Raw genomic sequence first — 72,089 nt, 5'->3', positions numbered from 1 at the left:
ACATGGAGATTGGCGGTACACTACAGCAGCGGATTTCGTCTTGTTTACAGGAACTGGACCGTCTGCTGACGTGTGACGATCCCATTGTGGGCAGTATGGTTGTAGCGGAAAAGCGCATCTGCGGAGGTTCGAGGAACATAATGGAAACAGTTATGAACATCATGAGTATTCGTGATATGAAATCAGTTTCCATGGAAAGTACCCTAGCGGATGTTGGTATGGACTCACTGATGGCAGTAGAAATTAAACAAGTTTTGGAGAGTGACTTCGATTTGGTTCTATCGCCTTTGGAGCTTCGCACGTTAACCTTCATGAAGCTACAGAAGATGGTAGATGAAAAGAGACTCAATGCAGACGCAAAGACCGAAATGTCTGCCCGTCCAATGGTCATCGGTATGGAAATGCTGCTCAGAAACTTGGGTGAAGAGGAGCACAGTGCCATAACGTTACTCCCCTTGCCATCGAAGTCAACTGAAGGACGTCCAATTCTTATCATTCCTGGCTTGGAGGGTGTAGCAGGTCATGTTTGGCGAATATTGGCGGCCGGACTAAATGCGCCTGTTTATATGCTACAAACATTGAACACGTTTGAGCTTAAAAGCATTTCGGAAATTGTGGATCACGTTTTTGATGAGCTAGACAAAGAAGTATTCGCCGGTTTTGATGACTTCTTCATTGTTGGCTACTCCTTCGGAACTTTGATCGCTTATGAAATCGTAAGACGACTGCAGCGCCGGAACCTCCCCGGAAAACTAATACTGCTTGACGGAGCTCCGAAGTTCTTGAAGCAGCTGTCAGCGATGCAGATGGGTAACGGCGTGTCGGACGAGGACATTCAAACCATGCTTATGATTGCAATCATATCGCAAGTGTTCCCGAGTTCTCCCATCGAGAAGAGTTATTCGATTATGCAGGTCGCATCCTTTGATGGGCAAATCGAGAGGCTGATCGAAGTGGCCAAGGGCCAGGCAACTTATTCGCCGGACTATACTCGCAAAATGACCAAGGCACTGTTCAACCGTATCAAGATGGTGCTTGGTTTGAACATTGAGGCAATGGAACCTCTGAAGGTGCCGATTGTGCTGGTGCGCCCGTCGGAAGTGTCTGTGATCGATATAGACGAAGAATATGGATTGGAAGGAAGTACCACTGCAACAATGTCGATGAAAGTAGTTGATGGAAGCCACATGACGATGTTAGACAACAAAGTTTTAGTGGATATTATAAATAGTTTGAATGTGTAGAATGCACAAACTACGTGAGGAAATGAAACTGGCATGACCGGACTACGAACAATATTTTTAGATTAAAAAGTCGCGAACTGGAACGTTTGGACAAAATAAATTAATAGATTTCATTGAATCGCTGTTGGCGCAATTTATAGATATTGAGATAACATTCCGAAACTTTCCAAAGAGAAGATAGTCCTTTTTTCACATATTTTCAATCACAGCAAGTTTAATTTTCATGCATTGGTTTCCTAACAGATATATTATTATTGAAATCTGTAAGTATATTAAGCGAGCTACCTATTTCAGAATATTAGAAGCTGATGCTTTCATGAATTTTCTTTTGAGTTTACATCTCGCTATTTGTAGATAACTCATCGAGCATCTCTTTGGAAACATGATCGAAGCAAGGTCACTTCCACTAAAAAATACAGTATAAGTTATTAGAGGACAAATTATGTCGTTCTCGTTTTTAGGAACTGGGTCGGTGATCAACACATAAATAAACCAACGTAAAGCAAATCGCAGTTCGGTCGAACCTGAATCGGGTTTGGGTTGAAACTGTGATTCAGAACGGGTTTTACCAGTTGCAATCTAGGTTCAAGAGCGAATTCTACATAAGTAGTTTAATGTTGCATTATCAGAAAACATGGAATTTTTACTAATTTTAAGCATAACATGAATTACCCGAATGGCTTGGTCCCGTTGTGGTCTGTGAGGGTTGCTGCATTTGAACGCTTCCTCGCTACGAACAAAGCGAGAGAGTGAACACCAACATTCATTGGGCAATCCGATTGCGATTTGCCACGAACTGTTATGATTCACGAACTGTTACACTATCTGAAAATTGATCATTCGGCGTATTCGGATCAAAATCCAAACACTGCACAGTGAGAAAACCAGGCTCCAAAACGCGACTAAGTGCAATATCTCAGCTGGGTAATGGTTTCAGGAAATGATTTTAACCATTTTAGATTGGAAAAAGGCTGCTGAATCGATTGGTGGCGGTCCCATTGACCGGAGACTTTGCCCTGGCCACCTAGAGCCCTGGAACCATCCTGAGTTCCTTACGGCAAGTAGAATTATTGGAACTGATATAAACTGTCATGATTTCGTTTTGCTGCTGAACAGCACACGACAATATTCTTGCATGGCGGATTTAGTGATATGAATTATTGACCATTATGGCCATTTCATGGTTCCGGAACTAACCCGGAACATCCGTAAAATTGGAAATATTGAAAAAAAAAAAACAAATGTTGATAAGAGAGAAGTATTCTTACAAGTCGGATTTAGTAATCTGAATGTTTGACCATTATGGCCATTTTACGGTTCCGGAACAAACCCGGAACATCCGTAAAATTGTAAATATTAAAATAATATGTTCTGATAGTTCCATTGTCTCTTGTTGGTTAGAAAGAAGTAATACAATTTGTATTTAGTAATATGTATTTTTGACCATTATAACCATTTTATGGTTCCGGAACTAACCCGGAACATCCGTAAAATAGGCAATATTGAAAAAACAAAAAAAAAATGTTCTGATAGTTCCTTTGTCTCTTGTTGGTTAGAAAGAAGTACTCTTACAATTCGTATTTAGTAATCTGAATGTTTGACCATTATGACCATTTAATGGTTCCGGAACAGACCCGGAACATCCGTAAAATTGTAAATACTGAAAAAAATATGTTCTGATAGTTCCTTTGTCTCTTGTTTGTTTGAAAGAAGTACTATTACAAATTGTATTTAGTAATAAAATCGTAAATGATTTTCTGTAAATCGTCCAACTAGCAATCGACGATGTTGTGGATAGTCGAGGTCTTTGGTTTTCTCTTAAACGTCAAAGTTAAACAAAGTTAAAGATTTTATTTCGCAAAACAAGCATCTTCAATTCTATACTAAATCATATGTTGTTGTTCTTCTCCGTCCTGTAAAAGGTAGTTTTTTAAAACTTTCAATAGTATTCCTTCAATCTCTGATATGATGCCCCTTTTGAAACATATATATGATAAAAAAATCTGAATTATCAATTCATAAACTGGTTGTTCCAAAAATTCCGGTTGGTACTCAAAGAATAACATGTTATGTAAATGCTACATAGAAAAAAATATATGAAATGTGAGAATGGAAACAAAATATTTATCTTTTATCTCTTATTGTTATTTTTATGAATTCTAGTCACATTTCTTATGCCTATAACATTAATCAAGTATGAACAATTAAACAATAAACGTTAATTAACAAAAATACAAAAAAAAAAACTATAACAATCAAATACTAACGAAGAGAAATCAACAATTTTTAACAAACATTGACAAAAAAAAACAAAAATGACGCTCGTCATTCGTTATCAGACATTGAACTCTCTTCGCTAGACAATTCTTCAGAGCTTTCTATGTCAGAGCTTTCTATGTCAGAGCTTTCCTCATCCGTTTGTGCTGATACCTTGTTTTCGATCTCCATTTGATGACCTTCATAATATTGCGCCAAATCAATATCATGGTCTTCACTAGCGTTGCAATTTCGTCGTTTTTTAAACGTAGTGCACGATATTTTGATGTCAGACCACGCCAAAGCTGCAACCATTTTATCGTACATGTTACCTTCCGGAGTTGTTTTTCGGGCTAGGTTAGGCCTCGAAAATTTATGCCATTTGTGCATGCGTTCACCTGCTTGCTCATCAACAAAATTCATAGTGTAAGGCTAGAATAAAAAAAACAGATAATATTGTATACACTTTAAGCTAACAGTACACTTACCAATTTGGTACTCCGATAAGTGTTCGTACTTATGCAAGCAAGGTGGCAACTTTTTTATAAAAGGGAGTTCTGTCAGTATGTTTTTTTCTAACTACTCGTATAAAATTTTAACTTTCTCGGATTCGAGCCTTTGCAATGAGAGTGCCAAACTGCTTATTATTCTTAAATTTTCCACCAATTTTCTATTTATTCTCAAAATATCAGAAAACGCTGTAGGATCGGAGAGTAGAAGGCGAGCAAGATTTCCGTTATTCGTGCTTCCACATCCACCTGGCTTTGGTCGGATAACATGCGCTTTGAAACGATCTTCAAGTTTGTTTGAAATTCTTCTATGCTCTGACGGCACTTCCGGATGTTTCAATGCTGGATTTTTGGGAATCCTCTTTTTGGCAGCGTTACGAATCAATCATCCCGTGGAGTTCAGCCGGGAGTGAAAATATGATGGACCTATAACTCCATCTGGTCCTGAAATACACACTGGGCAGGCGTGGGTATTTTTATTGCCGACGATAGCATTAGCAGCTTTGCCGTCTATCAAAGAATATACCGCTTCTGCAGTTATTTGAAGACGAATATTATCCACAGTAATAAATAATCACGGGGTTAGTTTTTATTCCATTCACCTCTTCATAAAATTTGGTGAACATTTCCAATGTGATCGCATCGGTCTCTTTAGTTCAGCTTAGTGATCTTGTACGGCAGAAGAAATCTGATTGCGGGTTAGGATTGTTGTAAATTTCTTCCCCAGAACTAGTTATTAGTCGTAAACACATAAAATTTCCTGATAGGAGGGAATCGTCGCTACCAAGAATACTGCCCTGGTTGTTCTGAGAAAATCCAGTTGCTGAATCCAGACCCCCAGCAATCCTCATTAAGCAGTCCTTGGAGCGCAGGCGTGGTTTTGTTGCTTAGAGGCGTCAAAGGTGAGCTGTTCATTCTAATATCATCGTTGTGCATAGTAGGGTTAGATTCGTGATGAGCGTTGTGGAATGCCTGAAATCCTGCATTACTCAACTTCAAGGAAAAAAAATCTTTAATGTACATTCTTTAGATAAAGAAGTTGTTAAATGTTTTTATAATTTGAAGAATTATATCATACTAGGAATGGTGTTTCAAGCCATTTAGTTTCCTTTCTGAATAACCGCTCCGAGCATCCATGCTTCGAAAAATGATACTTGAAACTGCGTGTCCAATTTTTAACAGCAGGTCTCAACAATTCGTGGGAGACATTTATTTTTTTGTGTATAAAATTTAGAACATCTTCTTGACATCGCCGACGAATATAAATTTTTGAAATATCACCATTCTGGTTCATAATGACATGCGTTCACTTCTTGAATTTGCGAGAACTTCTGATTATCAGTCGAGTATTCACGCAAAGCTATGGAAATCGCTTGCTTAGACCAAACTATACCAGAAAATGGGAAAAGCACACCACAAATTTTACACGTGTTAAGCGAAGTATGCACTTCAACAGAAAAGTAATCGCCAATCTCATTGCGTGGGAAATTTCTTGCAATAAATGTTCAAGAAAAGCATTTTTCTTGGATCGCAGTACGCAGTTGAAACAAACAAAACAAAGCAAACTGTAGGAAATTTCTTGACCATTTCTTGGGCAGAAATTTTTACTTTTCTTGAGCGGAACAGCATGCTTAGCTTTAAGCTAGGTATGCTGTTCCGCTCAAGAAAAGTAAAAATTTTTGCAGAAGAAATGGTCAATAATTTTTCTACAGTGAGCTTCATTTGAATTAACATTTCTTTTCAACTGCGTACTGCGATCAAAGAAAAATGATACATACATTTCCGATTTTCCATACAAAATGGTCAACTTTAGAGGGTTAGATCTGAGTCATTTGTGGACCGATTTGAATTTTTACAGTACAGTACAGTACAGAACAGTACAGTACAGTTACATATATTTTTCAGTGGTTTTTCCTATTACGAGTTTAATATCAATAACTGTTTAACTGTTTCTGGCTGCTTGGGCACGTCAGGAGTTAATCATCAATATTAACCTCCTTTTCCCGAGCAGCCTAGATAGCCGCGTAGTGTCGGTAGCGGTTGTTTCAACTGGCTAAGAATTAACACTACGGACTGCCTGTTCCGGTGGTAAAAGTCCACCTCACAGGTGACCCCTAATTTATGGTGTGATGCGTACCGTGCCTAGGAATGAATGGTTAGGGGGGTCTAAATAAAACCTAACCGCAAACGGAGCCTGTGGGGTACCAGGGCGCCCTCCACAGTATTGAGTCCTTCCTGTGCTACCCGGAGCAATGGTGCAGGTGACCTTGTGTTTCTCCGAGATAATCGGCTGCCCTTCTTCAGTCTCTATCCTGAGGCTTAATAAGGGTGGGATTATGAATATGTTGACATTTAATTTAAATTATCACCTATATGGATTCGCATTATGCGTTTTACACAGTGTATTCTGTGCTCTTTCGCCTTTGGCGACTTTAAATAGATACCGATCTGGTTTTTTCGTTGCTGGTCTTTTTCGTGCTGAGATTGCAAAAAGCTTAATCTTGCCTAGTTTGGGTAGTGGCTACGGTTAGGTTAGCTCAGATCAATCTTCAGCATAAAAGAACAGCAACGATCAATCTTTGCAGACTCATGCAAAATGGTGCAGCCCAAGTGGCGCTAGTTCAAGAACCCTACTTTCGTAGAGGAAACTTCTATCTAGGTAACCTTGTGGACCCAGTTTTTGCTACTTTCAGCAAACTTGAAATGACAAACTCGCGCTCCATGCCCCGCGCATGCGTGCTCGTAAATAAAGCAATCGTTGCTACACTCATTTCTGAGTTGACGACCAGAGATGTATGTGCTGCCACAATTGATGTTTCTGTTGGTGACCTCAACAGGAAATACGTCTATTGTTCGGTATATTTACCACATGATGAACCATCCCCAACGGATGACTTCAAACGAGTTGTCGTACACTGCGTAACAAAAGGCCTTCCGCTGATTGTGGGCAGTGATGCCAATGCTCATCACATCATCTGGGGCAGCTCAGATATCAATTTGAGAGGCTCCAGTCTGATGGAATACTTAAGTAGTACAGATCTTGGATTACTTAACATAGGCAATCGCCCAACCTTCATGGTTTCTAATAGAGAAGAAGTGTTAGACATAACGCTCTGCTCGAATAGAATCAGTCACGAGTTGACGAATTGGCATGTATCAGATGAGGAATCATTATCTGATCATCGCTACATCTTCTTTGAACATTCAAATGTAACTGCGCAGACTTTGCGTTTTAGGAATCGCCGATCAACAAACTGGGAACTCTATATTGAATTGGTTGCGACCAAATTTCATGGATATTCTCCGTCCATTGAAAATCCGAGTGATCTGGATGATGCCGTTGATACTACAACATCCTACATTATGGAAGCTTTTGAAGAAGCATGTCCTCTGCGGTCTGTAAAGACTACAAGAGGGACCCCATGGTGGAATTCCGATCTGACTAGACTCAGGAAACAATGTAGAAGGAGTTGGAACAGACGCCGTTCAGCTGGATCAGAGTCGTTCAAGTCAGCTCGCAAGGCTTACAAGAAGGCTCTTCGTTCTGCTGAACGATACGGCTGGAAAAACCTTTGTACAAATGTTTCCAGTTTGAGTGAAGTCAGTCGGCTGAACAAAATCCTTGCAAAATCTAAGGATTTCCAAGTGAACGAAATTCGCCTACCTTCTTCCGATGAAGAAGTTTTAGAATGTTTATTCAATACACACTTCCCCGAATGTGTGGACATAGCATCTACGGATGAACCAAATGTCTTTTCATGTAGTTACGAGTCTCTGGCCTCGGCTCGCAGTATCGTAACTACTGAATCGATTCAATGGGCACTTAATAGTTTTGCTCCTTTCAAATCTCCAGGAGCGGATGGGATTTATCCTGTTCTGCTCCAAAAGGGGTTTGAGTTTATCAAACATGTTTTGAAAAAGCTACTTGTAAGCAGTTTTGCTACCGGGTATATTCCCAAATCCTGGCGTGATATTACTGTAAAGTTTATCCCGAAAGGAGGACGTGCGTCGTATGAAGAAGCGAAGAGTTTTAGACCAATCAGTCTGACCTCTTTTCTTCTGAAATGTCTGGAACGCATTATCGATCATCACATCCGTGATGTTTATTTGGCAAACATGCCTCTTCATGTGAATCAACATGCTTACCAATCTGGAAAGTCCACTGTGACTCTTTTACACAAAGTTGTATACGATATCGAGAAAGCATTCGCTCAGAAGCAATCCTGCTTGGGTGTTTTCTTGGATATTGAGGGTGCCTTTGATAACGTGTCTTTCGATGCCATATTGGAAGCAGCACGAAACCATGGGCTACCTACAATGATTATCAATTGGATTCATCAAATGCTCAAAAACCGACATCTCTTCTCGACATTGCGTCAAGCAGCGATTCGAAAATTGAGTGTTTGCGGATGCCCCCAAGGGGGAGTCTTGTCACCACTTTTGTGGAATCTCGTAGCAGATACGCTATTGAGGCAACTCAATAATAGCGGTTTTCCAACATATGGATTTGCCGACGACTATCTAGCTCTGGTAGTTGGTATGTGCATAAGCACCCTATTCGACCTGATGCAAAGTGCTCTTCAGGTAGTCGAGAGTTGGTGTCGCCAATATGGCCTTTCGGTTAACCCAAATAAAACATCTATTGTTCTGTTTACGGAAAGACGAAACCGCGATGGAATTCGACCTTTACGTCTTTTTGGCACTGAGATTAATGTGACTGATCAAGTAAAGTATGTCGGAGTCATTCTAGATTCCAAACTTTCATGGACACCTCACATTGATTTCAGAGTCAAAAAAGCTTGCATGGCCTTCGGTCAATGCCGGCGAACCTTTGGTAAAACTTGGGGCCTCAAACCCAAATATATCAAATGGATTTACACAACAGTTGTTCGACCAATATTGGCATATGGATGTCTTGTGTGGTGGCAAAAGGGCGAAGTGAGAACAATCCAATCAAAATTGGGCCATCTCCAAAGGATGTGCTTGATGGCGATGTCTGGTGCGTTCTCTACAACTCCCACAGCAGCGCTCGAGGCCCTTTTCGACGTTGCGCCACTACACATATATCTTAAACAAGAAGCACTTTCTTGCTCTTACCGTTTATGGGTACTGGATCTACTGGAGAAAAATCCAGTGAATCGTAGATCTACACACACTTCGTTGTTTCCACTTTTGGTGAATTGGGACAAAATTGTCCTTGCTCCAAGTGATCTCACAATTGCTTGTCACTTTCCTTACAGGACATTTATCACACAATTACCTTCACGGGAAGAGTGGACGCTGGCTATTTGGAAAGAAGTATATCAAACAATATAGTATGTTACACTGATGGCTCCCTTCTTGAAGGTAGAGCTGGTGCAGGAGTATATTCTCGTGAGCTAAGGCTGAATCAGTTTTACTCACTTGGTAGAAACTGCACCGTTTTTCAGGCGGAAATATTTGCCCTTATGTGTGGAGTGCAATCAGCACTTCAACAGCGCGTAATGGGTAAAGTCATATACTTCTGTTCAGATAGTCAAGCTGCTATAAAAGCTCTCGCTTCGGCCAACTCAAGGTCGAAGCTTGTTATCGCATGTCGAACTCAAATTGAGGAACTGAATTCAGTCAACTCTGTAAACCTTGTATGGGTACCTGGCCATTCTTCCATCGTTGGAAATGAATTGGCTGATGAGCTAGCTCGCGATGGAGCATCGCATGACTTCATTGGCCCTGAGCCGGCTATTCCAATTTCTAAGTGCTGGGTGAAGCTTCAGATAAACTCTTGGGCGGCAACTCAGCACAAGCAATATTGGAATAGTTTGGAGTCATGTCGTCAAACAAAATTGTACATTACTGAGCCATCTCCAAGGGTGGCGAAGTATTTAACAAATCTGTCAAAGCAGAATTGCAGTCTCTTGGTCAGAGCGTTGACAGGCCACTGCCGACTCAACTATCACATGGCAAATATTCAGCGTGCTGACTCATTTGTGTGTGATAGATGTGACTCCGATTATGGAACTTCGTATCACCTGATATGTAACTGTCCAGTTTTTGCGCAAATGCGATTCCAATTACTTGGTAAACACCTATTAAGTGAAACTGAATTCAGAAGCCTGAATCTTCAGGACATTCTGTTATTCTTAACCTGCTGTGGTAATGAGCTATAGGCTCTCTTTACGCTCATGCGTTTTGCAGTGCCCTTTTTAGGGCGCTGTTCGAACCCATTGTGGTATGGAGCTACATGCTCTCATTTCGCTTATGCGATCTTCCCCTTCAAGGGACCCCACTCCTATTTCCTCCCATCTTTCCCTTCCCTTTCCTCTCCCATCGGGTAGATGATGAAATAGGCTCAAATATGGCGATGGCACAAATCTCCCAACTGGTGGGGAACGTGCCTTTGGAGCCGGCCTTCTGATACCTGATACATATATTTTTCAGTGGTTTTTCCTATTACGAGTTTAATATCAATAACTGTTTAACTGAAGAGAACTTTTGACATTATGTTTATAGTTGACATAACTAAATAAATTTAAGGACTAGTTTTATGGTACCTGCAGCAAAGTTGTAGATTTTAACAAGATAGACAAGTTTGCTTTATGCAGTTATTGTGTAACAGTTTTGAATTTTCGTCTTTAGGAAAATTGCTATTACTTTCAAACTCGTGATTGTAAAACTTATTCAAAATTGTATGTTGGAATAACGATATGTTTGATGTTCTGTGAAAATTTCATTCAAAAAGGTCCATAAATAACTGAGATCTAGCTTACCAAAGTTGATCTTTTTTTCAATATTGCTAATTTTACGGATGTTCCGGGTTAATTACGGAATTATAAGATGATCAAAGTGATCAAACATTCAGGTTTTTTTTTTTCAATATGGAAAATTTTACAGATGTTCCAGGTTCCAATATGTAACAATACTTAATTTTAAGCAAAGAACATATGAATTATCAGGTTTAGGAAAATTTTACAGATGTTCCAGGTTAGTTCCGAAACCATAAAATGACCATATTGGTCAAACATTCAGATTACTAAATACGAAATGTAAGAATACTTCTTTCTAACAAACAAGAGACAAAGGACCCATCAGAACATTTTTTTTTTCAATATTGCCAATTTTACGGATGTTCCGGGTTAGTTCCAGGGCTCTAGGTGGCCAGGGCAAAGTCTCCGGTCAATGGGACCGCCACCAATCGATTCAGCAGCCTTTTTCCGATCTAGAATGGTCAAAATCATTTCCTGAAACCATTACCCAGCTGAGATATTGCATTTAGTCGGGTTTTGGAGACCGATTTTCTCACTGTGCACTGTTTCAATATAAACCGAACAGCAAATGAGTTAATATTTTTTTCTGAGTAAATCAAACTCATGCTCTGAGTAGAAAGTTTTGCGGAGTGGTGAATAATCTGGTTTGCATACATGAAGGCAGTTTTGTAAAAAAATAAGACATGTTAGAACGACAAAATTGCATTTGTATGGTTCTAGATTGAACATGCACGGTAAAAAATGGCAGATACATTGGAGAGTAGCGATTAGAGATGGTCATTAGTCAGGTCTCAGGAGAAAGTATCGATACCACCAAAATATCAAAATAAAAGTATCGATACCTACTTTTATCATATGAGTACTTTTTATTAAGAAGTAAACATAGAACGAAAATGATTTCGATAATTATAGCCTAATGGGTCGCACTGTTGACTAAATCTTAATGTATTTAACATATGATTGAATAGAAATATGTTCAAACAAAAATATATCTATGTATCTTCCACCTTCTATATAAATAAAAATATAATGGTGTTCGTATGTCCCAAGTTGGCTTGAGATCACCAGATTTGAATTACTCTTTCTCCGTTTTGTTCGCCAAGGGTTCCGAGGTATTCGGGTGAAAAAAATAATAATTTTAGGATTTTTAAATGTACCGTAAAACGGGGTACCGTTCCGATTCATATTCCGAACACTTAAGGCCAACAGTGATTTCAAACGCCTCTGATGGGCATAAATTAGCAGACATCTGTAAAAATTCAGATTTCTCCGCAAAGTCTAACTGTTAGCTTTTGGAGGTGCCGAAAAAATTGTTAGTTTGAACTCGTTTAGTATTGTTTTTACGTAAAAGTATGGAACAACATTTTGATTCAAATGCCGAACACTCTGTTTATTCTGTCTCATATTCCGAACACCTTGATTCAAATTCCGAACAGCACGAATAAATCGCATTCAAATGAATAATTTCGCAAATAAATTTATCTGAGCTGGTCCTACTGGTCTCGAACTAGAGAATCATCACTACTCCCGAAGTATAAAGAAGATTGGAAGACGTTAAAACTGAATTGCAATTGACTGCTATTTCCTTGTAATTTAATGACATATTTCTGCGAAACATATCAACCAAATCGCCATACAAAAGCCGAGTGTTCGGAATATGAGTCTATTCGGAATTTGAGACAAAACGGTATCTTTGATAATGCGGGTAACTTTGATAGTGTGTTATCCATCACATACTAAACCAAATATCATAGTTTCTGTTAATCGGTTAAGCAAAACGAATGGAAAACTAAAGAATATTAGTATGACACTTCATGTAAGAGCTGTTTTCATTTCAACTGAGAATATTTAAGGCTTTATATACTAATAATAAAAATTGGTACGATTTTAGCATTTTCAAAACGCTTACAAACAATCTGTTTTATGATTACTATTTCATGTAGTTTTGAATAGTTGGTCACTTATCTTTGACAGCCTAGTTATCATAGGACTTGAATATGGTCTCAAATCTCTTAGCGATTAGCATTCTCACAAACTGGGACCATTTTTGTAATCGAAATCTAAAATTTCCATATAACGTCAAACGCCTCGAGCTATGCAATGCCCTATAAATGTTCCGTAATTCATTTTATTTGGTTCGATTTATACTGCATTATCAAAGTAACCCTGAAACAGAAAAGCCGACTTTCGATTATACGAAAAATTATATATGCACTCAAGTTTTCTTCGATAAAACTATCAAAGTTACCCCATTTTACGGTACATAAAATAGTACTTATTTGAATCAAGCAGTTTCATTCGATACCTACTTGATATCGCGCTGAAAATTAGCGATTCTAATTATACTTGGTATAAAATCAAAATTATCGAGTATTTACTTCGATCTATTCATCCCTGTTCAAACTCAACTGTTTCGGGTCGGGTTTGAGTTGGGAAGTTTGAAATTTTTCGTCTTTAGATTTGGGTCGAGTTGGAAAGGCTTCAAATTATCGGGTGTGGATCGGGTTCGGGCGTAACTAACACCACTGAAAAATTAACACTGACACAATAAAATTTGTGAACTGCAAAATTTATTTGTTTTAAAATTACTTTCGAGCAGTCAAAAATCCATTGCATCTCTGCTTAAATGCGAATATCATTATTTTTCCCAACGAATGGAGACAATTCGTATTTTAATTGAATGCATTGAAAATAAATTAAAAAAAAAAAAAGAATTGTTACTTTTTACTTTACTAACTCAGAAATTTTTTATTTGGTATTTAAATTTTAATAATAAGAATAATAGAAGAAAAGAACTACACTAAGAAAACTACAAAAATTAACACTAAGAAAAAACTTTAAAAAATTAAAAAAAAAACTAATTAATAAGCAAATTTTTAAAAACTATTTACACTTCAGCCCTCTCAGGGTCTATCCGGGAGAATCGTTCAGGGGCGGACTCACAACCCACACTTGCTCTATCGAGAAAAACTGTAATCACAACGGAAGAAGGTAAAAAGGAATTACACTTGTTTTAAATAATTAGGCTTGAACACTATAAATTTGAAATTCAACTTTTAAACGATTCATTTTTTAAAATTACAGTTTTGGGATGGAATTCATAGGGTAATAATGCACAATTAACATCACCTGCCGTTTCCTTTCGTCAGTAACTTTGCCTCCGAGTCACCTTATGCCGGATCTGGATGGCTTAGCTCCGCAATATACTTCGTTCTGGTGTAGGCTCCAATCGATCGAAGATTCACAGCCTTTAGGACACTACCTTGGCACTAGTATAAGAAACTGACGGTAGCACTCACGACTCGGTTGAAAATATAGTTCCTAGATGGATGAAATTAAGGTTTAGGCCATAAACGGACCGAACTATTGGAATTTAGTTACTGGAAAGATCCTATTGGCTCCTCTTGCATCGCCTTATATGCAAAATTCCCCATTCGAAATCATTACGAAGCGGTCGCTATGGATACGGACCATTTCCCGGGAGAGTTTTGCTTCCGTATGGTTGGTATATCGCGCCATGTTTTTGTGCATAAGGAGGGAATGGCAATACCAGAGGATTTATAGGAGGATTTCAAATTCAAATTCAAATTATTTATATTTACAAAATCATATTTTGTTTATTTAATTCATTGGTGATTTTAAGAGTAACTGGTATCGAAGGATAGGGGAAAGGGATTTTATTTACGTATTAGCATATTTACATTTAACCTAGGGTTAAAGCATAATTATTTACAAATTTACGAGTATGTACAAAATTATGAAAATATAAACAAAGTATGAATAATTGTGTTGTGCGATCGGGTGAGCTGATGCAGGGTTGAGTGACTGGCCGATTGCATATTGTAGAGTTGAATAGGGCTGTGCATGAACGGTCAAGATGTTTATATGAAGTAGGATATTGTCGGTTCGTTTATGATGCAGAGAACTATATTCATAAACCCACACATCACCCCTCCTCCGAAAAAATTGAAACCCGGGAATGAAAAAAAAAATAATCGTTTTCATGTTTTTATTTATTTTAATTCAGTTGTTAATGGAAAAAAAATCAATTCAAGTCAATACTGCCTTAGCATATGTCCTCTTCTACAACACTTACGTAATTTTTCAGATACTCCGGTATTCTTTTCACGCGGGTCGGGCGATCAATAGCACCAGATTGTGGGTTTTCCGCTTTTGGAGTCGATTGAGCTTCCTGTGTGGTGGATGCACCCCCTGTTTACGCCTATGTGCGGCATGAAGGAGGTCGTGGAATCGAACGATGAGTGTTATGCTTTGTAAGCATAAACATCCAGCGTTCGAGAACGATAACCTACCGTAATGCACACGCAGCGAAATGGGCTGTAGCATACCACCTCGGTAGAATGCTAGAGTTAAGTAAGAATGAAAAATAAATGAGAATGAAAGTAACCATAGACCGGACCAGTTCATTGGCTATCACTCACCCAGTCATTGGGACATAACATGGCGATCCTTTGCCAGTGACTACACCAAACGAATCAATCAGTGCAAGTTAATTATGTGATTAACCCCGCAACTACACCAACGAATCAATAAGTGCAAGTTAATTAATTGATATAGTGATCGGAAAAGTGCAGCAAAATGGGTTGGTTTTCGGCGGACGAAATCGTCGCCCCAGCCGCAGTGACTACAACAGAAAGTCATCACACAGCACAGACCGTAGCGCTATGTCTTATGGCTGGAGTAGCCGTGGGATATCTACTCGTAAAAAGTCTGATGAAGTGTCACCGGCAGCAAACGGAGCGTGTTGCGGAGCGCACCGCACGGTTGGCAAATTTGCCTGCCTAATGATTCACATTCACATTCGGCGCGAAGAAAATTAGTGCCAAAAAGTGAACGAAAAGACTATGAACTAAGTCGTTAAATTGGAAAAGTGCACAGAGAAGCAAATGCTAGTGACCACGGTATACAAATTAACAAGTGATCAACGAATTTTAAGAACAATCATACATGATGGGAGATCGAAGAACACTAAATGAAGAAAAGCTGAGACAGTGCTACCAATTTTTCGAGCGAGAATTGATGCATTGGGAACGCCTCGCTAGGAAAAGATTGTTAATCACCATAGAGGAATTTGAATCCAAGAAGGCCATCATTGAAGCAGTTCATCGCGTGGCAGCAGTAGCAGCCATCGAATGTGGACCAGTGGACGTACAAAACCTTCAGTGGAACTACGGTGAATTATCCATGGCGATGGAGGCATATCGACAAATGGATTTATAAGGGAAGTAGCTAATGAATGAACCACATATAGGATAAGATACTGATAGAAAATTACAATTTTAGGTAAAAAGTACGAATGGGTACATGTATTCATGGACGAACATGGACGAACAAATGGCACAGTGGTGAGTGAAAAGTAGATGTAAAGCAAAAAAAAAAAAAAAAAAAAATGGAATGGATAAATTTTTCAGCATCGAAGATGCTATTTTCAAACTGCATCAAAGCTTGAAAAAATATAATACATTTAAAGTAGAGACACGAGACAAAAAGGTGCATACATTGATAGCTCTTAAAGAAGATTTAAAAGCAATAGTAAAGAGCAGCTCAATTGACTATGTAACTAGGCAACATTTGTTTGCCAGGTATAAAAGGCTAAGAGCAGTTATTTACGATTGTCTAAATCTTTTAAAGTCACCTTTGGAAGAATCGATACTGGGAAATTTATTCACTCTAGAGTTAGAACAGGAATCATTAGATAACAATAATTGTAAAGATTCTACAGAAGGCTCAGAAACAGAGTTTGAAGAAGAGTTTGAAAACATGGCCACGAAACTTGATCTCAGTTTAGGCCTGAAGGTAATTCAGCCGTTCGATGGAACAGTAGCTAAGCTAACTAGTTACATCGAAGGAGTTGAGCTCTTCCAGGACTACTCTGAAGGGGTGCCAGAAGACAAAATAATAAAATTTCTAAAGACTACGCTAGTAGGTTCTGCGCACGGTGCGATCGATGGATCTGTAACCGTTGCGGATGCCCTACAGGCTTTGAAAAACAAATTCGCGATCAGAGTAACACCAAGAGCGGTTCAGAACGAAATGAGCGCTCTAAAACAAAGCCAAAAGTCAATATCTGACTTTGGTTCTGAAATGGAGAAATTGTCGGCCAAACTGGCAGCAGCTCATGTTTCTATGGGCACATTTGCGCATGAAGCCGCCGCTGTAAATATTGTAGAACCTATTGCGGTTCAATCATTTATTGATGGATTGAAAGATCCGTCAACTAAATTTTTTCTAAAGGCCCGAAACCCAACAACTTTGAACAAGGCAATCTCTGATGCCTTAGAGTGCCAGGCAACGCCCAGCACAGACAATATGAATGAAAACATGATGGCATTATGGTGTACATCAAACCAACGCCCGTACTACTATGCGAGAGGTCGCAGAGGTTATGGTGGAAACCGTGGGTATCAAAATACTCGTGGTAGAAGCTATGGCCGAGGTAGAGGCAATTACTCAAATTACAACAACCCTAGGAATGACAATATGAATTCACAACCCCAGTCACACAATTATGGCAGAGGCCATAGAGGAAATAGACCACCTCGAGCTAACCACAACGGGAACGATCACAGGGCGCATACAGCAAATATAGCTGAGCAAGCACCCGAACAACCACGTCAACGTCAACCTGTGAACCAGGAGCAAAACCAAGCAGAGGAAGCGAACTTAATAGATTTTTTTCGCTAATTTCAGTGTTAAAAAAGCACTAAGAGCCAAATTTGAATTATTTGGAAGGAGTATAGAATTGATAGTAGACAGCGGAGCATCCTGTTGTCTACTGGACAAAGAGTATATTCCGAAAAATTGTAAAATAAATAAGTCATCAACCATTGAAGTCAGAGGAGTAAATGGAATAACACATACATTGGGATATGTGGATACATCTTTAGGCCATGAGTTGGCAGAGTATCCTGTTAGATTTCATATACTGGAGCAATTACCAGCAAACGTTATTGGTTTGATTGGTACAAACTTTTTGAAAAAATTTGGAGCAAAAATTGACTTTGCAAAAATGAAGATGGAATTCACAATTCCGAGTGGTGAAATACATTTCACAATACCACCAAGATATGAATATATTACATACATAGAAACAGAATTCGCCGAAACATGTGTGGTACTGAACCAGAAAGTTCAGCCAAATGTGTTTGTGGCCAATTCTATAGCAAATCCCGTGAATGGTAAAATACCGGTGCGATTGGTGAATATTTCAAATAAACCAGTTGTTATTAAAGATTTGAAACCAAGGATAGCATTAGCTGAAAACTACAATGTTATAGAATTGAAAAAGGATGATCAAAAATACGACAAAATTCGAGCGAGCAAATTATTGGAAGAATTAAAATTGAATCACTTATCTGGTAGTGATGAAAAAGCTATTAAACAAATTTGCTTGAAATATTCCGATATATTTTGTTTAAAAGGCGATAAGCTTGGTACCACCAATGTTTATTGCCCGTCATTAACGGTCAAGCCAAACATCCAACCAGCATTTAGTAAACCTTACAGGCTTCCTTTCTCTCAGAAAGAAGAAGTCTGCAAACAGGTGGAAAATATGCTTAAAGATGGTATCATTGAAGAAACCAAATCTGAGTGGAACAGCCCCTTGTTGCTAGTTCCCAAAAAATCAGACAATGATTCAAAGAAATGGAGATTAGTTATTGACTATAGGAAAGTCAATACAAATCTTCAAGACGATAAATTTCCATTGCCCAATATAGAGGAAGTAATCGATTCCCTCGCAGGTTCTCAATATTTTACTCATTTGGATTTGTCACAAGGTTATTACCAGTGTGAATTAAAACCGGAGGACAGACCCATTACAGCGTTTGCGACGCCATCCGGTCAGTATCAAATGACCAGGTTACCGATGGGATTGAAAACAAGCCCATCATCTTTTTCTCGATTAATGACAGTAGCAATGTCAGGATTAAATTTGACTAAATGTTTGATTTACCTCGATGATATTATTGTGTTTGGGAAAACATTTGACGAACACAATAAGAATTTGATTTCTGTTTTTCAGCGACTACGAGAAGTCAATTTGAAACTCAACCCCGCTAAATGTAATTTCTTGAAGCAGGAGTTGATATATTTAGGACATTTTATTTCAAAGGAAGGTGTACTACCTGATCCACAGAAAATTGAAACTATTAAAAATTGGAAGAGTCCTTCATCCTCTGATGAAGTTAAGAGATTTGTAGCTTTTGCGAATTACTACAGGAAGCATATACGAAATTTTGCGAGTTTGTGTTTACCATTAAATTATTTAACTCGAAAAGGAATAGAATTCAATTGGAGTGAAGAATGTGAAACTGCATTTCAACAATTGAAAGAGCGGTTCATCAAACCCCCCGTGTTAGATTATCCAGATTTTAGCGAGAAAAACACATTTAAACTACACACTGACGCATCTGGTTACGGAATCGGTGCAGTACTAAGCAACAAAAATGATAAACCAATAGCTTATGCCAGCAAAGGTTTAAATAGCGCTGAGAAAAATTATTCAACAATCGAAAAAGAACTTTTGGCCATAGTCTGGGCAATTCAGCATTTTCGTGTATATTTATATGGACGAAAATTTGAGTTGTATACCGACCATAGACCTTTAGTTTACCTTTTCACATTAACGGATCCTTCGAGTAGGCTGACAAAATTCCGTCTTGCCCTCGAGGAATTCAACTTTGACGTCTTCTACAAAAAAGGTTGTGAAAACGCTGTGGCGGACGCGCTATCACGTATTTCAACAACCGAATTGAGAGACATGCAAGAAAAACTCAGCAATGAGGCATTCGTAACGACCCGAATGCAGTCGAAGAAGGAAAATACTAATTCTACTAAAGAGGTGATCAATGGCCATGACGCTTCAAGTGGAAAAATAGTTCAACTGAAAGTAAAAACAAATAATTTTTCTGATAACGTTACATGGATTCCTGAAAGAGAAGAAATTATAATTAAACCAACAGATACCTTGGTCTCGTTACGACGAACAATGGAGGAACTTGGTTCAATATGTAAAAAATATGGTGTCGGAGAACTATACATTCAAATAGACGATGATTGTGCGCACAAATTTTATGAAAATATTATGCAAAATGATTTAGCAAAAAGGGTACCCTCAATTTTAAAAATATCAAATAAAGTAAAAATCATCAATGACGACACTACGAAAAAGTTAATCCTGAACGATTATCACATATTGCCTACTGCAGGTCATGCAGGTATTAAACGAACAATTAACACCATTAGGCAAAAATATTATTGGAAAGGCATTAACCAAGATGTAGCAAAATTTATAAAATCTTGTGAGAAATGCCAAAAATATAAATCAATTAATGTTGCGAAACCACCGATGATAGTAACCACTACAGCTGAAAGTGCATTTCAAAAAATTTATTTAGATTTAGTGGGTCCACTTTTACCCTCTGATGGATATGAATACATATTGACAACGCAGTGCGAACTGACAAAGTTCATTACTGCAACACCAATTAAGAACAAGACAACGGAAGCTGTAGCTGAAGCTTTTATGAAAAGTATCATACTGAAGTATGGTGTGCCAGATAGAATTGCTTCAGACAGAGGAGCAGAATTCATGTCTGAATTGTTTACTAAAGTCGCACAACTTTTGAACATTGAAAAGCTGAACAGTACAGCATATTATCACCAATCAATTGGAGCATTAGAAAATACTCATAAAAGCCTTGGGAATTTTCTAAGGGTCCAATGTGACAACAAGCTCTTTTCATGGGCAAACTGGGTGCCGTATTATGAATTTGCATATAATAATACGGTACATTCTGCAACCAAATACACTCCGTTCTTCCTAGTTTTTGGGAGACCTTCAAAAATGCCTTCTAACTTGGTGGACAGCCGCCCTGAGCCTCTGTATAATTTTGAAGATTACTGTAAAAGAATAAAAGCAACATTACAGATCAGTCATAGCGAAGTTAGAGACAGACTTATTCAGGAAAAGACAAAAAGGATAGTAGGCATAAATACAAAATCAAAGGAAACAACTTACCGGAAAGGAGATTCTGTTCTCATTAAAAATGAGACAGGGAAAAAACTAGACCCGAGATATGATGGTCCGTACCACGTAGTGGAGGACATGGGTACAAATGTAAAAATCAGTAATAACAATAAAGAAGACATAGTACATAAGAGTAGGATTAAGCTTTTTATTGAATAGGAATACGCATTTTTAAACATTTTATTTGATAGGATTAAACATTTTAAACAAATTTTTGGATAGGATTGAACATTTATTCATTTTATATAAAAATATTAATTATTTTAAACATTTTTTTTATGGAAGAGGATTGACAATTTTATAGGACGTGTGGTGGATGCGTAACCTTGAGAAGGTCAAGTCCAAGATACGAGGTATCGAGAATTAGTGTGTATCATCACGTTACTGTAGGATTGTACCTTTAGAGTGAAGGAAAACATATTGTATCAGATAGATTTAAATTTTTAACTGTAGATAAAAATTTAAATAAAATATGATAGGGCGTGTGGTGGATGCACCCCCTGTTTACGCCTATGTGCGGCATGAAGGAGGTCGTGGAATCGAACGATGAGTGTTATGCTTTGTAAGCATAAACATCCAGCGTTCGAGAACGATAACCTACCGTAATGCACACGCAGCGAAATGGGCTGTAGCATACCACCTCGGTAGAATGCTAGAGTTAAGTAAGAATGAAAAATAAATGAGAATGAAAGTAACCATAGACCGGACCAGTTCATTGGCTATCACTCACCCAGTCATTGGGACATAACACCTGCTCTGAAACGGTATGGTTTGTAGGAACAGCTTTTACTGCGTCTCTCCAATCGTAGACTTTCTTAGTCTGCGTCACATGTTGCTTCAATAACTGGCCGTCTTCGTCGCTCAAAACAAGGGTTCCGTTGCGTTCTTCTATTACCGTGTATTTCCGAGGATCAAAACGTGACTCGGCTTTGGCTCGGATCTGGCGCTCCACGACAGCCTTGTCCCCTGGCTTAATACGACACTGACGAGCTCCTCGTTTAGCGTCTTCTCGCTATTTCGCCTCAATTTTTGATTTCATGTCTTTGGCATTTAGCAGGTTATCATCAAAGGTAGCCTTTCCACGACGTATCAGAGGTAGTCCACGCCTAATTTTCCGCCCCGTCATGACCTCTTCTGGAGGTACTCCCGTTACAGAGTGCGCAGCAGCGTTGTAAGCGTGAACTGCCGCGCTCAGTTCGTCTCTATAGCTAGCTCCGTTAGCTGAGGCAGCACTCATTGCCTTGTTCACCAATTTCATGCAGCTTTCTGCCAATCCATTCTGTTGTGGATAAAACGGGGTTGAGAAAGTTGCATGTATGCCGCGCTCAAGACAAAATTGCTTATATTCTTCCCCGTTAAAGGGGGGGCCATTATCTGATTTAATGTTTTTCGGAAAGCCCTCTTTCTCGAACACCTCTTCTAAGACCTTTCGGGTGTGATCAAAGCTCGTTGATTTCACGGGTTTAGCGATTACGTATCTGGAGCGATAATCAACTAAAACCAAAATCGAAATACCCCCGAATTTAGCATAGGGTCCGTTGAAATCTATGCCAATAGTCTCCCACACTGCTTGGGGGGCAAAGACTCGAGCCATTGGAGTGGGCTTTTCAGGCCGCCCGTTGGTTGCACAAACAGCGCATGATTTCACCCATGCCTCCGCATCCGTCGCAATACCAGGCCACTGTCGTAACGTTCCGATCGGCATTTGCTAAAGCTGCAATTTTGTCAGATCGGACTATCCGCCACACTTCGCTACCAAAAATTAGACTTTTAAAAGGACGTCTGATCGTGCCAACAATTACCAACAGAATGATCTTTCTATTCTATCACAACGTCTATCAACCTTCGCCGAACGAACGCATTGGCACAGACAAGCAGACGTCACACTCTCACCGATGTCCATCGACCACCTTTTTAACGGCCGATTCAAATATATGGTAGGTGGCCAATCCACCACCCGCAGCGCTCGCATCGTTTTTGTTCGCGTTTGACGTTTACACACTACCGCCATCTGTTGGTCCATCGGCCAAACACACCGATTTTAGCATTGGGCGTACATGTCATCGTGACTATGATTTTGATCGGGATTTGTTCTAAGTGTTACGTCTGTTTGTCTGTGGCATTGGTTTCAGTCCTCGTTTTTTTTTTCATTCGTGTATTTTCTCTACCCGTCTACTCTCTTTCTCACACCTCAACGCCCGTTCGCTATCGAAAATCCGAAAGCTGAGATGCCTGCTTCTATCAGTATCAGTATGCGTGTGAACCATTTCCCTCGCTCTTTCTCTTCAACCCTCTCTCGATGTAACATGCCATCGAGCACCACCAGCATCTGCCGAAACCGAACCTCTGGCCAATTTCTCGTATGGACTTTTCGCTCTCAAATTTTCGTGCTGTGCTGAGATATCCGTTCATGCGTGAACGGGTTCTGCTATAAAATCCAACACGCTTATAATTTTCTAATCAATTTATTATATTTATTTTTCTGAAATGCAACACAAATCTATATCTACTACAGCCACCAAACTCGCTCTCGCAAAATGCTTTTAAATTTTGCATTGGATGGATGGCCCTCGTGAGCGACCTCTAGCGTTTTCCGACGAAGACATTCGGGTATTACTGCGCATCCCGTTTTAGTCAGCATCCCTTCATGCATGGACAGTTCATTACTTAAAGCTTGGAACTGCTTGAGGTGCTTCGGCCAGATGTCCGTTTCTAAGGCATCTAGCACCTATGGGATGACAAATTCAAATTTAGAAAAGGGAGAAATAGATAGATAATATATATGATCATGTTTACCTCCGTCAGCTGCGTATCCTTGCTTGTTGCGTGCTCAATTTCCTTCTCGGTTAAAAAGCCAACTTTATTCACCTCCAGAGAAGCAAGCTCCCAGGAACGAGCACCCTTGTCGAATGGACCGTCTTCCCCTTCGTAGAGGCGTGACGAAGGATCGGCTATGTTCTCTCGTCCGCGAACATACTCTACCTCGAAATTATATGGACTAAGCCGTAGAGCCCATCCGTCTGCCCGGTTCAGTGCTCGCTTAGAATCCTCCCGTGATCTGTTCAATATGAACGTGAAGCCTTGCGCATCGGTTCTGAGAGTGAAATGCCGCCCTAACAAAAAATACGCAAAATGCTCTACCGCCCACACAGCAGCAAGAGCTTCGCGCTGGTTTTGCGGATATTTTTTTTCGGTCATCGTCAGAGATTTTGAGGCAAAACTTATTATTCTCGGTGGTTTTTCATCGCTTTCTTGGACGAGAACGGCCCCTAAAGCGTATGGGGATGCATCCGTATATAATATTGTTTTTCCTTGATCCGAGAAGTAGCCGAGGGATGTGGTACACTGCACAATCCGATCTCTCAAGAGCTCAAAAGCTTTTGACTGCTCTTCTCCCCAAACCCACGCATTAGAACTGCTGGTAAGCTCCCACAACGGACTCGCGATGTTAGCAAAACCTTGGATATAGGGGCTTACAAAGGTTGCCAGTCCCAGGAAACTTCGTAGCTCAGATAAGGTGTTTGGTTGCCGGAATCTTCGAATGTCCTTGATTTTTTCCTCGTCGATGTTGAATCCGTTTTCACTGAGCTCGTGTCCTAACCACCTAATACGGGACTTGTCGAATTCACATTTTTCGAGATTCAAGGTCAAGTTGTTTTCTCGCAGGATTCTCAACACCTTAGAGACAATTGTATGAAGTTGGTCCAGGGTATCCGCGAACATAAGGATGTCGTCAATATACACTATGGTGTTTTCCGCGCCCTCAAGCATTCTGGACATCTCCCGTTGAAATATTTCCGGGGCACAATTTACCCCGAACATTAAACGGGTGAATCGGAACATACCACTCTCTGTCAAGAAAGTCGTAAGGTCCCTGGACTCTTCATGGAGCTCCAAGTGGTAAAATGCATTCGACAAATCTAGTTTCGAGAAAAATTTTGCCCCGTGAAGCTTGATTCTCATCTCATCCAGTGAAGGCATACGGTAATATTCCCTTTTGATTGCACGATTGGCGGCCCGCATGTTCACGACCAACCGGAAGTCACCTTTAGCCTTTGCCACTGCTGACATGCCGCTGATCCAGTTGGGCGCCGATGTTACGCGTTCAATGATACCTTGGTCTTCCATTTCTGAAAGCCTAAGTTTAGCGCTTTCTCTGTACGCTGCCGGTACATTATAATATGCGTTTTTAGCCGGAGGTACTGTTGGATCTACACTGAACTTCACCAATACGCCTGGTACTTTGGGAAAATTCGTATCTTGTCCAATTCTCTCGCATCGATTGACGTCTACACCAACTTGCAACAGTCTTAAATCCCCTGCTGTGGAGCGACCCAATAACGAACGGGAACCTTGATCAACGACATAAAACACAGCGACGATTGTTGGTTTGCGACTATCTACTACCTCGATTTCCGCTTTGAATGCCCATTGCACGGATATGGGCTTACTGGACGCGTAAGATCGCAGATCACCGGTCGACAGGTCGAGAGGTTCCAAATGTGCATTCCCTGATTGATACTCGTGTTTCAGATGTGTCCAGTCATCTCCACCAATCGTATTTACATCTGAGCCCGAATCAATCAAAAAACGAATTGGATACGAAGATCCTACCCGGCAGTCGATCAGTGTGTCTGCTAACGAAATTGAGTTTATTTCCTGGAAGTGCGATGTCAATAAAACAATTTTAGAGTGTGAGAATTCACTTGTATTTAAATTCAATTCAAGAATTCATTAAAAAAAAGGAGAGAACAAGAAATCAAATTAGTTCAGTATTGAATCATTTTCTGGTTTACCTTTCCAGGGTCTCGGTCACTTTCCCATTCTGCTTCATGGTTACGCTCAACTTGGAGTTGGTTTGCATCTTTCTTCCGGCACACTACGGCGAAATGGCCGCGCAAGCCACACTTGTTGCAGTTGCTGTTGACAGCCGGACACGATCCAAATTTGTGAAAAAGACGGTCACACTTCGAGCAGCGCGATCGGCGGCCCAATCCTCGATTTCTTTTCTCATCCGTCTCGCGCCTTCTAGGACGTGTCCATCTGTCTGCTGTTGATTCGTTCGTTTGCTTCCAATGTCGTGCCTCGCCAGAAGTCCGTGGGCGATTCCGGGTTAACGCCAGTGCCTGGGAAGGTTCCGTTTGAGCGCTCTCGTCCATAAACGCTTCTTCACGGGTGGCCGACTGAACGATGAAGAGTGTGTCGTATCCAAACGTCCTTGCCGATTTCACCAACTCCTTGTTTCGCATCCCTTTCAGTAGCTGGGCCCGGACAAACCTCTCTTGATCGGCGCTACTGTAACCACATAGGCGAACTTTCTCCATCAATCGGGAATGGAAATCCATATCCGGTTCATTCGCTTCCTGCTTCAAATTGGTGAACGCTTCATGTTCAGCTGTCACATCCACCATTGAGCGTAAATAGCCTTCAATATTCCTCACAAAAACGGCATAGCAGCTGGGTTCCTCTAAACTTGGTCGAAGTCTTGCCGCCCGAGTGATTCTTTGTAATTTTTCACCCATCGACAAGAATAGGATTTGTGAACGCTTTACCGGGTCGCAAATATTGGAGAGGGATGCAGCGATCTCGAATCGGTCGATAAATCGATTCCACTGCTCCCACATCCTGTTGGCCGGCACGTTGTTTGGGAATGGCCGGATATTTTCCCAACGAACATTGGCTGAACTGGTCGATGCACCTACGTTAACGTTGCTAGTGTTCCAGCTGTTGTCCTCCTCGTATGGAATCGCGTTGGCCCCAACGACTGATTGATTGGGAACCATAACTTTCACCAGTTGGTTCAGCATATTCTCCATTTGCTGCATCCGGCGACCGTAATCCTGATTTTCGGGATGCACAGATGACGGATCCGTATCTGCGTTTTCCGAGTTGCTGCCGCCAAGTCCTACTGCATTGCGTTCCTCCTCATTATCGACGCTAGCGGTCGATCTACCGTCTTCACCTAATTCTTCTTCGGGACAAAAACCAAAACCGCCTTTGCCGCATCCATCCGAATCGCAAAGCTTTCCCTCATCTCCTACGTCATCGGGATCATTTCCCAACGAAGCATCACTTTGATCGTCGAGCTCTTCTGGGTCACTTTGATAACAAGGGGCACGCATGCTGATTGAAATAACTTTCCGATTATGACTCAAGTTAACCTGCAAACACAATAAATTGTTTGTTTGAGTTTTTTAGTTAACACATTGATCATTGAACTAGAAAAAGTTGCTTTCGGAAATTTGTTTAGGCCTTTGATCAATTTGAATAAAAATATTGAACACTGCACACTACTCGAGAAAAAAAATGATGATAGAAACTATTTCACTTAATCATTTAGGATTTTTTTTCCATCAAATCCCTTCGCAGTCATCCTATACGACACTACATTACCACCGCGCGGTCGTCCGATCCGCTACCACATTTCCATTACGCAGTCGTTCGATCCGCTACCATGTTTCAATCGCACGGTCGTCCGATCCGCTTCCATAATTTTCTCACGCGGTCGTCCGATCCGCTGCCATATTTCCATCACACGATCGTTCGATCCGCTAAACCGGTTTTTGTCACTTGGTCGTCCGTTTTGTTACTTTTTCCATATGCAATGAACTACTACACCAATTTCCGTACACTAATCCGTCCATTTCATTTCCAAAGCACTGTCTTTACTCCGAATGTAGAAAGAAAATCACCAATCAGGTATCAGAAGGCCGGCTCCAAAGGCACGTTCCCCACCAGTTGGGAGATTTGTGCCATCGCCATATTTGAGCCTATTTCATCATCTACCCGATGGGAGAGGAAAGGGAAGGGAAAGATGGGAGGAAATAGGAGTGGGGTTCCTTGAAGAGGGAAAATCGCATAAGCGAATTGAGAGCATGTAGCTCCATACCACAATGGGTTCGAACAGCGCCCTAAAAAGGACACTGCAAAAACGCATGAGCGTAAAGAGAGCCTATAGCTCATTACCACAGCGGGTTAAGAATAACAGAATGTCCTGAAGATTCAGGTTTCTGAAATCAGTTTCACTTAATAAGTGTTAACCAAGTAATTGGAATCGCATTTGCGCAAAAACTGGACAGTTACATATCAGGTGATACGAAGTTCCATAATCGGAGTCACAACTATCACACACAAATGAGTCAGCACGCTGAATATTTGCCATGTGATAGTTGAGTCGGCAGTGGCCTGTCAACGCTCTGACCAAGAGACTGCAATTCTGCTTTGACAGATTTGTTAAATACTTCGCCACCTTTGGAGATGGCTCAGTAATATACAATTTTGTTTGACGACACGACTCCAAACTATTCCAATATTGCTTGTGCTGAGTTGCCGCCCAAGAGTTTATCTGAAGCTTCACCCAGCACTTCGAAATTGGAATAGCCGGCTCAGGGCCAATGAAGTCATGCGATGCTCCATCGCGAGCTAGCTCATCAGCCAATTCATTTCCAGCGATGGAAGAATGGCCAGGTACCCATACAAGGTTTACAGAGTTGACTGAATTCAGTTCCTCAATTTGAGTTCGACATGCGATAACAAGCTTCGACCTTGAGTTGGCCGAAGCGAGAGCTTTTATAGCAGCCTGACTATCTGAACAGAAGTATATGACTTTACCCATTACGCGCTGTTGAAGTGCTGATTGCACTCCACACATAAGAGCAAATATTTCCGCCTGAAAAACGGTGCAGTTTCTACCAAGTGAGTAAAACTGATTCAGCCTTAGCTCACGAGAATATACTCCTGCACCAGCTCTACCTTCAAGAAGGGAGCCATCAGTGTAACATACTACATTGTTTGATATACTTCTTTCCAAATAGCCAGACGTCCACTCTTCCCGTGAAGGGAATTGTGTGGTAAATGTCCTGTAAGGAAAGTGACAAGCAATTGTGAGATCACTTGGAGCAAGGACAATTTTGTCCCAATTCACCAAAAGTGGAAACAACGAAGTGTGTGTAGATCTACGATTCACTGGATTTTTCTCCAGTAGATCCAGTACCCATAAACGGTAAGAGCAAGAAAGTGCTTCTTGTTTAAGATGTATGTGTAGTGGCGCAACGTCGAAAAGGGCCTCGAGCGCTGCTGTGGGAGTTGTAGAGAACGCACCAGACATCGCCATCAAGCACATCCTTTGGAGATGGCCCAATTTTGATTGGATTGTTCTCACTTCGCCCTTTTGCCACCACACAAGACATCCATATGCCAATATTGGTCGAACAACTGTTGTGTAAATCCATTTGATATATTTGGGTTTGAGGCCCCAAGTTTTACCAAAGGTTCGCCGGCATTGACCGAAGGCCATACAAGCTTTTTGGACTCTGAAATCAATGTGAGCTGTCCATAAAAGTTTGGAATCTAGAATGACTCCGACATACTTTACTTGATCAGTCACATTAATCTCAGTGCCAAAAAGACGTAAAGGTCGAATTCCATCGCGGTTTCGTCTTTCCGTAAAAAGAACAATAGATGTTTTATTCGGGTTAACCGAAAGGCCATATTGGCGACACCAACTCTCGACTACCTGAAGAGCACTTTGCATCAGGTCGAATAGGGTGCTTATGCACATACCAACTATCAGAGCTAGATAGTCGTCGGCAAATCCATAAGTTGGAAAACCGCAATTATTGAGTTGCCTCAATAGCGTATCTGCTACGAGATTCCACAAAAGTGGTGACAAGACTCCCCCTTGGGGGCATCCGCAAACACTCAATTTTCGAATCGCTGCTTGACGCAATGTCGAGAAGAGATGTCGGTTTTTGAGCATTTGATGAATCCAATTGATAATCATTGTAGGTAGCCCATGGTTTCGTGCTGCTTCCAATATGGCATCGAAAGACACGTTATCAAAGGCACCCTCAATATCCAAGAAAACACCCAAGCAGGATTGCTTCTGAGCGAATGCTTTTTCGATATCGTATACAACTTTGTGTAAAAGAGTCACAGTGGACTTTCCAGATTGGTAAGCATGTTGATTCACATGAAGAGGCATGTTTGCCAAATAAACATCACGGATGTGATGATCGATAATGCGTTCCAGACATTTCAGAAGAAAAGAGGTCAGACTGATTGGTCTAAAACTCTTCGCTTCTTCATACGACGCACGTCCTCCTTTCGGGATAAACTTTACAGTAATATCACGCCAGGATTTGGGAATATACCCGGTAGCAAAACTGCTTACAAGTAGCTTTTTCAAAACATGTTTGATAAACTCAAACCCCTTTTGGAGCAGAACAGGATAAATCCCATCCGCTCCTGGAGATTTGAAAGGAGCAAAACTATTAAGTGCCCATTGAATCGATTCAGTAGTTACGATACTGCGAGCCGAGGCCAGAGACTCGTAACTACATGAAAAGACATTTGGTTCATCCGTAGATGCTATGTCCACACATCCGGGGAAGTGTGTATTGAATAAACATTCTAAAACTTCTTCATCGGAAGAAGTAAAGTCACCATTAGGTAAGCGAATTTCGTTCACTTGGAAATCCTTAGATTTAGCAAGAATTTTGTTCAACCGACTGACTTCACTCAAACTGGAAACATTTGTACAAAGGTTTTTCCAGCCGGATCGTTCAGCAGAACGAAGAGCCTTCTTGTAAGCCTTGCGAGCTGACTTGAACGACTCTGATCCAGCTGAACGGCGTCTGTTCCAACTCCTTCTATATTGTTTCCTGAGTCTAGTCAGATCGGAATTCCACCATGGGGTCCCTCTTGTAGTCTTTACAGACCGCAGAGGACATGCTTCTTCAAAAGCTTCCATAATGTAGGATGTTGTAGTATCAACGGCATCATCCAAATCACTTGGATTTTCAATGGACGGAGAATATCCATGAAATTTGGTCGCAACCAATTCAATGTAGAGTTCCCAGTTTGTTGACCGGGGATTCCTAAAACGCAAAGTCTGCGCAGTTACATTTGAATGTTCAAAGAAGATGTAGCGATGATCAGATAATGATTCCTCATCTGATACATGCCAATTCGTCAACTCGTGACTGATTCTATTCGAGCAGAGCGTTATGTCTAACACTTCTTCTCTATTAGAAACCATGAAGGTTGGGCGATTGCCTATGTTAAGTAATCCAAGGTCTGTACTACTTAAGTATTCCATCAGACTGGAGCCTCTCAAATTGATATCCGAGCTGCCCCAGATGATGTGATGAGCATTGGCATCACTGCCCACAATCAGCGGAAGGCCTTTTGTTACGCAGTGTACGACAACTCGTTTGAAGTCATCCGTTGGGGATGGTTCATCATGTGGTAAATATACCGAACAATAGACGTATTTCCTGTTGAGGTCACCAACAGAAACATCGATTGTGACAGCACATACATCTCTGGTAGTTAACTCAGAAATGAGTGTAGCAACGATTGCTTTATTAACGAGCACGCATGCGCGGGGCATGGAGCGCGAGTTTGCCATTTCAAGCTTGCTAAAAGTAGCAAAAACTGGGTCCACAAGGTTACCTAGATAGAAGTTCCCTCTACGAAAGTAGGGTTCTTGAACTAGCGCCACTTGGGCTGCACCATTTTGCATGAGTCTGCAAAGATTGATCGTTGCTGTTCTTTTATGCTGAAGATTGATCTGAGCTAACCTAACCGTAGCCACTACCCAAACTAGGCAGGATTAAGCTTTTTGTAATCTCAGCACGAAAAAGACCAGCAACGAAAAAACCAGATCGGTATCTATTTAAAGTCGCCAAAGGCGAAAGAGCACAGAATACACTGTGTAAAACGCATAATGCGAATCCATATAGGTGATAATTTAAATTAGATGTCAACATATTCATAATCCCACCCTTATTAAGCCTCAAGATAGAGACTGAAGAAGGGCAGCCGATTATCTCGGAGAAACACAAGGTCACCTGCACCATTGCTCCGGGTAGCACAGGAAGGACTCAATACTGTGGAGGGCGCCCTGGTACCCCACAGGCTCCGTTTGCGGTTAGGTTTTATTTAGACCCCCCTAACCATTCATTCTTAGGCACGGTACGCATCACACCATAAATTAGGGGTCACCTGTGAGGTGGACTTTTACCACCGGAACAGGCAATCCGTAGTGTTAATTCTTAGCCAGTTGAAACAACCGCTACCGACACTACGCGGCTATCTAGGCTGCTCGGGAAAAGGAGGTTAATATTGATGATTAACTCCTGACGTGCCCAAGCAGCCATTCCATCACACGATCGTTCGATCCGCTAAACCGGTTTTTGTCACTTGGTCGTCCGTTTTGTTACTTTTTCCATATGCAATGAACTACTACACCAATTTCCGTACACTAATCCGTCCATTTCATTTCCAAAGCACTGTCTTTACTCCGAATGTAGAAAGAAAATCACCAAACTCAAATTTCCGAAAACAATATGGCTCAATGGCTGATTTTCTGACAGCAAAAATCCGAAAAATTGAATGATTCTTTTCTGCTGAGAACTCAGCAGCCTGGTAGGATCGCCAATGTGCGGGTTTCGCTGCCAGACTCCAGCCATTTTGCCTCCGAACTTGTCCGGGATAGCGGGACACACGTCTTACCTCTGCCACTGCCTGAATACGAAAGAGGAGGATGCTTCGTGTTGTGCGATCGGGTGAGCTGATGCAGGGTTGAGTGACTGGCCGATTGCATATTGTAGAGTTGAATAGGGCTGTGCATGAACGGTCAAGATGTTTATATGAAGTAGGATATTGTCGGTTCGTTTATGATGCAGAGAACTATATTCATAAACCCACACAATATATATGTATATATATATATATATATATATATATATATATATATATATATATATATATATATATATATATATATATATATATATATATATATATATATATATATATATTAGACCTGTTCACTTTTTCTAAGGTACCCTTGCCACATCAAATTCTGAACTTATTTATCAAAACAAGTTATCTGTCAAAAAATGAGCCGATTTGGTTAAGTTTTAGAGGTGTATCAAATCGATTTTGTGGTTTTTTGGACTTTTTCTCCAAAATGCGTTCCTGAAACCCAGAAATATCAATGAAAATGATTCGAAAATATCGTTAGCCTTTTGCTAACACAATAGTTTATCACTATGCCGAAGACACTAGGGTGTTTTGACCGCTTCTTCATTATGCTTTTAACTTAATTAGTATAAAAATCTCGAAAAAAAGCAATATATTTTTCCAGTTTGCCATATAAATTCCGATAAAAATCTTATTATATTTTGTATCCAATTCAACTATCTATTTGATCTGCGGGCTACGAACATATCGTTCATACATCATTTTTATGTGAGAATTGAATTTCACTTCGAAATAACAGAAAGTGTATCACTCTATACCCTAAAATCTCATAGGGTTGCCAACACAAATACACTCTATGAAAACCACAGTTACCCATGATTTAGATGTCAGGTCAAATAGTTACAAATCTTAGCTTGGTGTAAAAATATAGAAAAAAAGATTATCCCTTGTACTTGAACCATGAATCTTCTGATCTTCAGGCCCAAACCTTACCATCAACTCTATTTTGAGCCGATGGCGATAGACTGTAGGGTCCAAAGACATGACATCTAAATCATGGGTAACTGAGGTTTTCATAGAGTGTATTTGTGTTGGCAACCCTATGAGATTTTAGGGTATAGAGTGATACACTTTCAATTATTTCGCAGTGAAAATCAATTCTCACATGAAAATGATGTATGAACGATATGTTCGTACCACTTAGATCAAATAGATAGTCGAATTGGATACAAAATATAATAAGATTTTTATCGGAATTTATATGGCAAACTGGAAAAATATATTGCTTTTTTCGAGATTTTTTGACTAATTTCGTTAAAAGCATAATGAAGAAGCGGTCAAAACACCCTAGTGTCTTCGGCAAAGTGATAGACTATTGCGTTAGCAAAAGGCTAGTAGTATTTTCGAATCATTTTCAATTATATTTCTAGGTTTCAGGAACGCATTTCGGGGAAAAAGTTCAAAAAACCACAAAATCGATTTGATACACCTCTAAAACTTTACCAAATCGGCTCATTTTTGGACAGATAACTTGTTTTAATAAATAAGTTCAGAATTTAATGTGGCACAGAGAGTCGGATAACTTTTTTCAAAAAGTGAACAGGTCTAATATATATATATATAATCCAGATTTGCTTTTTTGTATTTTTTTGTTTTGTTTTATATATATATATATATATATATATATATATATATATATATATATATATATATATATATATATATATATATATATATATATATATATATATATATATATATATATATATAACCCTAGTTGTTCTTTCCCAATTTTCCCACATTCCGTCATTCACTCCATATCTCGCGTTAGCTCATTTTTCTAGCCATCTCTTATCATTGGTAGCGAAGAGAAACAATCACAGCAGTACTGGCCCCTATCACTATCACTACTGTGATATTTCTACTATTCTTACACAAGAAACTTGAAATGTCCGACATTCGACATAAATAGTAAAAACAAAATCAACAAATTGTAACGAAACAGTTATACCACAGACAAACAGACGTAACACTTAGAACAAATTTCTTCAAAATCCATCGCCCAGTTTACACCATCATCATCTGGTGAGCATGTTGCACAAAAAGGTGTTTCGTGCAACAAGCCCGGCAGATGGCGGTAGTGTGAAATGTCAAACGCAAAGGAAAACGATGCGTGCGCCTCTGGTTGTGAGATTTGTAACATAGTGAATTTGAATTGATCGTTAAAAGAGTGGTCGATGGAAATTTCGTCAGTGTTACGTCTGTTTGTCTGTGGTTATACCTTCCTTTAGAGAGTTACGTATTTTGTGGACGGCGCCAAACACGATTTGTGATGGTTCTGATTGCGCTCTGTATATCTAATAATATATATGTTTTGAATGAACTAATCTACGATGACGTCACGCTGCAACTTCCAGCGGAAAGAAAACCTTTACTGCGGGCCGTGTTTACAAAAAATGAACGATTTCGTTGTGCATTCATCCACTTCGTGTTCATCCGGTGAACATTCGTTGTCCGGATGTTGGTCCGGATGTCATTTAATGTAAACATTGCCCGCATTTAGAGCAGCAAAGAAAAAGAAAGTCGAGGATAAAAGAAGACCGTGGATAAGTCCATGCACTTTCAAAGTGAATATGTGAAGGTTGAATCATTCACTGTTCCTCTATGAATAAACTATGTTGTTTTCATGTTGAACAACTAAAAAACAGTATTGCAATGAACGTATTTAAACTAAAATCATAATCGATGAAAATTTCGTTTCTTGTCGTACCTAATTGATACAAAGCCAATCGTGTAAATACACACCCAACAGTTCATCCAAGCTAGTATTAATCTTGTTGTGTTGTACTTCTGTACATGTGTTCTATTCAGTGTCCTCTACACGGAGTCACAAATCAACCTAACTTTGACTTCTTTTGACGCAATTTGGCTCTTCCGTGGGATAATCCAAATTTGGGTTAATTCACATATCGCTATCATTAGGTAGTTTTCGTTTAAAACAGCGAAAAAAAACAACTTAGTGCAAAAAAAAACTACCCATCGTTAGCTTTTGAAGTCTCCGTAGTGGGTTAAAACAACTTAAAGTTGGGTAAACTCGAAAGAACCCAAATTTGGCATATTCTATTACCCCATTACCCCGAAAACCATTACCTTGAACGCTATCACCCCGAATGAACCATAATATTTTACGTAATAACTCATTTATTATAATAACAATAATTACACATTAGTTCACAAGAAAATGTATACATTTGCATTGAATACCGTTTTGCATCATATATAATCAGGCCCATGGCACGGGACGACTTTTAGCGTAGTCAACATCTCCATGTGTTTACTCATTTTCGGTTAATTTGAATCGAGAGTGCAATCAGAATGCGAAGTTTTGTTTGATGTTGATGATCCACAGTCGAGCCAGTGTCGCAATAAAATTGCTTGCTTGCTTGGAGGCTTGCAGGATGCCTTTTAATGTTTGCTCTCCTTCCAAAACCATCGAAATGTTGAATGTGCTTCCACTTTTCGGCACATTATTAGCTGATTTAGCAATATTAAAAATTGATAATCAAACCATAGCAAACAATTAAACAAAACAATGGTCTTTATTTTCACAGTTCTTACAACTGACAGTGGGTGATATTCACTTATCGCCCGGGACATCCTGGCTACGAAGAACACTGTGTACCGATATATGGTTGTCATGGGCCTGTATACACGGGAAAAAATTCTGTGGTAAAAATAACTATTTTAGCTGACTACGCCCATTCATAAAACTACCATGGAAATTCAGACCAATTTACTATGTTTACGGTACACCCTACCGCATTATTGGTACATTTGACAGTCATAATTTACAACAATCTGATTCCAACTACAGACATGGTAAAATCAAGCGCATATACGGTCTGCTGAAAATTGCCGGTGCGAGCGCTTATTAGGCATTTCACGGCGAAATTCTCTCTCTTTCGCTCTTCAACGAAACTTGAAAACAATGGTGCCAGTACCTGTCAACTTTGACAGGTACTGGCACCGTTGTGTTCAGATTTCCCGAAGGAGGGAAAGAGAGTGATTTTCTGATGACGTCACCGTGCAATGTGCAATTGCAGGTTGCTTTAAAATATTGAGTTTCGGTGAACTTTTTTTGATCACACCTATTTTCTTGCTTGGAGAGTTGCTGATAATTATTTAACAAATTCATTCAAAAAACAGTGAATCAGTTGGCACCCAACAATTTTATTCCGCAACATCAGTTTATCATCACTTGAACATATATATATATATATATATATATATATATATATATATATATATATATATATATATATATATATATATATATATATATATATATATATATATATAAAACAAAACGAAAAAAATACAAAAAAGCAAATCTGGATTGTGACCTATTACATAGGTAACAGAATAAAGAATATTTTGGACATGATACACTTCCCCACACTTTTTAAACTAAACATCATTCGACCATAATAAATGTTCTAAAGCCATTCGACCAAATGTCCTTTCGACCAAATGTACTTTCGACCAAATGTACTTTCGACCAAATGTCATTCGACCAAACGTTATTCGACCAAATGTCATTCGACGAAATGTTCTAAAGCCACCCCGAATGCCATTATCCCAATGTTATCTCCGCGAATTGCATATCCCTGAACGACCAATGACCCCGAAAGACATTATTCCGAGTTCGAATATAATGAGGCAATGTCATACAAGGTAGCCCAGACAACCTTCTACGTTATATGATGCTTATATGCGCATTGTCTCATATCTGAGATGCCGGTCAGAGACATTATACGTACAAAAGTGGAGGCGATATATTGCGCTGTTCACACCAAATCGAACAGCACAGTTTGAAAGTGTGACGGCCGAGTGCAACCTTGTGATCTGACAACATTTTGACAAAAATAAATGTCATGAAAAGCCACGTGCTACCAATATGGCCTTTGTCTTTCACTGTTTTGTTTTGGCTTTTGATCTTCCACGACCACCGAATTTCGAACAAGGTTGCCAGTTATGCGATCTTTCTCATTAATTCAATTGAAAAAGTTTGTTTTTGAACGGTGAATCAAATTGTCATGAAAGGAAACGAAAAGCAAAACGAACCCGCTCGGAATCGTTTATCCCAACTTCCGCGGATTGGGATACCATCAAAAGCAAAATAGTCATGACAATCACAAGGCGCAACATTGTTGCAACTGTTGCAACTCGCGATTAATCAAATACTTTAAACAAATAACCACATTTTTTATGGATGCTGTTTGATTGGCATACCAACACAGAGAAAGTTCTCGAAAATTGTAATGCGGAGCCCAAAAATGTGGTGATCGATCTTTGTCATATTCTGTTCAAGTGATGATAAACTGATGTTGCGGAATAAAATTGTTGGGTGACAACTGATTCATTGTTTTTTGAATGAATTTGTTAAATGATTATCAGCAACTCTACAAGCAAGAAAATAGGTGTGATCAAAAAAAGTGCACCGAAACTCAATATTTTAAAGCAACCTGCAATTGCACATTGCACGGTGACGTCATCAGAAAATCACTCTCTTTCCCTCCTTCGGGAAATCTGAATACAACGGTGCCAGTACCTGTCAAAGTTGACAGGTACTGGCACCATTGTTTTCAAGTTTCGTTGAAGAGCGAAAGAGAGAGAATTTCGCCGTGAAATGCCTAATAAGCGCTCGCACCGGCAATTTTCAGCAGACCGTATATGCGCTTGATTTTACCATGTCTGTAGTTGGAATCAGATTGTTGTAAATTATGACTGTCAAATGTACCAATAATGCGGTAGGGTGTACCGTAAACATAGTAAATTGGTCTGAATTTCCATGGTAGTTTTATGAATGGGCGTAGTCAGCTAAAATAGTTATTTTTACCACAGAATTTTTTCCCGTGTATACAGGCCCATGACAACCATATATCGGTACACAGTGTTCTTCGTAGCCAGGATGTCCCGGGCGATAAGTGAATATCACCCACTGTCAGTTGTAAGAACTGTGAAAATAAAGACCATTGTTTTGTTTAATTGTTTGCTATGGTTTGATTATCAATTTTTAATATTGCTAAATCAGCTAATAATGTGCCGAAAAGTGGAAGCACATTCAACATTTCGATGGTTTTGGAAGGAGAGCAAACATTAAAAGGCATCCTGCAAGCCTCCAAGCAAGCAAGCAATTTTATTGCGACACTGGCTCGACTGTGGATCATCAACATCAAACAAAACTTCGCATTCTGATTGCACTCTCGATTCAAATTAACCGAAAATGAGTAAACACATGGAGATGTTGACTACGCTAAAAGTCGTCCCGTGCCATGGGCCTGATTATATATGATGCAAAACGGTATTCAATGCAAATGTATACATTTTCTTGTGAACTAATGTGTAATTATTGTTATTATAATAAATGAGTTATTACGTAAAATATTATGGTTCATTCGGGGTGATAGCGTTCAAGGTAATGGTTTTCGGGGTAATGGGGTAATGGAATATGCCAAATTTGGGTTCTTTCGAGTTTACCCAACTTTAAGTTGTTTTAACCCACTACGGAGACTTCAAAAGCTAACGATGGGTAGTTTTTTTTTGCACTAAGTTGTTTTTTTCGCTGTTTTAAACGAAAACTACCTAATGATAGCGATATGTGAATTAACCCAAATTTGGATTATCCCACGGAAGAGCCAAATTGCGTCAAAAGAAGTCAAAGTTAGGTTGATTTGTGACTCCGTGTAGAGGACACTGAATAGAACACATGTACAGAAGTACAACACAACAAGATTAATACTAGCTTGGATGAACTGTTGGGTGTGTATTTACACGATTGGCTTTGTATCAATTAGGTACGACAAGAAACGAAATTTTCATCGATTATGATTTTAGTTTAAATACGTTCATTGCAATACTGTTTTTTAGTTGTTCAACATGAAAACAACATAGTTTATTCATAGAGGAACAGTGAATGATTCAACCTTCACATATTCACTTTGAAAGTGCATGGACTTATCCACGGTCTTCTTTTATCCTCGACTTTCTTTTTCTTTGCTGCTCTAAATGCGGGCAATGTTTACATTAAATGACATCCGGACCAACATCCGGACAACGAATGTTCACCGGATGAACACGAAGTGGATGAATGCACAACGAAATCGTTCATTTTTTGTAAACACGGCCCGCAGTGTTTCGTTACAATTTGTTGATTTTGTTTTTACTATTTATGTCGAATGTCGGACATTTCAAGTTTCTTGTGTAAGAATAGTAGAAATATCACAGTAGTGATAGTGATAGGGGCCAGTACTGCTGTGATTGTTTCTCTTCGCTACCAATGATAAGAGATGGCTAGAAAAATGAGCTAACGCGAGATATGGAGTGAATGACGGAATGTGGGAAAATTGGGAAAGAACAACTAGGGTTGTTCTCTAATTCCACGCTGTCCTTTCGGACCTCTTGTATTCTTGTTCTTGTTTTCGTTTCGGACCTTCAGATCCGCCGTCTAGCACACGGTTCAGCTCGAGGAGCCGTTAGGCTTCCGGGCCTAAAAGTTAAGGAGCCTGTCCTCCACATAGGACCTATATTTTGGCCTGTCAACCCTAATCGCCAAGGAGATTCCCCTCTCGGCCGTCCAAGGTGGCCATGCCACGGCCGGACGATTGCGCTGAAGAGAGAAGACGTCTGCTCACCTAGTCCAGCAGCGCCCGCTGGCCTGTCAACGGACCGAATAACCCGTCCGCACATTCTCCTGCTTCGTCATTCCTGCCGCACAGCAGGATTGAGTCGCTGTGTCGGCCATTCGTCTTCCACCAACCAACGTGTCATCGACACCCCTCGGTGTCGATAACACCTCATCAGCAGCTACCTTGCGGAAGACTGTCTCTGCAACAGCGGTTGACAGATCGAACTGATATGGACCAATGCATGAGTTCACTATTTGACGTTTGAGCGGAGCCGTGTTATTTATGTGGCCATGGAAACCAGTGAATTCGGCACCGCTCAAACGTCAAACTAGTAAACTCGTGCATTGGTCCATAGTGGTGAACTGTCAGGGGAATGAAAAGGCAAAATAATTATACAGCGTGCGCATTAGTAAGAAGTAATTTTGCTTATATATTTCCATAAAAACCTCAACAACTATAGCCTATATTTATAAATTTATTGATCTCGAGTGAACTAAGGTAGTATAGACTCCTATGATCTAAAATTCGACTTATAATTAAACATTTATTCAACTTAGAAACTATATAACGCAAAAGTAACCTAATAGTATGGAGGAGAAAAAAGTTCATAAGTACGTTTGATTAATATTAGGTGAGAAATTGATATATGCTTTCTAAATATTTTTTTTTTCTTATTCATCAATCGTAAATACCTAGGACTCTTGTTAAAGCCACCGTTCAGCAGGCTAGGTCAAACGAAGCTGAGAAAAAGACACTAAGTGCACTAAACGTAAGAAATTATACACTCTAAGACTTAACCTAAAACAAGCCCTAAGATCTAATTTACATGCAAACAGGAATTTAAAACGGCCCTGAATTTCGGACGAATAAAGGTCGTTAAGGATTTGGAACGCATCCATCGTCTTATTCTTGTTACAGCGGCACGCAAGTAACACAAAGGCAATGTTATGTACCGGTACAACCAGGTCCGTCCCACTCGGGCTCAGATTGGGTACCACTTCTAGTACTGCATATGGTCCCTCGGTAGTACAAAAGGTACCCAAGTTTGACAGATCGCAGTACACTTTTCACGGCATTCTAGAGTTCCTTTTGAGCCATAAAATTTTGGGCAACTGCAAGGGACATGGAGGTCTTTAATTTGTCTTTGGTACAACAGCTAGATTAGACAACACTTAACAAATTTACACTTAATTGAAAATCACAGAACAACACGCAGTCTCCACAATTAGGATTTTATAATAAAAGCATAAGTTCAAGGGCATTTTTCGGCTATTCAGTCTAGAGAACCTTTGCGTTGATTATTTTAGAATCTTCGCCAACGTTTCGATCCTTGTTGGGACCTTCTTCAGGGCTCGATTTAAAACAACAAGGTTAACAAGTTTTTTATAAACATGAAAACGTCGGGTCTTGAAAGGATCAATTCTGTTCCACTCGTAAACCTGTTCATTTAATACCGTTTGGCTGGTAGTAGGCTTATCACCGAGCGCCATACCCAAATCCCAGCGTAGAAATAACAGTTTAAACCCCCAAAACTAAAACTCTACCGAATAGAAAAATCCAGCCAAACGGTATTAAATGAACAGGTTTACGAGTGGAACAGAATTGACCCTTTCAAGACCCGACGTTTTCATGTTTATCAAATACTTGTTTAACTTGTTGTTTTAAATCGAGCCCTGAAGAAGGTCTCAACAAGGACCGAAACGTTGGCAAAGATTCTAAAATAATCAACGCAAAGGTTCTCTAGACTGAATAGTCGAAAAATGCCCTTGAACAATATAACCAGTCGAACCAACTACGTCATCTAAAAGCATAAGAAAAGTGAAAGTTCCGTGTTAGGTTTTTGTATTCGCGAAAAGCCCTTGATTACCCAGTAGCTAGCCGACCATGGAATTGGCCGAGAGTCTCTTGTGTCCTGAGTTGGCCTGGCACTGTAGCATTTTAACGGTAACTTCAGAGGGGGAGTAGGCACAAACGTTACGACTAATACAAAAATTTGAAATTAGTCATACAAAAAGCGTTGGGGGAGGGGGTCAAAAAATTTCAATTCTAGCGTTACGTAATATATGGACGCTGCCTTCCCAACACGAACGTCATACACTTGAACGTGATAACCGCTGTAAAGAGCCACGAGAACTTCCCTTGGTTCGGGTCGGGTTTGAGATTGAAAGTTTGAAATTTTTCGTGTTTGTATACGGGTCGGATTTACACAGGAACCAACTTTTTTATTCTGCAAATAAAGAATAATAATCAGTACACAGTTCGGGAAGCCTCTCTTCTACGCCTACGACAGCTAGTATTTACAGCATTTTAGCAAAAACTTATGGCAGAGAGGCTGGCTTTTGATCGTCTTCAGTGTCGTGTAATAGACTCGACTCTAGTACACGACACTGAAGACGGCCTTACAGTTGAGGTCGAAATACACGTATCTGTCAAAGGATACAAACTCTTGTGGAATTAAATGGTTTAGTACTAAATTCGGTTTTTATCTACATATAGGTATTCCACCAAACAGCTCGAAGATTTATTATTATTAAAACCAGTTACTTTGTTCATCTCTTTCAGTATCCGTTATTGATTTTTTATGTAATAACATCAAATATAACATAAAACCAACTTGAATATGAAAATTTGAAAATGACCCACTGAGGCGAATGATCAACATACATATAGAACAAGTTTTCAAAGAAAAAATGTCCTTTCTACTCAATTAGAATCCCCTAATTCCAAAAATAACGTCAAAACTTTTTTAACTCGTGTATTTGAATATTAACATTAACTGTAAAATAAAACTTTGAAAACCAGTATAATGCGTTTAAATATTTAGACAATTTCATTTAAAATGAGCACGTTTCCCGAGGATAATCGGTTTTATAATATAAAAACTATGCTTGTTATTGCTGCATGACTTCAAAAATGAGGTCATTAGTTCACACTTCGGCTTGCAAAGCTAATCGTGCACACAAAGTTCTCACATAAGCATACCACCATCAGACTTTTCAGCAATGCTTAGAAGACACCTAAAAAGTTTGTGAATTTTCCTGTGAAACACTAACCTTATTTAAAATCAGCATTAGGCATCTATAACTTAGAAGAAATGGAATGTATTCGAATTTTTGAAAATCAAATTTCTCAATTGGATCCTGGCTCTAAGCCCTTTTGGAAATTATCTAAAATCTTGAAAAAACCTCAGAAGCCAATACCGGCATTGAAAGAGGAAAACAAGTTATTGCTAACTAATTGCGAAAAAGCTCAAAAACTTGCTATGCAGTTTGAAAGTGCGCACAATTTTAATTTAGGACTTACTAGTCCAATTGAAAATTAAGTTACTCAGGAATTCGAAAATATTCTCAATCAAGAGAACGTTTTCGAAAATGCCTGGGAGACTGATTTGGAAGAAGTGAGAACTATTATTAAAAAAATCAAAAATATAAAAGCTCCTGGCGATGATGGAATTTTCTACATCCTCATCAAGAAACTTCCAGAAAGTAGCTTATCATTTTTAGTTGATATATTCAACAAATGTTTTCAATTAGCATATTTTCCTGACAAATGGAAAAATGCTAAGGTTGTTCTAATTTTAAAACCAGACAAAAATCCTGCAGAAGCTTCTAGCTATCGTCCAATCAGTTTACTTTCCTCCATCAGTAAACTTTTTGAAAAGGTTATTTTGAACAGAATGATGGCCCACATCAACGAAAATTCAATTTTTGCCACTGAACAGTTCGGATTCCGCCATGGACATTCGACTACTCATCAACTATTACGTGTAACAAATTTGATCCGTTCCAACAAATCTGAAGGCTACTCTACTGGTCTTGCTCTTCTTGACATAGAAAAAGCATTCGACAGTGTTTGGCATGAAGGTTTGATCGTAAAATTAAAAAACTTTAATTTTCCAACATACATTGTTAGAATAATTCAAAGTTATCTGTCAAATCGTACACTTCAGGTTAATTATCAGAACTCCAGATCTGAAAGACTTCCTGTAAGAGCTGGTGTTCCCCAAGGCAGCATTTTGGGACCAATATTATACAATATTTTCACATCTGACTTACCTGAGTTACCTCAGGGATGTCAAACATCTTTGTTTGCGGATGACACAGGCCTCACCGCCAAAAGACGAAGCCTGCGTGTCATCTGTAGTCGATTGCAAAAAAGTTTGGATATTTTTTCTTCATACTTGCAAAAATGGAAGATTTCTCCAAATGCTTCCAAAACTCAACTAATAATATTCCCACATAAACCAAAAGCTCTTTATTTGAAACCTTCAAGTAGACATGTTGTCACGATGAGAGGGGTTCCAATAAATTGGTCAGATGAAGTTAAGTATCTAGGGCTCATGCTAGATAAGAATTTAACTTTCAAAAATCACATTGAGGGCATTCAAGCCAAATGTAATAAATATGTAAATGTCTCTATCCCCTTAATAATAGAAAATCAAAACTTTGTCTTAAGAACAAGCTTTTGATATTCAAACAAATTTTCAGGCCAGCCATGTTGTATGCTGTACCAATATGGACTAGCTGTTGTAATACCAGGAAGAAAGCTCTGCAGAGAATTCAAAATAAAATTTTGAAAATGATTCTGAGGCTTCCTCCCTGGTATAGTACCAATGAGTTACATAGAATATCCAATGTTGAAACATTAGAACAAATGTCAAATAAAATAATTAATAATTTCAGGCAAAAATCGTTGCAATCTTCTATTGCCACGATAAATGCGTTATATGTTTAGGTTAAGTTAGGTTAAGTATATTCAAAACATTTTTTTTCTCTTATAAGCAGGTGAAATCAACTCACCTGTAAAAATTCTGAACTGCTACGGCAAATGAAATGTAATATGTTGTTAACCAATGTTAATAAAATCTTAGATTTGTTTTACCAAATTAGGATAGTGTTGTCTAATAACACAGAACACCTAGATATAAGAAATAATAAATGTAATGTTTGGAATGATACTAATAAAGAAATTAAAAAAAGGAATGTCTTCGAAGCATGTTTTGAGTTAAACGTCTATTATAAAACGTTGGTGTATAAATTTACTAATAATTTCGCGAATATTACCTATACTGGTTGATTATTTATATTGTATTTGTGCCCAGTGACAATATAAGCATTAAAGCAGTTCATAATTCTTCAAAACAACTTGTAAAGCATGTAGATTCTTAAATCAGTTCTCAAAGAATTTCCCAAACAAACCCAACCGTTCGTTCACCGGCAGATGTGAAGGTCAAGGAGCGTTTTAAGATAACGCTGAAAAGTCGTTGTACACCCGATAACTGATAATGCATTGAATTAGTTTCGTACATTGAATTGCGCTCAAGACCACGATCCCTCGTTACCCATTCAAATTTTCAATTTTGCATAATTTGCTAGCTGCTCCTAGTGTAAAGCAAACACTATAAAATGGGCGAACGGTTCATCACTGAGTATTAATTGCTTTCTGTTCGTCGAGCCTGCTCTATCCTGTCTATCAATAACGTGTGGAAAAGTTGTTGAGATTTCATCTAAACGATTCAAAATGCCGTCGCGTAGTATCCAATCGGTTGGTTCCGATGAGAGTGTCGTGATAACCGGAGTGTCCGGTCGTTTCCCGCGTGCGAACAATGTTGGCGAGTTTGCTCGCAGTTTGTACGGAAAGGAGGACCTCGTGGATGACCTGGAGACCCGTTGGCAACACACGATGCAGGACGTTCCACGGCGTACCGGGAAGATCGGAAACATGGAGAAGTTTGACGCAGACTTCTTCGGAGTCAGTCGGATCGAGCGGGACACGATGGATCCACAGGTGCGCATGACGATCGAGCATGTCTACGAGGCTGTGCTTGACGCTGGATTGAATCCATTGACCCTGCGAGGTTCGCGGACCGGGGTATTCAGTGGAGTGTGTTTCTCAGAAACTGAAGTGTGCATGTACTACAGAGCGTGTCCTCCCAAGGGGCTTGGTTTGTTGGGGTAAAATGATAAATTCGTGATGCGAATATGAGTGGATTCTAATGTTGTTTTTTGTTTGAAGGTGTGCCAAATCGCAGATTCCCAATCGTGTTTCTTACTTGCTAGATCTAAGGGGACCTAGCTATGTGCTGGACACTGCTTGTAGTAGCTCAATGTACGCCTTGGATGTTGCGTACCGAAGTATGATGAACGGCGAATGCGATGCGGCAATTGTAACGGGGGCTAATCTAACACTGCATCCCTTCATTACGTACCAGTTTGCAATGTTGGGAGTCTTGGCAAAGGATGGATATTGTCGGCCTTTCGACAAAGACGCAACGGGATACACGCGTTCAGAAGCCGTCTGTGCTGTATTTCTACAGAAAGCAAAAGATGCGAAGCGTGTTTATGGTCACATAATTCATTCAAAGACCAATTGTGACGGATTCAAACCGGAAGGAATAACTTATCCTTCAGGATCAGTTCAACAACAGTTGCTAACTGAGTTCTACAACGAGGTAGGAATAAGTCCTACAGAGGTCGACTATGTAGAAGCACATAGCACTGGAACGTTTGTAGGAGATCCAGAAGAATGTGACGCTATAGATAAAGTGTATTGCACTGAACGAACCGATCCCCTGCTTGTGGGGTCTGTAAAATCCAGTATTGGCCATACGGAAGCTTCAGCAGGAGTATGCTCCATCACAAAATGCATTATCGCCATGGAGAATGGCCTTATTCCTCCAAACATCAATTATACTGATTACAGGCCTACCATTCCGTCTTTGGTTGAAGGTCGTTTGAAGGTTGTTACAGATGCAATGCCACTTTCGGGCCCATTGGTTGGTATCAACTCGTTTGGATTCGGAGGAGCAAATGCTCATGCTTTGTTATGTCGCAATTTGAAAGAGAAAGTTAAGAATGGCGTTCCAGACGATGATCTTCCAAGGTTGGTCACATGGTCAGGAAGAACCAGAGAATCTATTGAAACTATGCTTTACGACATTGGCCAGCGTCCGTTGGATGTTGAATTCATTGCTCTTCTGTTTAACATTCAGCAGCAGCCTACTCCTGGTCATCGGTATCGAGGATTTGGTATTTATCAGAAGAATGGAGATCGTCCAGCTGTACTACAAACATCATCCATCGATCGAGTGAAGCTTGATGCCATTCCTGTGGTTGCTGTTTTCGGAGGAATTAACATCAACTGGAGAAAAGAATTAGATGCTCTGCGGCAATTCTCTGTAGTAGAAGATACATTTGTTAAATGCAGCGGAATTCTACGATCGCTGAAGTTCGATTTGCACAAAAGATCGTCAGGAAGAGAAAGCATATTGTACAATATGGTTGGATCGACCATTCTTCAGTTGTCTATCGTTGATTTGCTGAGCTCGATTGGAGTGAAGTTTGACTTCTATGGAGGACATTCCATTGGCCAATTCACTTGTGCATACATTGACCACAATTTGAACCTAGAACAAGTTCTTCGTTTAGCTTTCTGGCATGGATTAGTGTTTTCTGACTGTCATGCGGTATGTGATCGTACTGCGTTCGTACAAATCAATTCACAGCTGAAACAGCTTCCTTTGGAGAATCTTATCAAGGATAGTGCAACCAACTTTGGTATTTTGAACGCAAATGAGAAAGTAATGGTGGAACAGATTCGTCAACTGAAGTCGTCCGGTTTGATTGCTGAAGAGTTATCGTTTTTGGATGTGCATGCAGATTCAACGAAAAGTTCATCGCTTGCAAATAAACTACGACAAACCGTGAATACCGTTTTGAGCAGAACCATTTTGCCCAGTGATAAATGGATTACTTCAGCATTGCCTCAGACGTCTTCTATATTCCATTCACCGAAACTGCACGATGTTACATCTATAGTTAATTTGATTGAGAATATTCCGCATCATTCACATATCGTAGAGTTTGGCAGCTCACAATCGTGTGAGAATGTGCTTCGGTTTTTAAATCATAACTCGAGTTACATTCCATCTGGATCTACCGCATCGGATACGATCAGTCAATTGTTGTGTCAAATAGGACAGTAAGTGTTTCGAAACGTATAACTGCTAACATATAATAGACATATAAATATTATTTTTTTACAGTTTATACATGACGTCTCAGAACTTGAATATCGCCAAACTCTATCCGGAGGTTCAATTTCCAGTGTCTCGGGGAACTCCGATGATTTCGCCGTTGATCCGTTGGGACCACCGAGAAGATGCTTTTGTAGTTAAATATACTTGGGAAGAGAGTACAAAGTCCAACATGTTGCGATTCAAGATTAACCTTTCTGGTCAAGAATACAAGCATATTGTTGGTCATTGCATCGATGGTCGGATACTGTTTCCCGCTACTGGATATTTACAACTGGTTTGGGACTTATTATCCTATCTTAATAACAGAGATCTTGTTGACTATCCAATAACTTTTGAAGACATTCGATATCTGAGAGCCACTACTTTAACCATCGGACAAACAGTTGAATTTCTAATTACTATTCAAGAGGTTTCTGGTCGATTTGAGGTATTCATACTGAATATAACTATAACTCATATGATTAACCAAATAAATATTTCTAGATCTATGAAGGAGATTCAGTTGTTGTGACCGGGATTGCAAAAATGCTGGAAAGCGAAAACTTAACTGATATTCAAGAATCCTCAAATCCAGCAGTAACATTGAAATCGAGAGACTTCTATAAAGAGCTACGTTTACGAGGATACCATTACACAGGTCTATTTAAATCGGTGTTGGAAGCAAAATCTGACGGAACCATGGCTAAGGTCCAATGGAAAGGTAATTGGATGGCTTTTCTTGATTGCCTGCTACAAACTGCAATAATTGCGATTGATACCAGATCGTTGATGGTTCCTACGGCAATCGAAAAGCTTTCAATTGCACCGAAAGCCCATTTGGCAATGATGGAACGTGAGGGAGAAGATTGTGAGTTCTTCACGATGAGAAGCTGTCCAAAAACTAACGTTTCGGTTTGTGGCGGTATTATGCTTTGCAACCCTCGGGCCAGCAGCGTAGGACGTAGAAACCCTCCAGGTATTCCAGTTCTAGAGACTTATCAATTTGTTCCGTATCACGCCGATGATCAGGTTCCGACTCTGGAAGCAATTAGAATGTGCGTTCAGCTTGCGCTAGAAAATGTCCCTACTCTATCAATAAATGTGACAGAAATCCACAGTGAGAGGATTCCGGTTGTCGCACATTTGTTCGGAGAAGCAATAGCCGATCTTCCATTGGTTAAAGCCAATCTGACGGTTCTGGCTAAAACAGAAATTGAGTTGGAATACGTGACTGTCAAAGTGGAAAAGCTATCTGATCAATCAAATCAACTCTTTCTGATCACTGACAGCAATTGGAGTGAGCCGAATTTCCTACAAGACGCTGTTGGTCGTCTCGTAGATGGAGGATTCATCATTGTTCGTGAGAAGTTAACCTTCAAGTTAGATGACCTAGATGTACCAGAAGAACTGAACATGGTGGCCTCCTTTAGAGTCGATCAAGAAGAGACATTTATTTGTCTGCAACGCAAAATCAAGGGATTCAATGATACTCCAGCAGTTATCCAGGTTGATTCATCCGACTTCAGTTGGCTAGCTGTTTTGAAACAGGCTGTCAAAGTCCGACCTGTGATCCTATTCTCACAGAATGACTCAGTTTCCGGAGTTATCGGTTTGGTGAACTGTATTCGCAAAGAACCCAAAATGCAAACAGTACGATGCGTACTAATTGATGACCAAAATGCTCCGGAATTCTCTCTCAGTGATCCATTCTACAAGAACCAGTTAGAGCTCGGACTGGCAATTAACGTATTGCGAAACGGAGTGTGGGGTAGCTATCGCCATGCCTTAATATCGAAGAAACCAAAAACGGAACCTGTATCCAAGCATTGCTACGCAAACAGCCTGACAAAAGGTGATTTGTCTTCGATGATGTGGTTCACGGGAGCCTTCAACGAGTGGGATGTTGTACCAAATAAGGTAAAAGTGTCGTACTGCACTTTAAATTTCCGTGATGTGATGGTTGCTACTGGAAGATTGTCATCGGACGTGAGTTCATTCAGTCGACTGGAAGAAGAATGTGAGCTTGGTTATGAATATGCGGGAGTTACGGAAGACGGCAAGCGGGTGATAGGTGTATTGCCATTAGGGGCTCTATCTACGATGGTTAACGCGGATTCGACTCTTATTTGGGTTATACCGGATAGTTGGAATGCACAGGATGCTTGCACAATTCCAATTGTATATACCACGGTTTTGGCAGCATTTAAACTAAACGCTAATGTGAAGAAAGGGCAGTCGGTATTAATCCATGCAGGAAGCGGAGGTGTTGGGTTAGCTGCAATCAACCTTGCGCTTGCATATGGAATGGAGGTATTCACAACTGTTGGATCCGATGAGAAGGTCAATTACCTGTTGAACGAGTTTCCTTCTCTAAAACGAGAAAACATAGGAAATTCGAGAGATTTATCATTTGAACAAATGATCAAATTAAGAACCAATGGAAGAGGAGTGGACTACGTGTTGAACTCGTTAGCTGACGAGAAACTGCAGGCGTCTGTGAGATGCTTGGCGAAAGGCGGACATTTTCTAGAAATCGGAAAATATGATATGGCAAGAGATTCGCAACTATCATTGGAGCTCTTTAAAAAGGGAATATCATTCACAAGTGTGATGTTGGATTCGGCAATCAGAGATAATTATACTCTAAAATTGGTGAGTTTATAATACAATGTATTTCGTGTCATTCACTTTTTTCTCTTATGTTTAACTTATGTTACAGAGCTTACATAAATTATTGGATGAAGCAATCAAGTCTGGTATAGTGAAACCACTGAAAACCAACGTTTTCGATGCTGCTGATTTGGAGAAGGCAATGAGATTTTTGGCGAGTGGAAAACATATGGGCAAAATAGTGATCAAACTGCGTGAACATGAGAATGACGCTGAAACACTTCCAATTACACATTTTCCACACGTCTTCTGTAATCCAGATCAAGTTTACGTAATCGTTGGCGGCTTAGGTGGTTTTGGTCTGGAATTGGCGGATTGGCTTGTCCTTCGTGGGTGCAGGAAGCTGGTACTCAGCTCTAGTCGAGGTATCACCAAGCCATATCAGGAATACAGAATTAAGTATGTTGCATGTAATATCGCATCTTTTCGGTTTACTAATTGAAACATCTTTTCAGAATATGGAATAGTTATGGCGTTCATACTCATATCTGTACTGCCGATGTTACCACAATGGACGGTTGTCGTGTCCTCTTGAAAGAAGCTTCTCGGTTCGGTTCTGTAACGGCTATCTACAACTTAGCAGTGCAGCTTCGAGATGCCATATTGGAGAATCAGACTGTGGACAAGTTCGTGGAGTGTATGGCACCTAAGGCTACTGCAACTGAATACCTTGACAAGGTCAGTCGTGAGATGTGTCCTCATCTGAAGCACTTCATAGTGTTCTCCAGTGTTTCCTGTGGTCGCGGTAACGCAGGACAGAGCAACTATGGTATGGCAAACTCTGTGATGGAGCGTATAATTGAACGGAGAAACGCGGACGGCCTTCCCGGAAAGGCGATTCAATGGGGAGCTATCGGTGAGGTTGGACTTGTAGCAGATATGGCAGAAGATAAGATCGATTTGGAAATCGGAGGAACGTTGCAACAGCGCATATCATCATGTCTTCATGAGATGGATTACTTGCTGACATGTGAAGCTCCTCTTGTGGCCAGTATGGTGGTTGCGGAAAAACGAACTGCAAGCGGATCAAAGAATGTCATCGAAGCTGTCATGAACATAATGAGTATAAGAGATCTGAAATCGGTGTCGATGGAGAGTACTTTGGCCGATATTGGAATGGACTCTTTGATGGCAGTAGAAATCAAACAGGTACTGGAAAGAGACTTCGACATGGTACTGTCCCCGCAAGATCTGAGAACATTATCCTTTGCTAAGTTGTTGAAAATGGATGAAGAGAAAAAGCAAGCTGCTAAAGATCAGGAGGAAAAGAAGAGTGAAGGATTTGTGATTGGAATGCAAATGTTGTTGAGAAATCTTGGCAACGAAGAAACGAGTGAATCGACGTTATTGCGTTTACCTTCCGCTGATCAAGAAGGCCGTTCACTTTTATTCATTCCAGGTGTTGAAGGCGTGGCCGGTAATGTTTGGAAAGCAATTGCTGCACAGATAAAGTCTCCTGTTTACATGCTACAGCTATCGAACACTTTAGATTGTGATAGCATCCCAGATATCATAGAACGCATCATAGATGAGATCTGTGAAACAATGTTCAATGGTTTTGAAGATATTACAATAGTTGCTTATTCATTTGGAGCTCTGATTGCAATCGAAATAGCTCGATATTTACAGGCAAAAGGTATACGTGGAGAACTTTTACTATTGGATGGTGCACCGAAGTACTTGAAGCAATGGTCACTGAAACAACTGAATAATAATCCATCGGATGGAGAAATACAGAAGCTCATATTACTTGTTTTGATCGCCATGGTGTTCCCAGATCAGCCACCGGAGAAAGCCATGGCTGTATTGGAGATTACGTCATTCGACGACCAAATTGAGAAACTCATCGAATTGGGAGCAGAGCAGAGCGAATATTCACCAGAGTACACAAGAAAGATGACGAAAGCCCTCTGCAGGAGAATCAAAATGGCGGCTCTGATGAACCTGGATGAAGATCAACCGTTGGACCTTCCGATAACGCTGGTTAGACCAACCGATGCCGTTTTCTCGGATATTGAGGATGACTACGGGCTGTCAAGTTATACCACAGGAGCTATAACACTACGAATGGTCGAAGGCAATCATGTATCTATGTTGGAAAATGCCGATCTAATAGGAATGATCAATAATTTCAGTTGTCAGAATAATCGTGCGGGTTAAATGCTAACTACCTTCTGAAGTTGTGTTTTTTATATCTGAAAATGTTGTGCTATACCGTAGGGCTTGGTAGAATAGTATCTCTCTGTAGCGTAAATGTTCCAATAGTGAAAATTCAAGAAGGACAATAAACGTGCTTGTGTTTTTGTAATAAAAACTAAAATTCTTTTTCTTCATGTGAAAAACAATTGGTAAATTGTCCTTGATGCATCTGTTGCTTTTCGGTGGAATCTTCCGCTACAGGAAATCTTCCACTTTTGTTTTAGGAGTAAGCACTTTCGATGATGAATTTGAAGGATTCCAATGTTGGTTTTCATTATTTCATGTATCAACACGTCAATCAGATTCACAGTATGTCACCATACTTAGACGAACATTTTGGAATGCCATATGGTCGGTGTTTAGTCAGACTGGACTAAGTGCTTTTAACTGGTTTCAGAAAAAAAAATGTACTTTAGCCATTCGGAAAAGTAAGTATTTTTGTCATCTAATCCGATCTGTCTGAATACCGACCATATGAGACTTACTATTCTTGGCGGCAATTGCGTGAGCCTTTTTCTTATTTCTGGAGTTATGTCCCAACCGGGACAGAACCTGTATTTCAGCTCAATGTTGTTGACCAGTGATGCGTATAATACATTTTTTATACTATTGTCGCATCGCTGTTACATTCACATGCAGGAGATTTCAAAACATTCATTTGTGACATTTGAGTTGCTACTGATACATTCTTACTGCAGCCATGAATGTATTACCTGACATGTTTAAGAGTAGCGTGTCGTTCTTTTCAGCCTCCCATGAACGTTATGCCAACGTGCATGACGGGAGTGCCAAATGAATGTAAAAACCAATCACGACGCAGCTGCGATCGTAACGACAACTCTTCACTCGTTTGCTTCTGATCTAAATCACCACTTCATCACAGCTCTGAACAGTCAAACGTCGCCTTCATGACGTTATCTTGCAGTATTTTATACATCATGCGTTTTCACTGCTGTGCTATGGAACAATGCACGAGTTCATTATTTGACGTTTTAGCGGTGCCGTGTTATTTATGTGACCATGGAAACGAGTGAATTCGGCACCGCTCTAACGTCAAATTAGTGAACTCGTGCATTGGCCCATGGACCAGTGCACGAGTTCACTATTTGAGTTTCAATGGTCACATAAATAACAGGGCACCGCTTAAACGTCAAAAATGAACTCGTACATAGGTTGATGGGAAGAGAGGCCGTTCATTGGAAGCAACAAAAAAGCGGCACAAACGGAGCACCATTTTAGGTTTGCTTCTATTCTGTTTATTCGTATAGGTTTCTGCTTCGTGCCGTTCGCGCACAAGGTGCTGTCTATAGACCACGTTGTCATCCAGGGGGGGGGGGTTCTGCGTGAGGTGGGGATAGTTTGTTTGACCAAAGATCATGATCGACATATTTTTTATATATGACAGATCACGAAAATAAAAAAAAAAAATACCTGTGGGTTATGGACAGCCCTCAAGCTAGTGCTGCTGGTTGATACAAGAATAAAAAGAAAAGCATATTTCAATCGGTGCACATTGTGAGTGGCACATCATGATAATACAGGTTGACGTCTACTACAGTAATTCATTACAACCGTGATACGTTTGTAGCTGACCAAAAAAAAGTCACAGTCGCGCGTGACTTTTATTTACAGTATCGCATGAAAGTTTTTGATGCATGAAAGTCATGGTAGTCAATGCGTGATTGTTACGCTCATTACAGTTTTTGATGATACATTTTAATTGACTGTAGTATCTAACATCGAACGAACCGAACGCTCGAAGGCGCCTCGATAAAACGACAAAAGCAGTCTGTTGAAATATGCTGGTACGATTAGACGCGTTGTGTTTTGGAAGTTGGAGAAGTAATATCAGCGGATAGGTCGGATAACGGATCTCGGAAAAAAATAAGCTTCACGACAACCTGATCTTTTGAAATTTAATGAAAATAAATTACAAATAATTTACAAAATGTTTTTGCTGTTATTAGTCTGATTGTCTTGCGCGAAGTTTGGCATAATGGATACTTCGCATACACACATGATGGAATGTTTTACCTTACCAGACGGAAGAAACAAGATTATAACAGAATGTGTTCCCCTGATATGATTTTTTTATATCACCAGTTGTTATAAAACATGTACCGTTAGTAGTTAAAATAACAAAAATTCTAACAAAATTTGCACCAAGCTAAACTAAAATATAACAAATCCTATTATTATTATAACAAAGTTATTACAGAATGTGTTGCGAAGATGTTACAAAATAACAAAATTATTGCAAACTATGTTTCACTTCACCCCTGGCTCCTCCCTATTTACGCCAATGCTGACGAGCCCCCAACCAAACCGTCTCTCAACTTATCGGAATCCTAGTGTGCTGCGCTAGACGGAGGCTCACGAAAATTCTCAAAGCACGCGCTAGGTGATGTGCTCTCGGGGAGATTCGTATCATGCGCTGCTTGGCGCTACGGATCGCTATCGGCATCCAAGTTGAGAAACAACTGCATAGTAACGAAGAGCCTCTACAACTATTTTCGCATCATTATGAAGGTGTCTAGACGGCCGGCATGATATGGTCGAAGACTCTCGATCCAAAAGTTACAATTTCGATCCTCCTTGAAAATTTTTGTAATCACTTCAATTATTACGCTGAATTTTAAACAGCATTAGTGACGGAGCGCATGAGACCGCAGTGAGACACATCTCGAGAAATATGAGGCGCACCATAATGTGCGCTATACCGGGTGCAAGTCGTTAGGCCGAATGCCGTTAGGCTGAAATAACATTTGATCATATACTACTATTTCAAATGGCTAACTCATTAATCAGTGTTTTTTTCCTTCTTTTAATCAAAAGCTGTTTTTTCTAGTTATATTTCACAGTGGTTATTGTGGGCTTTTAGGTAAAACAAACTATCCATTCGACCTGAAAACTCATCCAGCGGCTTTCCGGCGGCTTTCGACTTTACGGTTCATTAGAACTATCGTCAATTTTCGGCCTAACGACCCTTTCGGCCAAACGGCATTCGGCCTAAAGACATTCGGCCTAACGGCATTCGGCCTAACGGGATAGCACCGTTATTTGAGTTGGTGTTGTTAGCGTGGAACACATTAAAAAATCGGAGAAAAATTTCCCTGATATGATTACGCCACTTTACGTTGTTGTTCTTGAGTCTTATGTCGACCTCAAAATCATGGCTGCCTAGCACCGGGTTGGTAGTCCTGACCTGATAAGAACCAGGGTTGTTAAGGTGAAGATAAATCGAAGTCAAACCTCAAATTTTCAAGAGCACGGATCTGGACACATCCGTCTGAGTTGAAAACTTAATCGATTGGTCACTGGCTGGTGGTGACCAATCGATTAGGGTTTCAGCTCAAACGGATATTCGGTTCTCCAGATCCGTGCTCTTGAAAGTTTGAGGTTTGGCTTCGATTCATCTCCACCTTAACGTTAATCAACGATAAACGCCGTTGACGTTGATTGTGCTCTGGATTAACGTCAACGTCATTGTGTTAATTTTCATGGTTGTTAGCGTCAACGTTAACGCGTTTGCGTTGAATCAACGTCAACGATTACTGCTAACCAAAGCGTTGATCTTATGTTTCGTATAGGTTCTCCGAGAAAGTTTCGAAACATCAATAAACAACAAGTTTCTATGCTGATACCTCGTATGCTGGGAGGGAGAAACCGATACTAAATTTTTGTACGTCAAAGTGAGCCGAGATTCTGCTGTCACGAACTTGCCAGATTTTCGCACTTCCGGGACTGTGGAGTTCTACAATAGAGCTTAGTGACATTTGAATACACGAACATTTACATACCTTCATTATACTCAGTTTGTTTTTGTTTTCCTCAACGAAACTTACACACGCTTTGCATACTCGTCAAAATGCATATGGAAATATTACCCAATTTGTTTTTTTACCTACATTCTTGGTATTTTTTGAGACAGAGAGAGTGCATATTATTTTCTTCTGAGCTTCACAACCACATCTACTCTAGAGTGCCCAAACCATTGAGCGTAAGCGTGGGGTATTTAGAATAAGAAGAAGAAAAACCGGTGGGATGATGACCGTCCACAAGATTTGCTCACGGCATAAAAAATAACAAGGCTGGCTCTTCACTAGTGTAACATCAAGTTTGATTGTAAACATGTGACGTCACTCCTATCGTACCTTATACCTCAGACGAGACTGTCTTCTTTTTCTGCGATTGCTGAGTTTTTTCTTATTCCACTCAATGTTTACATCAATGTTGCGCAAGCCGTTCAAGCTCTCCCATAACCATCTCAGCAAAAAACTATTGCGTTTGCATCACACCGAAGCAAAAACGGCATCTTGAGTGAAAGTACATGCCAGCAAACGTAGCAGACATTATAAATAACTAGTCTTGTATTAAGATTTATCAGCATCTTCGAAAAAACTGCTCCTCTGACAGAGGTTTTTAATAATAGTTTATTTGGAATACAATTTTTTTCACTTTTTTCAGCCAATAAAACGACGGGCTGCATTTGCCGTTTCGTGACAGCGGAACCTGGGCTGCATATGACGTTGATATTTTTCCTCTTCGTGAGTCTCTCTCAGCCTTATACCATCAGGAACACTAGATCATTTTTTTTTCGCAAATTTGTTCGAGTTGGATAGGAATGACGTCGTCAAGTAACTGTCAGTTTTCGGAATATAACACCTTCTTAATATAGTACACCGTGGATTTGTCCATCTCCTGCATGTTACATGCAAGATGGTTATTCCGGAACTGGCTTTGCGGCCGAATATCTCAAGCCTTCGACCAGTTAGAAGGGTACCGTAATCCGGGGCAAATTGATCACTATTTTACAATTTTTTGTTGTGTTATCCTTCGGAATTCAAATATTGGCAAATAAAATTTGACAAAATCAGTACTCCATAATTCTATATCAGAACATGTGATCGAATTTTCATAAAATAATATTGACCATATTATAAAAATAGTTTTTATATAAAAAATGAAATGACACATTGGGGCGAAATTGATCAACGAAGATATAACGAAACAAGTTTAATAATACAAATTTTCCCCATCTACTAAATTTGGGTCTCCTGAATCTGAAAATGATGTCAAAACTCTTAAAATTCGAGTATTTGATCGTTTTAAACTTTGAAAATCTGCCTAATACGCCTAAATGTATGCAATTGCTCCTGAAATAAGCACATTATTTGGGAATAAATGATTTTATGAACAAAACAGTACATTTGCTATGCTGTATGATATCAAAAATAAGTTCAGCAGTTCAAATTTATACTTATACAACATTTGAAACACTCAAAGTTGACATGTAGGTATAGCACTAGTGGATTGTTTATCACGGACATTTCCAACCGGATTGATTACACCTTCAAAAAGTTTGAATATACTAAACAAAACTGACCCTAATAAAAATGAAATAGTGCAAAATCATCATTAGACATCTATGAACTAGAAAACATGGAACTTCTGTAATGCCTACAAGACCTTCAGAGTCCTTGGGAGGAAATGTTCTTTGATACCGAACTGATCAAATTCGCCCCAGTGATCATTTTGCCCCCGGTTTACGGTACTGTCTTTGGGAGAGTTGTACAGGACAGTGCTCGCTTTCTTTCAGAATATGTTATGGTAAAAATATTTACACTACGCAGCGGTAGTGTACAACACCACTTCCGATGGGATTTCTCGGAATCCGAACAAGAGAGAAATTTTATATCTTTTAAACACTTGCCCGGAGTGACCAGTGCATCCCTGAGGGACCCTTAAAAGTTCCAAATTCATTCACTATTTGGCGCCACTGCTGGTAAATATAAGGTGTCCCAGAAAGTATGAACACGACTTTGATAACGAGAATCACAATATTTTTTTAAACAAATAAATATTTTTATATTTTTGTATTTTCCTTTGAGGCATTTTAAATGCTGTGTGTGAAAATTTTGTTTGAATAATTAAACTTTTACATTAAAATTTTTGATCTTAGAAAATCAATTATCTAGCCAGCACTGACCCTACTTTTATGTTTTGTTAGAACTTAACTAGTAATGAATGACTTTTTCAAATTCCTCCGATGTGGTGAGTTCAAGTACATTGTTACTAAGACGTTTCACAAGAATTTTCGTAAAAAAATTATTTGGCTTTGCTAGGAAACATTCGACAAAATGGTAAAATTCGAAAAAATTGCTAGTTTTTCTTGCCTCATACGATAACTACACGAAATCATAGCTTTTCAGATATTTTCAATATAAAGAAAATTATTTCATTTACAATTCACTAATGTCAAATATCTATACTTTTAGATAGGCAACACATAATTTAGATTTTTACATGTTTTATTGGATATAAACAGACTTGGTGTTGACCCTTTCAAAAATCGACTACAGCTGAAATCAGATTTTTAGTTTCTATTCGTAATTCATATACTGAAGTTTATAATTTCCAGTAAAATAAGTGATAGTCTCATCTTTTATCGTATCGGCAATAATAAATATATTTTTTCAAATTTTCATTGTTTAAAAACAAATAACGCGGTATATGCAAAACTGACAAGAACATCTTACAGAAATATATTACCCATCATCGAACAAATAGCGAAAAAAATCGCTTAAAATTCATAATCTAATCTTGATAAGTGAAAGAATAAAATGTGTGAAAATCAGATTTTCAATAGTCTCGAAATGGTGGTATGGTAAAGTCGTGCTTTCTGGGACAACCTATACTTCCCGTTTTTTGCAATTATGGGACCCTTCAAAGGTCCAAATCTATCTACTACGTGATTAGAGCATCTCCGGAGGATCCTGCAATATTTCGTTTGTTTATTGGTTCGGTTTGAATGGTGTGATTGGAATAAGGCGTTGTCAAATGGACATCACGGTATAGTTTGTACAAGGCATTTCTGCACAATCTTTTAAATTATTTAGCGGTTCTGTAAGGAAAACCTTTTTTACTTTTTTCAGAAATTCAATTCAATTCTTCCCTGATCTGATGCATTAAGTCCAATATGGATTTTCGGGTATCCTGGTAGTAATTATTTCGAAGAATTCCTCTGACGATTTCTATTTCTCTCGGGGATGAACCAGCCTCGGGCTGAATTTCCTCTTAATAAAGAGTCAATCAATTCTATTTCTCTAGGAATACTTCCATTGGTTCATCGATTAATTCCTTCGGAAGTTGCTCCAGGGATTCTTTTAGAATTGCTCAAGGAATTTCTCCAAACATTTTTTGGAAAATTCTCCCATGGGTTTTCCAGGAATTACATCAAGGATAACCTTCGAGTTTACTTTGGAAATTGCTCCAGAGATACCTTCGAAAACTAATTCAGAATTTCACTAGGGATGTTTTTGCACATAACTTTAGAGAATCATCAAGTAATTCCTTCAGAAATTATATTGGAGTTGTTCCAGGAATGCCCATTATGGATTCCTTTATGGATGTTCCTCGATATTTCTTTAAATATTAGACTAGGGAGTCATCCAAATAAAATAATTCTCGAACTTCCCCATGGATTCATTAAGAATTTCTGTCAGGGATTACTTGAGGAATTTTTTCCAGGGGTTACTTGAAGAATTTCACAGGGAATTACTTGATGAATTCCATATATAAGATTCATCAAGGAATTACTCAAAGCTCTTCAGTAGTTTCCCCAATGATGCCTACAGTATTCCCTAAAAAAACTTGCGAAAATTCTTCAGGGATTCCCTTAGGAATCTCACAAGTTTTTCATTAGTGATTCTCCCAATGATCCCAATCCTCCCAAGCATTCTTTCCGGAAATTCACCAGAAATTTCTTTAGAATTTCCACAGAAATGCTTCCAGAGATTCCTTTAGAAATTCATACTGGCATTCATTCATGAGGTTTTTCAGAAATACCTTCATTATGATTCGCAGATATTCTTCAATAGCATCATACCTGATGTATTACGACTGCTGCCATGTATTGAATGCATTTGGAACTTTGTAGGCTCTAATGATGAAGCTCTTTCAGGAGAAGGAAGCTTCCTTAAACGACTTTCTCTGGATGACTTTGGAACTTCGAAAGGAGACACTGCATATTCTGCATACTCGACAGACAAAACGAGGAATGAATGTTCCGTCTCGTTCGAACCGTATGGACCAATGCACGAGTTCACTAATTTGACGTTTGAGTGGTGCCGTGTTATTTATGTGACCATGGAAACCAGTGAATTCGGCACCGCTCCAACGTCAAATTAGTAAACTCGTGCATTAGTCCATATAACAACGCCGCAAAACGTCAAACGCTTAGGAAATTCAACCTTAGCAACCGCGGCAAGCAGTCCCCTATAAACATCATTTTCCCACCAAATACGACTGACACAAAGTCAGTTAACATTCCATAAAAATTGCAATGAGATCATGCCTTTGTTTGTTTTTTTTTTTTTTTTTACTAAAAATCGTTTCAGAACATGGCATCGAAGTTGAAACCATTGAAACTGCACACAAAATTCATAGTTATCTTGTTCCAATGTTAGTAATAAATTGTTCACTTATTATTACTTCATTTACTTATTTATTAATCTATTGAATAAAACAACCAGTCATTATTATTATTTTCCAATATTAGGATCTCCAAATCGTCAACATTAGAAATAACGAAGTTGTTGACGTTAAATCAACGCTGTACGTTAATTATATCGTTAAATCGTATTTCAACACTATCAACGCAAGCTTCGGTTACCATTTCTGGTTCAAATCTACAAATCAACGGTACGGCATTAATCGTTGATTAACGTTATCAACTCTGTTAAGGCCTCACAGGACGTCATCATAATCACCCTATCCATTTCAAGAAGCAATTCCCAAGAACCACTTCATATATCGATGAGAAAATGTATCACTAAGATTCTATATATGTAGTGCACAACCCGATAAATTTTCAGCTTCATCGGTTCACTAAAACTCGAGATTTGCTTCCACAAAGTTTTGATGATTATTGTTAGAGTGAGACGAAAGATAGGGAAAATAACACGGTCTCCCGTGTCCCCTTAAGGACACTCAACGTTCAGGGAAACTGGAAGCGATTGGCCCAGGACCGAGTCCAGTGGAGAAAACCCATCCACTTGGCGCAGATCCATCGTAGCGAATTGTAGCTCATCAAGTATCAAGTTACGTCTGTTTGTCTGTGGTTCTTTGTGTTCCCTATCGACTAAAGACGTATGGTCATACGATTTTTGGTTCTTTCGGCCGTCGAAGTCTTAAGCGAAGTACCGTCAAGCTACCATTCACCGTGCATTTAAGAACAATTTACACTTCAATAAATTGTATAACTTTGCCAAATAATTTGATGCGTACTAGAATACCATTACGTAGCGTGCAATTATATAATAATTCAGGAAAAAATATAAAACTAGTGTTGGATAACAAAAAATACTCTAAAAATATGTTTGAAAATGTAATGTTAAGGTCGCCTCGTACCGTGCTATGTCACCATTTACCGTGCACACTAGTGCACCATTCACCGTGCATATAGTTTTCGTCATGATTTAATTTTGTATCTTGAAGAAACGTTGGTAATGGAGCAACTATGTTGCTAGTAGTGTGCGCACTCATTTTTAAGAATATTAAAATCTTCATTTATAATAAAAACGATAAAACGTTTAAAAATTTACTAAATAAATAATTTTTCATTAAAATCGTTATAGGAGGTTTGACTGTATTGTCCAAATCATTTCATATTCACTCAAACACTCAAAATGAAGTTTTTTAATCACGACATAACAATAAATCTAATATTACCGAATAATTTCAAGCTTTTTACAGTAATGCACGGTAATGGGAACCATACATATTGAAAAGGGTCCATTTACCGTGCATTTGGGTTTTGACTGAAACACAATGAAAAATTAAAAATTTCATAAAATTTCATTGCTCATACAATGAAATACATCTAACTAGTGGTATCCACAATGTCAACTTGTTGAAATTTTGAAAAATTTCATACTCTAACGTTAAAATGAAAAATGGTAATTTTTGGCGTTTCTACTAAGAGTGTTGAAAAATCTCATTATCAAACAGAATTCACATGATTTTGACTACTTAAACTAGGTTTTTCAAAATGCTTTGTGACAAAAACTACTTCATTTTATTAGTTTTATCTTATTTTGCTGACAAAATAATAATTTGTGAAAATTGTATGAATATTTTGTAGGAATTTGTATATGTGCACGGTGAATGGAGCCCGCACGGTGACTGGTGACTTAACAGTATGCACTTCAACAGAAAAGTAATCGCCTCTCTCGATGCGTGGGAAATTTCTTGCAAGAAATGCTCAAGAAAAGCATTTTTCTTTGAAAAGAAATGTCAATTCAAATGGAGCTCACTGTAGGAAATTTCTTGACCATTTCTTGAACAGAAATGTTTACTTTTCTTGAGCGGAAATGTTTACTTTTCTTGAGTGGTTCTATGTTTCCAATCGTTAATTCGTCTTGCCGTTTGAATGTATGCCGACTGTTCTGGTCCGTTTACGTATACGTTCAGCAGATGAACAATGTTCCCACCGGGGTTTATGTTCCCTAAGATTGCCCGAACTGCCGCCAGCCCTTTGAGGATATCGGGATTAATGGACAGAATGGTAAGGATCATTCGGTGGGGTATATTTTATTCCTTCTAGTCACAAAATACCAATCTACAATCTATCAGGTTTTAAGTAGGGATTTTATTGTATTGTAAACTATCAATACGATAATGGCATCAAAGTATCGATACTGTCAATACATTGACTGCAACTATCGGGAAATCACGTGAAATATTTTATTGGAGTAAAATTCTGGAAACATGGATGACAACCTGAGATTTGCTTTATTACTATTCGCGTAGACAAGATAATACCTACTGGTAAATATTATCGTTTAGAATAGATCAATTGAACTGGAACATATTTTTTTTTAATTTTCACAATTATAGATTGTTGAAAAACCTATAAATTTGCCTTTGAACAATTATTATTCGATATATCGGAGAGAAATATCGATATGATCGATATATTGAGTGCTTACGACCGTTTTTCAGTTTCGTCGTCTTCCTTATTAAACAAATCAACATTTACACAAACCTTGAACTTGACAAAGTGGAAAACAGAGACTGGGGTGGTTCTAATTTGGATACTAAGTGTTCATGCATCTCGGAAATTTGTACTCATAAAGTTTGTTCTTCTATTATTATTAAAATAAAACAGTCATCATATTTTTCTGCGAAAAATTATTAAAAAACATATAACACACAATAAGACCTTCAACCTACAGTAGGTCACCATAAACGGAACTCTGCGATTATAAACGTATTACCTATTATAAATTCCCAATTATGAATAATTAGCGAGGTTCTCCTAGGTCAGCGCATCGCGATGACTATAAATTGATCAAACGGTGCACCACCGATTGTTATTGGCTTTCTGTCCGTGGAAAATATTAGAATCCCTTCAATCCACTTTCGAAGCAGTTTGTGCGAGTTAATCGATCAAAAATGCCGACGCGTTGTATCCAATCTGTAGGAACGGATAAGAGTATCGTGATTAGTGGAATATCCGGCCGTTTTCCGCGGGCTAATAATGTGCGTGAATTTGCGAGCAGCCTGTACGGGAAGCAGGATCTTGTGGACGACCTGGAGACTCGTTGGCAACATACGATGCAGGATGTTCCACGACGTACCGGGAAGGTCGGGAACATGCAAAACTTTGATGCGGACTTCTTCGGAGTAAGTCGAATTGAGCGGGATACGATGGACCCACAACTGCGTATGACAATCGAGCATGTCTACGAAGCTATTCTCGATGCTGGAGTGAATCCTCAAACATTACGGGGCTCACGAACAGGAGTGTTCAGTGGAGTGTGTTTCTCGGAAACTGAAGTATGCATGTACTATAGAGCACGCCCTCCCAAGGGACTCGGTTTGTTGGGGTAAACTAATGAAGACTTGATTCAAATGTGAGTGAATTCTAATGTTGTTTTTTGTTTGAAGGTGTGCCAAGTCGCAGATTCCCAATCGTGTTTCGTACTTGCTAGATCTGAGAGGACCTAGCTATGTGCTGGATACTGCTTGTAGTAGCTCAATGTACGCCTTGGACGTTGCTTACCGAAGTATGATGAACGGCGAATGCGATGCGGCAATTGTTACGGGAGCAAATCTAACATTGCATCCCTTCATTACGTACCAGTTTGCAATGTTGGGAGTCTTGGCAAAGGACGGATATTGTCGGCCTTTCGATAAGGACGCAACGGGATACACTCGGTCAGAAGCCGTTTGCGCTGTATTTTTACAGAAAGCAAAAGATGCGAAGCGTGTTTATGGTCACATAATTCACTCAAAGACGAATTGTGATGGATTTAAACCGGAAGGAATAACTTATCCTTCAGGATCAGTACAACAACAGTTGTTAACTGAGTTCTACAACGAGGTAGGGATAAGTCCTACAGAGGTCGACTATGTAGAAGCACATAGTACTGGAACGTTTGTAGGAGATCCAGAAGAATGTGACGCTATAGATAAAGTGTATTGTTCCGGGCGAACCGATCCTCTGCTTGTAGGGTCTGTAAAATCCAGCATTGGCCATACGGAAGCTTCAGCAGGAGTATGCTCCATCACAAAATGCATTATCGCCATGGAGAATGGCCTTATTCCTCCAAACATCAATTATACTGATTACAGGCCTACGATTCCGTCTTTGGTTGAAGGTCGTTTGAAGGTTGTTACAGATGCAATGCCACTTTCGGGCCCATTGGTTGGTATCAACTCGTTTGGATTCGGAGGAGCAAATGCTCATGCTTTGTTATGTCGCAATTTGAAAGAGAAAGTTAAGAATGGCGTTCCAGACGATGATCTTCCAAGGTTGGTCACATGGTCAGGAAGAACCAGAGAATCTATTGAAACTATGCTTCATGACATTGGTCAGCGTCCCTTGGATGTTGAATTCATTGCTCTTCTGTTTAACATTCAGCAGCAGCCTACTCCTGGTCATCGGTATCGAGGATTTGGTATTTATCAGAAGAATGGAGATCGTCCAGCTGTACTACAAACATCATCCATCGATCGAGTGAAGCTTGATGCCATCCCAGTCGTTGCTGTTTTCGGAGGAATTAACACAAACTGGAGAAAAGAATTAGATGCTCTGCGCCAATTCTCCGTAGTAGAAGACACATTTGCTAAATGCAGCGGAATTCTGCGGTCGCTGAAGTTCGATTTGCACAAAAAACCATCAGGAAGAGAAAGCATATTGTACAATATGGTTGGAGCGACCATTCTTCAGTTGTCTATCGTTGATTTGCTGAGCTCGATTGGAGTGAAGTTTGACTTCTATGGAGGTCATTCCATTGGCCAATTCACTTGTGCATACATTGACCACAATTTGAACCTAGAACAAGTTCTTCGCTTAGCTTTCTGGCATGGATTAGTGTTTTCTGATTGTCATGCGGTTTGTGATCGCACTGCGTTTGTACAAATCAATTCAATGCTGAATCAGCTTCCATTGAAAAACTTTTTCAAGGATAGTGCAACCACCTTTGGAATTTTGACCGCAAATGAGAAAATTTTGATGGAACAGGTTCGTCAATTGAAATCGTCCGGCTTTGCAGCTGAAGAGTTGTCGTTTTTGGATGTGCATGCAGACTCAACGAAAAGTTCATCGCTTGCAAATAAACTTCGACAAACCGTCAATACCGTTTTGAGCAGAATCATTTTGCCCAGTGATAAATGGATTACTTCAGCATTGCCTCATACATCTTCTATATTCCATTCATCGAAACTGCACGATGTTACATCCATAGTAAATTTGATCGAGAAAATTCCGCATCATTCACAAGTCGTAGAGTTCGGTAGCTCAAAATCGTGTGAGAATGTACTTCGTTTGTTAAATCATAATTCGAGTTACATTCCTTCAGGATCTACAGCATCTGATACTATTAGTCAATTGTTGTGTCAAATAGGACAGTAAGTATTTCGATGCGTATTCTAGTTAACATATTATAGCCATGCATATATTTATTTCAGTTTATACATGACATCTCAGAACTTGAATATTGCTAAACTCTACCCGGAGGTTCAATTTCCAGTGTCTCGGGGAACTCCGATGATTGCGCCGTTGATCCGTTGGGACCACCGAGAAGATGCTTTTGTAGTTAAATATACTTGGGAAGAGAGTTCGAAGTCCAACATGTTGCGATTCAAGATTTCCCTATCCAGTCAAGAATACAAACATATTGTTGGCCATTGCATTGATGGTCGGATATTGTTTCCCGCTACTGGATATTTACAACTGGTTTGGGAGCTTTTGGCTTACATAGGCAACAGGGATCTTGTTGACTATCCAATTGAATTCGAGGACATTCGATATCTGAGAGCCACCACTCTAACGAAAGGACAAACTGTAGAATTGCTGATCACTATTCAGGAGATTTCTGGTCGTTTTGAGGTACTCATATTGAAAGTTTCATATTATTCTCTTGTTAATATTTTTTTTGTTTTATAGATTTCGGAAGGAGATACCGTAGTTGTGACAGGAATCGCTAGAATGTTGGGTGATGCAAATCATCCAAAAATTCAAGAAGTATCGTCTTCAGCTATAACATTGAAAACAAGAGACTTTTATAAAGAGCTTCGTTTACGAGGATACTACTACACAGGTCTATTTAAATCGGTGATGGAGGCGAAAACTGACGGAACCATGGCAAAAATTCAATGGAAGGGTAATTGGATGGCTTTTCTTGATTGTCTGCTACAGACGGGGATTATTGCGATTGACACTAGATCATTGATGGTTCCTACGGCAATTGAAAAGCTTTCCATTGCACCAAAAGCGCATTTGGCAATGATGGAACGCGAGGGAGAAGATTGTGAGTTCTTCACGATGAAGAGCTGTCCTAAAACCAACGTTTTGGTTTGTGGCGGCATTATGCTTTGCAACCCTCGAGCCAGCAGCGTAGGGCGTAGAAACCCTCCAGGTATTCCAGTTCTAGAAACTTATCAATTTGTACCGTATCACACCGATGATCAGGTTTCGACTCTGGAAGCAATTAGAATTTGCGTTCAGCTTGCGCTAGAAAATGTCCCTACTCTATCAATCAATGTGACAGAAATTCACAGCGAGAGGATTCCGGTTGTCGCACATTTGTTTGGAGAAGCAATTGCCGATCTTCCATTGGTTAAAGCCAATCTGATGGTTCTGGCTAAAACAGAAATTGAGTTGGAATATGTGACTGTCAAAGTGGAAAAGCTATCTGATCAATCAAATCTACTGTTTCTGATCACTGACAGCAATTGGAGTGAGCCGAACTTCCTACAAGACGCTGTTGGTCGTCTCGTAGATGGAGGATTCATCATTGTTCGTGAGAAGTTAACCTTCAAGTTAGATGACCTAGATGTACCAGAAGAACTGAACATGGTGGCCTCATTTAGAGTCGATCAAGAGGAGACATTTATTTGTCTGCAACGTAAAATCAAGGGATTCAATGATACTCCGGCAGTTATCCAGGTTGATTCATCCGACCTTAGTTGGCTAGCTGTTTTAAAACAGGCTGTTAAAGTCCGACCTGTGATCCTATTCTCACAGAATGACTCAGTTTCCGGAGTTATCGGTTTGGTGAATTGTATTCGCAAAGAACCCAAAATGCAAACAGTACGATGCGTACTTATTGATGACCATAATGCTCCAGAATTCTCTCTCAGTGATCCTTTCTACAAGAACCAGTTAGAGCTCGGAATGGCAATTAACGTATTGCGAAACGGAGTGTGGGGTAGCTATCGCCATGCCTTAATATCGAAGAAACCAAAAACGGAGCCTGTATCCAAGCATTGCTACGCAAACAGCCTGACAAAAGGTGATTTGTCTTCGATGATGTGGTTCACGGGAGCCTTCAACGAGTGGGATGTTGTACCAAATAAGGTAAAAGTTTCGTACTGCACTTTAAATTTCCGTGATGTGATGGTTGCTACTGGAAGATTGTCATCGGACGTGAGTTCATTCAGCCGACTGGAAGAAGAATGTGAGCTTGGTTATGAATACGCTGGCGTTACGGAAGATGGAAGACGGGTGATAGGAGTCGTGCCTTCAGGAGCTCTATCTACAATGGTTGATGCTGATCCTTCACTCGCTTGGACTATACCAGACAGTTGGAGTTTACAGGATGCTTGTACTATTCCTATTGTATACAATACGGTTTTAACAGCATTTAATATAAGCGCTAATGTGAAGAAAGGGCAGTCGGTTTTGATCCATGCAGGAAGTGGAGGCATCGGATTGGCTGCAATAAATATTGCACTTGCCTATGGAATGGAAGTATTCACTACTGTTGGATCCGACGAGAAGGTCAGTTATCTGTTGAACGAATATCCATCTCTTAAACGAGAAAACATAGGAAATTCGAGAGATTTGTCTTTCGAACAAATGATCAAGCTGAGAACCAATGGAAGAGGGGTAGACTACGTGTTGAACTCGTTAGCTGAAGAAAAACTGCAAGCATCTGTGAGATGCTTAGCGAAGGGTGGACATTTTCTAGAAATCGGAAAATATGATATGGCAAGAGATTCGCAACTGTCATTGGAGCTCTTTAAAAAGGGAATATCATTCACAAGTGTGATGTTGGATTCGGCAATCAGAGATAAACGTAATCTTAAGTTGGTGAGTTCATAACACAGTGCATTACATGTTCAATTTTTCTCTTATGTTCTTCATTTTACTTTTGTTATAGAGCTTACATAAACTATTGAATGACGCAATCAAGTCTGGTATCGTGAAACCACTGAAAACCAACGTTTTCGATGCTGCTGATTTGGAGAAGGCAATGAGATTTTTGGCGAGTGGAAAACATATGGGCAAAATAGTGATCAAAGTACGAGAGAATGAGAACGACGCTGAAACACTTCCAATCACATACTTTCCACACGTTTTCTGTAATCCAGATCAAGTTTACGTAATCGTTGGAGGCTTAGGAGGATTTGGTTTGGAATTGGCGGATTGGCTTATCCTTCGTGGTTGCAGAAAGTTGGTACTCAGCTCTAGTCGAGGTATCACCAAGCCTTATCAAGAATACAGAATTAAGTATGTTGCATGTAATATCGCATCTTTTCGGTTTACTAATTGAAACATCTTTTCAGAATATGGAATAGTTATGGCGTTCATACTCATATCTGTACTGCCGATGTTACCACAATGGACGGTTGTCGTGTCCTCTTGAAAGAAGCTTCTCGGTTCGGTTCCGTAACGGCTGTCTACAACTTAGCAGTGCAGCTTCGAGATGCCATATTGGAGAATCAAACTGTGGAGAAGTTCGTGGAGTGTATGGCTCCTAAGGCTACGGCAACTGAATACCTTGACAAGGTCAGTCGTGAGATGTGTCCTCATCTGAAGCACTTCATAGTGTTCTCCAGTGTTTCCTGTGGTCGCGGTAACGCAGGACAGAGCAACTATGGTATGGCAAACTCTGTGATGGAGCGTATAATTGAACGGAGAAACACGGACGGCCTTCCCGCAAAGGCGATTCAATGGGGAGCTATCGGTGAGGTTGGACTTGTAGCAGATATGGCAGAAGATAAGATCGATTTGGAGATCGGAGGAACGTTGCAACAGCGCATATCATCATGTCTTCATGAGATGGATTACTTGCTGACATGTGAAGCTCCTCTTGTGGCCAGTATGGTAGTGGCAGAAAAACGAACTGCAAGCGGATCAAAGAATGTCATCGAAGCTGTCATGAACATAATGAGTATAAGAGATCTGAAATCGGTGTCGATGGAGAGTACTTTGGCCGATATTGGAATGGATTCTTTGATGGCAGTAGAAATCAAACAGGTACTGGAAAGAGACTTCGACATGGTATTGTCACCGCAAGATTTGAGAACATTATCCTTTGCCAAGTTGTTGAAAATGGATGAGGAGAAAAAGCAAGCTGCAAAAGATCAGGAGGAAAAGAAGAGTGAAGGCTTTGTGATTGGAATGCAAATGCTGTTGAGAAATCTTGGCAACGAAGAAACGAGTGAATCGACACTGTTGCATTTACCTTCTGCTGGCCAAGAAGGCCGTCCACTATTGCTCATTCCAGGTGTTGAAGGTGTGGCCGGTAATGTTTGGAAAGCTATTGCTGCACAGATAAAGTCTCCTGTCTACATGCTCCAGCTATCGAGCACTTTAGATTGTGATAGCATCCCAGATATTATAGAACGTGTCATAGATGAGATCTGTGAAACAATGTTCAATGGTTTTGAAGATATTACAATAGTTGCTTATTCATTTGGAGCTCTGATTGCAATCGAAATAGCTCGATATTTACAGGCAAAAGGTATTCGCGGAGAACTTCTACTATTGGATGGTGCACCGAAGTACTTGAAGCAATGGTCACTGAAACAGCTGAATAATAATCCATCGGATGGAGAAATACAGAAGCTCATATTACTTGTCTTGATCGCCATGGTGTTCCCAGATCAGCCACCCGAGAAAGCCATGGCCATATTGGAGATTACGTCATTCGACGACCAAATTGAGAAACTCATTGAATTGGGAGCAGAGCAGAGCGAATATTCCCCAGAGTACACAAGAAAGATGACGAAAGCCCTTTGCAGGAGAATAAAAATGGCAGCTCTGATGTACCTGGACGAAGATCAACCGTTAGACCTTCCAATAACGCTGGTGCGGCCAACCGATGCCGTTTTCTCGGATATTGAGGATGACTACGGGCTTTCTAGTTATACCACAGGAGCTATAACACTGCGAATGGTCGAAGGCAATCATGTATCTATGTTGGAAAATGCTGATCTTGTGGAAATGATCAATAACTTTTGTGTTTAGTTACCGTTAGAATATTTTGAATTCGTCATTAATATTGTTATCTTAAATAAAGCACATTTATGTTTACCGATCTTTATTTATTATCTACTCAAAGGTTTGTGTCATTTTTGCACATTTTGCACCGGTATAGACTCTAGCCAATTACATGCTATAAAGTGGACGACGGTATGACAACTAAAAATAAATTTGACGCACACCCTTCGGTTGTGAATTGAATGTATGGCGCATGCATCTGCTAAATGCCGTTTAAAATGACGTATATGCGTTTATTTCCTCATTTTTTAAATTTGCATTAAACCTATTCGCCAACAAAAAGAGGATTAAATTTAAATAAGACTATTACTCTTCTTATTGACTTTCATGCAACTTTTTAAGATGAAGAGGCATCGAAGCCAAATCTTGAATTTTCAGGAGCACAAATCTAGAAAATCAGACGGCCGTGTTTGTGGAAAATCT

General features: G+C 39.6%; 4 protein-coding genes across 4 annotated transcripts in view; all 4 read left to right on the top strand.

Annotated features, from left to right (window-relative positions):
* Positions 1-1,310, top strand: part of LOC5573931 (fatty acid synthase) — a 7,360-nt gene extending 6,050 nt beyond the window's left edge. The window contains exon 6 of the mRNA XM_001654917.2: positions 1-1,310. This exon is cut by the window's left edge and continues 443 nt beyond it. Within this exon, the coding sequence (XP_001654967.2) occupies positions 1-1,244 (1,244 nt within the window). The 3' untranslated portion in view covers positions 1,245-1,310.
* Positions 1,311-45,501: 44,191 nt separating this feature from the next.
* LOC110675236 (fatty acid synthase-like) lies at positions 45,502-47,971 on the top strand. The gene is made up of 2 exons (XM_021839685.1): positions 45,502-45,935; positions 45,997-47,971. Exons 1-2 carry the CDS (start codon positions 45,502-45,504, stop codon positions 47,963-47,965), a joined length of 2,403 nt encoding a protein of 800 aa, XP_021695377.1. The 3' UTR covers positions 47,966-47,971.
* Positions 47,972-48,495: 524 nt separating this feature from the next.
* LOC5573930 (fatty acid synthase) lies at positions 48,496-52,971 on the top strand. The gene is made up of 3 exons (XM_021847677.1): positions 48,496-50,650; positions 50,718-51,067; positions 51,124-52,971. The coding sequence occupies exons 1-3, from the start codon at positions 48,545-48,547 to the stop codon at positions 52,826-52,828; spliced, it is 4,161 nt and encodes a 1,386-aa protein (XP_021703369.1). The 5' UTR covers positions 48,496-48,544; the 3' UTR covers positions 52,829-52,971.
* Positions 52,972-64,261: 11,290 nt separating this feature from the next.
* LOC5573929 (fatty acid synthase) lies at positions 64,262-71,709 on the top strand. Its single transcript, XM_021847676.1, has 6 exons — positions 64,262-64,758; positions 64,820-66,784; positions 66,845-67,265; positions 67,323-69,470; positions 69,541-69,890; positions 69,947-71,709. The coding sequence occupies exons 1-6, from the start codon at positions 64,325-64,327 to the stop codon at positions 71,631-71,633; spliced, it is 7,005 nt and encodes a 2,334-aa protein (XP_021703368.1). The 5' UTR covers positions 64,262-64,324; the 3' UTR covers positions 71,634-71,709.
* Positions 71,710-72,089: the final 380 nt, after the last annotated feature.

This window comes from Aedes aegypti, chromosome 2, assembly GCF_002204515.2.
Source record: "Aedes aegypti strain LVP_AGWG chromosome 2, AaegL5.0 Primary Assembly, whole genome shotgun sequence".
Classification (NCBI taxonomy): domain Eukaryota; kingdom Metazoa; phylum Arthropoda; class Insecta; order Diptera; family Culicidae; genus Aedes; species Aedes aegypti.
This window is presented reverse-complemented; position numbering and strand designations above follow the sequence as displayed.

Excerpts from the sequence above, each read along its gene's own strand:
- LOC5573929 (XM_021847676.1), top strand. The coding sequence starts at position 64,325 with ATGCCGACGCGTTGTATCCAATCTGTAGGAACGGATAAGAGTATCGTG. Across the intron at positions 69,471-69,540 it reads ATAAACGTAATCTTAAGTTG|AGCTTACATAAACTATTGAA; the intron begins GTGAGTTCATAA and ends CTTTTGTTATAG. Across the intron at positions 69,891-69,946 it reads TATCAAGAATACAGAATTAA|AATATGGAATAGTTATGGCG; the intron begins GTATGTTGCATG and ends ACATCTTTTCAG.
- LOC110675236 (XM_021839685.1), top strand. The coding sequence starts at position 45,502 with ATGCCGTCGCGTAGTATCCAATCGGTTGGTTCCGATGAGAGTGTCGTG. Across the intron at positions 45,936-45,996 it reads AAGGGGCTTGGTTTGTTGGG|GTGTGCCAAATCGCAGATTC; the intron begins GTAAAATGATAA and ends TTTTGTTTGAAG.
- LOC5573930 (XM_021847677.1), top strand. The coding sequence starts at position 48,545 with ATGCTGGAAAGCGAAAACTTAACTGATATTCAAGAATCCTCAAATCCA. Across the intron at positions 50,651-50,717 it reads ATAATTATACTCTAAAATTG|AGCTTACATAAATTATTGGA; the intron begins GTGAGTTTATAA and ends CTTATGTTACAG. Across the intron at positions 51,068-51,123 it reads TATCAGGAATACAGAATTAA|AATATGGAATAGTTATGGCG; the intron begins GTATGTTGCATG and ends ACATCTTTTCAG.